We start from the raw sequence: 72,089 nt of genomic DNA on the forward strand, positions 1-72,089 counted from the left end.
AAAATAAGGTCAAGGTCCAATGACACCCACCAGTTGACCATGAACATGTTTACTTGCAATGTCTACATGTCCGTCAGACAGTCTGAGGGATCACCTTACCTCGACCCCACAGATCAGTGACCAAGGTATAAAGTTACATATACAGGTTCGTTTCTCCTGAGACTTCTATAACACAATATCAGAGACATAACACAATATATATAATACTAGTAGTAGTCTCTGGTTTCTCAGATGCTTTAAGCAGTAGGTCATGTAAATTTGGTTTATGTGATACATGTAAGGGGGACATGCCAGTCTGACTTTGACCGCATTACTTATAAAATGGTTTAAAGTAGAGCTGTAAATCTGTCATCTCATGGTGATAGATAATATTACGTAACAAACAATTTTATAACAAATAGAAGATATGCAATTTTCCTTTTTTGAAAGGGTTTAGATGTAAAATCGGAAACAAAGTCTCAAAATCTATAAAAATTACCTTAGATTCTTATCTAAAATATTTAATAATGAAGAGTAAATTTCAAAATTACATAATTTCTTCTCTGAAATTAGTTTGATACTATCTTTTTTTAAATGACCACTTATAAATTCTACTTATTGTGCAATACAGATATCTTTTTAAGACTTCTTCCATAAAAAGGTGATATTATAACTTGACTGTCTGTCCGTCCGTAACACTCGTTGATACTGTATGGCTTTTTATTTGTTTCCACTTCACTTGATGTACACTCTTAACAGAGGTATGGCTAGAAGTTTACTAGTTTTAAATGTCAAAATAATAATGAGTGTTATCATTTTAGTCGTATTGCATTGAATACAATATTAAAACCAAAACGGTGATTAAAACACAAGAAGAAACTGTAAAAATCAGCAAAAGTCTTTGACACAAAGTTACGTGAAAGAACTTCAAGAACTTTGCCAATCACAAAGCAACAAACAAAATCAAAGGGAAGCAAGCCCTTTATCCGATGTGTCAAGTGAAAGCGAGCCAGAAAGCTCAAACAATTCTGACAATGAACTTGATGAACAAGAAGTACACACTAACATTAACAGTACTTCTAATAAAAACAATGACACTATGTCTGTTATTGAAGATATGAAAGGCTTCGTGGTAATTGAAGAGAAAGCTGGTTCAAAGATAAATGATGAACTGGCATCTGTTGTCAATGGTGGCTTGAGAAAAAAGGCCAGGCAAAACAAAGTTGTTGAGCTAACCAAAAAGTATGCCAAGTCAGAAAATGTACACAGTTTGACCGTTGAGTCCCAAAAATTAATTTGGGTGAGTGTATATAATGTAAATATACAATTAAACATATGATACATGTACAAAAATGTACATGTTAAAACAAATTAAAATTCAATTCATTTGTAAATATAAATATATTTACATGCCAACAATGTTGGATCTGTAAACTTATTTACAGAACATTATCAATAGGAGGCTTCGCCCCACTCCCCACAAATTGGACTGGAACTTTTTATTCAATCGATTCTTATCCTACTATATTTTCATACTTTCAGTAGATAAGAATCCAAATTCTAGATTTCGTTGTGGCTGCTCTTTTTTTTTTTAAGTTGAATGTGTCTCCTACCAAAAAAAAATGATATGTGACACAAAAAATATTAAATTACTTTAGGCGACGACCAGTTGATTCTGAGGAGGAAGGCAATTATTGTGTTACTTTTTTGGCCCAGTAGATTTTTTTCTCTAGCACATTGTTGTCAATGTAATGGAATTCGAAGTCCCAATCATAATAAATCCCAAATTCCCACAAAAATAAACCGTCAGTCGAATCCCGAATTTCTGTCTAAATAAACGCCTAATCCCGAAGTCTCTAAAATTGTCCTAGCGCTCATATTTGAACACTATTCCCAGCAGTAGATATAGATCTTCTATTTTGTATTCTTTTTTATGAATTAACTTCCCTGGTTGATCTAAGTTATGGTCATTAGGGGAAAACGCATCGACGCGAAGACGCGAACGTCAAAATATTCTACGAAAAACACCAATTTGCCGAAGTTCGTGTACTTTTAACTGAAATTAAACTGATATAACTTCTTAAATAAAAATAAAAACTCCCTCTAAGTCTTACTTAATAAAAAAAATTACAACACACAAGCAAAAGCGGACGGACATAAACTTGTCCGTAGTCATAACTATAGTGTTTTTGGTAATCGTCGATCTCTTTCAGACCGGTGGTGAAAATAAGGACCAAGTGATGGTAATGACTAAAAAAAAACAAACAAAAATAAAACATTTTTCTTATTGAATATAGAGAGAATAGTGAGATATTTTCTTTCTATCAGATTATCTCCCTTATACCATAAACTTTCCTTAGTTTAATACTAATAATATGATATTTTACTACATGTACATGTCAACTGCAAGTGATGAAATTATTGAATATTTGTCATGGGTTCTGTTCTATTTGGTTTATTTTATATATATTTTGCTAGAAATGTGTTTAGGAATAACAAAGAAATCCCAACTACATATTGGTTGTTGGAATATAAATGGACACAAAAACAAAGGTTTTGACAAATACAGTGATCCCAGATTTATAAATGAAATTTGTAATAAAGATATTGTTTGCCTCATAGAAACGCACTGTTCTTTAGAAGAATCACTATCACTTGATGGTTTTAAACCAGTTCATCTGATCAGACCTAAATCTAAAGGTACATATAAACGTTCAGGGGGAATTTCAGTTTTTGGTAAATCAGAATTGCGACCCGGTGTTAAATTTTTAGAACATGAAAATAATGATTAGATATGGCTGCAATTGTGCAGAGATTTTTTTGGAATGAAAGATGATATATATCTATGTTATGTTTATAATCCTCCAGACAACTCTTCATATACAAAATCCTTAGATGAAGATATTTTTGAACTTATAGAAAAGGATATTTCAAAATTTTCAGATTCTGGTAAAATTCTCATAGCGGGGGATTTAAATGCAAGAACTGGTTCTCAGGTTTAAGACTTTATAAATGATGATCAATTATTAGATAAAATACCTGGTTTTGAAAATTTTTCTCCTGATCAAAATCTGCTAGTACGATATAGTATGGATGAAGTGTTGACCACACGAGGTAAAAATTTAAACGAGATTTGTATTCAATCTGGTCTGCGAATATTAAATGGACGTGTCCAAGGTGACTTTATAGGCCAGTTAACTTGCTTCACACCAAATGGCAGTAGTGTTGTTGATTACTTTATATCTTCAGAGAGTTTGATGGAAAATATCTCATTTTTTAAAGTACATAAATTTTTTGGAGAATTATCTGATCACTGCCAGATTTCAGTCATGTTAAAGATTGATTGTAGAATTAATAATAACATAAATGATAAGTTACAGTTTGCCCCATCAACTTATATCTGGAATGAAACTTCATCTCAAGAATTTATAACTGCCTTATCATCAGACAACATACAAAGCAAAATAAATGATTTTAACAATAAAACTTATGATAATGTTGATATTTTGGTTGCTGATCTAAATTCCATTATAACAGAAGTGGCTGACAAGTCTCTTAAACAAAAACAACCTAAAAAGAAAAACTCAAAACATTTAAATAAAAGAAAACAACCTAAATGGTTTGATATGTCATTAACTTGCTTAAGGCGTCAATTAGACAGTAAAGAAAAGCTTCTTAAAAAATATAGCAAAGATCCAGTTGTTAGGACATCTTACTTCTCCTTATTAAAATTATATAGAAAATCAAGAAAACATAAATTAAAGGAATTCAGACAGAGTGTCATGAATGAACTTGATAACCTACATGATAATAACCCTAATAAATATTGGGATCTTCTAAAAGAATTATCTAAAGATCACAATAAATCCTCAAGCCCTGACATCCCAAGTAATACATGGTTTGAATATTTTAAAGATTTGAATAAAAGCAAAGTTAATACACCTAATGATAATTTTGTTAATAACTTTAAACAAATGGAAAAGGAAAAAATATTTTCAGAACTTGACTTTCAGATAAATGATCAAGAAATTATAACAGCAATATGTACATTAAAGAATAAAAAATCTAGTGGCTTTGACATGATCTTAAATGAAATGCTTAAATGTAGTCAGTCTTTTCTATTAAATAGTTTTAAAAAAGTATTTAATCATATATTAGTGACTGGTTCTTTCCCAAATTTATGGGCAAAAGGTTTCATAGTACCAATTTTTAAAAGTGGTCCTACCCATGACCCCTCAAATTACAGAGGTATAACTATTGGAAGTTCATTGGGCAAACTTTTTGCTAAAATATTCAACACAAGGTTAGAAACTTTTTTATCAAAAAGAAATATAATTTGCAAAGAACAGATTGGTTTTTGCAAAAAGAAGAGAACAAGCGATCATATGTTTGTTTTGAAAACACTGATTGAAAAATATACCCAGAAGGGCCATAAGCTTCTCTTCTCTTGCTTTGTTGACTTTAGAAGGGCATTTGACACAGTGTGGCATATGGGCCTATTCTACAAACTTAGAAAGTATGGTATAAGTGATTTATATTATAATGTTATTAAAAATATGTATAAAAAGACAGAGCTGAATGTGAGAATTGATAAATCTCACATGACAGACTCTTTTGCATCTAATATAGGTGTTCGCCAGGGTGATAATTTAAGCCCCAACCTCTTTAAATTGTTTATAAATGACCTTCCTGAGATATTTGATAATACTTGTGACCCAGTCCAACTTGACTCAATTAAATTAAACTGTTTATTATATGCTGATGATGTAGTTTTGCTCTCTGAAACAGCAGAAGGTTTACAAAAGTGTCTTGACAAGTTATCCCAGTATTCTAAAAAATGGGGGTTGGAAGTAAACCTTAAAAAGACTAAAAGTTTGGTTTTTAACGGTACAGGGAGATTAAATCACTCAAATTTTTATTTTAATAACTGTCCTATTGATAAAGTCAGACAGTATACCTATTTAGGGATAAATTTTAGTGCCTCTGGAAGTTTCACAGATGCAAAACATGATCTATATAAAAGGGGACTTAAAGCTCTTTTCAAAATTTATAAAATCTTTAAAAACCATAAACCAAAAATTAAAACTTTATTACATGTATTTGACCACACAGTGAAACCAATACTAACTTATGGAAGTGAAATTTGGGGTGCTTTTGATTCTAAAAAGTTAACAGATAAAGGAGATTGTTATTTTGAAAAAATATGCAAAGAACTACAAATTGAATTAATTCATACTAAAATATGTAAATTTTCCCTCGGTGTAGGAAAAAGAAGCTCAAATATGGCAGTGATCGGCGAGCTTGGGAGATACCCATTATTTATTGAAATTATAGTCAATATGTTTTTATACCTATCACGTTTAGAAAAAACAGAAGACAAACTGTTGTCTGAAGCTCTCTCTGTATCCAAGGCCTTATCTAACCAGAATAAGAAAAGTTGGTATAATTATATGAGCTCACTATCAAAATATTTAGACACTGATCTATTTAAAATTTTTAATATGAAATTCAATTTAAAAAAGTTCATTTTGAACAGGTTAAAACTAAAGTATAATCAGTTGTGGTACTCATCTTTAAATGATGACAGGAAAAGCATGTCATTTGGTAATAAACTTAGAACATATAGACTTTTTAAAAATAATATAAGTTTTGAACCCTATTTGTCTATGGGAAATAGAAATCTGAGAATTCAGATGACAAAATTTAGAATTAGTAACCACAATCTTGAAATAGAAAGAGGTAGATACAGAGGTCTTCAGGCAACAGATAGAATTTGTAATCTTTGTAAAAATGGAGTGGAAGATGAACCACACTTTTTACTTAAATGTAAATCTTTAGAAAATGAGAGAGAGTCAATTTTATCAAATATAGTTAAAACTTTTAAAAATTTTAAGAATCTAGACATTCATTCACAATTTATATGGCTCATGTCTAATGAAGATAACTATATATTGAATCAAGTATGTAATTTGATTAATAATTTAAATACTGTAAGAAAACAAATTCTAGAAACTTAATTAGAATTGCTAATATCGTTAATATTTTATTTTACTTTTATATATCCATGTATCCATGTTTATTATGGGTACACTACTGCCAAAGGTTTGTCTGTTATTCGCAGCTAGATTGGATCTTATTTAATATGAACTTCAGGGCTAACTGTATTTGTCAATCTCATTGATAATAATAATATGGGGACGAAGTCCCCAATTACGGTAGAAAAATCAATAAAAAAAAAAAAAAAAAAATCGGGAAAATTTCCCGAATTTTTCATTCTACTAATGAACTCAAAATCGTTAACTTTTTTTTTCAGATCTAGTTCCTGTTCCGGTTTTCCCCGCATTTGCGCAGAAATCTGTCTTGTTTGCATGAGACTTTGAAAAGAAAATTATATGTATCAGTCTAGTAAAATATAAGATTGGAACTCAATACAATTTCATTTTTAATAATTGTTTGATTTGAAAAAAACGTTACCTGACGGAAGCGTTTCTTTTGTTTACATTGAATATGACGTCATAACTTAAACAACGTCACAGCTAAATCCCTGACCACAGAACCGAAATCGGGAACGTTACGGTATTTCCGTTTCCTTTATTTTACATGTTTGAGGTAAAAAAAAAATAATACATACAGACTTCGTCCCCATTCACAGGTTATGCCTGCCTCATATTAATTATAAATATATAAAAATTAAAAAAAAAATGTATAGATATATATAACTATATATATATCACATATTGATGTTTTTGGGTTTTTTTTTTTTTTTTTTTTTTTTTTTTTTATGATTTTCTTTTGTTTAACATAATCATTGTAATCATTGTAATCAAATGTACATTTAAATTTATCTTGATTATTCTGCTTGTAATGGGCGTCTTTAATTGACAATAAAAATATTGAATTGAATTGAATTGAATTGAATTGTATGTAAAAGTTGCTGTAAAGAATCATTTTTAATATATCTAAGTACTTAAAAATATTTAAAAGCAGTACATCACCAAAACGTAAGTTTAAAACGACAACTTGTTTACGCTAAATATATAATATGTTGGTAGATTTCTTGTCTTGGTTGTCTTTATTATACATTTTCTTAAGAATTATTGTCCTGTGGCCATATTTACAACAAGCGTTTGTATTTGATTATCGGTTGCTTTTATGGCCGTAGGTGTTTGTTCTTTTTTTATATTTCAATAAGGTACAAAATTATATCATTAATATTTCTGTGGGGAAATTTTCTTACTAACTGTTACATCTGAATACCATACAATACCAGGAGTCTTTTTTGCAACAGTGGTCAACAGCCTAATGATCTCCGATCAGGACAGTCAACGGATAGTACGTCCACGACTGGCACGTTCAATAAAACATTATTTGATTGGTCCGGTACTAACTCTTTACAATAAAGAAATTAAGCATTTGCTACTATAAATACATTTGTCCTCGTTGTTATATATGTCGAGTTATCTCGCCTACAACAATCTTAGTTTTTCGTATTTATATTATTTTTGTAAAAACAAGGATTTGTATAGTACAAAATATATATACAAATTGTAAGAATAAATAAATTATAGTTTCTATCATAAAAAAAATATAACTGAAATAATATGAGGCAGGCATTACCTGTAAATGGGGACGAAGTCTGTATGAATTATTTTTTTGTAACTTAAATATTTGTTAAAAAAAAAAGAAACGGAAATACCGTAACGTTTCCGATTTTGGTTCTGTTGTTAGGGATTTTAGTTGTGACGTTATTTAAATTATGACGTCATATGCAATGTAAACAAAGAAATGCTATCATCAGGTAACGTTTTTTCATATCAAGGAATTATTAAAAATGAAATTGGTATTGCGCGTTCCTTCCTATTTTATAAAAAAGAATTCATTGGTGTATAAACTCTACAAATTCACTCACCTTGAAACGAGAAAAAAAATCTTTCGGACTTTTACATTGTTTTATGATATGATCTGATATGTTTGTGACTGACTAAGTCAGGGGGGGGGGGGGTAACTTCCTATTATTGGGTATACGGGGATGTGCCAAAAATATGGGTCATAATTTTGCGAGATTTTATATAAAAATGACCCTCGAGTCCTTTTTTCAGTGAATGTTATATTAAAATAGGCACGTTTTTTGGGGCAAAAATGGCACACCCTACCAAAAAAATATCGAAGTGACTATATTCATGTCAAAGATTATTTGTGTATGCATGTATATTTTTTGTTCCGTTTCAGGAAAATAATTCTTGTTGCACTTTTTTTTTTATTTCTTGTCACTCCTGAATATATTTGAATCAAACTACTATGTATAATATATTTTGATTGTATAATAGTAATAACGTTTTATATATATCTTGCAGATTGCAGAAAGTGTGAACAATTTCAGTAGAAATTTTCATAATATTTCCCAGTTAGTTAACTGAGATATGAAGAAAACTGCTGTTGTTTTATGATTGGAGGAAATACCTTCAGCAATATTTGAAAAAATACTGCAGCATTTTAGAACTTAATTATCACCACTTCACGATTCATTCAGCGAAACCTGAAAATTTTGTTGGCAAAGTCCTGTCAGACTCTGTACCTATAACCGTCAGTTTATTTAAAAAAAAAACCGCTATAATTTCAACATCTTCTATGCAAAACACTTTTTAACACCAAAAGGATTAGATGCAGCCAGACAGTTGTATTTATACGAATTTACAAATCAGTGATTTTTGTTATAACGACTCTAATAAAGTTGTTATTTGTCCGAAGACAACCATTGCAAAAACTTAGATTTACATGACCATTGATGTGGATATCAATAAAGATAAATGTCCATCAAGAAAGCTGTATCTACTCATAGATCTATGATCTACTGAATAAAAATACCAACAAATTAATTGTTGTCTCCTTTTCTAATTTAATGATAACAATATCATATTTAATGATATTGTCAACTATATAAAAATAAGAGATGTGGCTTGCTAATTACATACATGTACCAACGACAACCAACGCACTACTGGCAAACGGAAAAAAGTCACATGAAAAATATTAAAAAAAAGTCGCATTATATATTTGATTAAAATCATTTATCAGAAGTATGTTGGAATGTACATGAAAAGTCACTATGTATATGTAATTGCAATGAATTATAAGCCAGAGTTTATAAATGCAGAGAAAACGTTATATTAGACTTGTATTAGATCAATTATTCTAAGTGGTAGCGGCCTTTTATATGTAAATAATTACATTAGATGTATGTTTCATTATAATATCTTATTCTGATTGGCTAACTGTACATCACGTGTTATTCCGTAAGCAGTTGCATTGCTCAATACAACTTTTCATTCATGATAACACGTGCTCCAACAATAAAGTGCACAGGTGAATTAATTAATTAAATATATAAAATTCGTGTTTTCATGATCATAGCTAAAAAATGTAATTATAAGTATTGAATGCTTCTTTTTGTAACTTTATAGGGTTGTAAAAGCGTTGACCGTGCGTACATTTTTAAAATGAAGCGCTTCCGCGCTTCATACAAAATGTACTTCGGTCAACGCTTTTACACCCCAATAAATTTACAAAAAGAAGCATTCAATTCTTAAGTGAATAGGTAACAGTATAGAACAGTTGAACTAAATCAATCAAATGTGATGATTTGTTATTAATTAAACTAGTTTTTTTTTTCAACCAGACTCAAGCTAGCGAACAATAAGCCAGCGAACAATAAGATGAATCAAGCTAGCGAACAATAAGAAAACGCGCCAACATGATCATGCCTAAAAACCGAAGACTTGCAATAACACCAAACGTACTTATAAATATGATGACAAATAAATAAATATTATGACAAATTTTCAAGTAGGAAGATGAAATGTTATTCCATTTTAACACATACAAAGTTTTATTATTTATTCGTGTATTAAATACAACTCTTTTTAAAGCCGGGAATCTAAAAAAAACGCTTTAGCTATTAACCCTTTCTCCTTTCTCTCTGATAAGGGATGGGTTATTATCTGTATAATAATAATAACAATTGATAACAACAGGTTACAATAAACTAGTGTAGCGATTCAATTAGATCTTCAAGCTTATAGAAATTATTCGATTGAAAAGAAAAGCTGATAACCATTATATTCACTTTTCGCCTAAGAACTAGCTAGTTCAGGTAATTATTCAAAAGTAAATAGTAACTCTAGTAATTTATTTAATACATTCTTATAAGAAAAGCGATAAGTGTAAGAACAACTACACACGTCAAATAGAACGAAAACGATTTGACATAAATATTTTGGTTAATCTAAACAAAAAATTATTTAGATTCAAGCCTATGTAAAATAACTATAATCCGTATACATTTCCCTACGGCAAAGTCCCGGATGGGGTAGGGTGACCCTACCATCCCCCTTCTTTCCTTCATAAAATTTTCCCTACGGCAAAACTTATTTGCTCACAAGTTACAAATGATAGGCACTTGCCCAGGGTTGCCTGGGCCGAAAAACTCAGGTGGATAAAGTTACGGAACTTTTTTTTTAGCTCCAAAGTTGGGGTCGGGTGACCCTACCATCGATCCCCCTGATATAATTCATAGCAAACTCCCTACAGCAAAGCTTTTGTCCACACTAGGTAAATCCGATAGGCAATTGCCTAAGCTTGCCCGGACCCAAAGACCCAGGTGGGTAAAGATACATTACTTTTTTTTTTTGAGGTCCAAAGTTTGGGTCGGATGACCCTTCCATCCCCCTTATTGAATTCATAGCAAAGTCCCTACGACAAAGCTTTTTTCCACACTAGGTACACTCGTTAGGCAATTGTCTAAGCTTGCCTGGACCCAAAGACACAGGTGGGTAAAGTTACGGAACTTTTTTTCAGGTCCAAAGTTGGGGTCGGGTGACCCTACCATCCCCCGTGAATTAATTCATAGCAAAGTCCCTACGACAAAGCTTTTTTCCACACTAGGTACACTCGTTAAGCAATTCTCTAAGCTTGCCTGGACCTAAAGATCCAGGTGGGTAAAATTACGGAACTTTTTTTTTCAGGTCCAAAGTTGGGCTCGGTTGACCCTACCACCCCCCTTATTTAATTCATAACAAAGTCCCTACGGCAAAGCTTTTGTCCACACTAGGTACACTCGATAGGCAATTGCCTAAGCTTGCCTGGACCCAAAGATCTAGGTGGGTAAAGTTACGGAACTTTTTTTTAGGTCCAAAGTTGGGATCGGGTGACCCTACCATCCCCCTTATTTAATTTATAGCAGAGTCCCTCCGGCAAAGCTTTTGTCCACACTAGGTATACTCGATAGGCAATTGCAAAAGCTTGCCTGCACCTAAAGATCCAGGTGGGTAAAGTTACGGAACTTTTTTTTAGGTCCAAAGTTTGGGTCGGGTGACCCTACCATCCCCCTGATTTAATTCATAGCAAAGTCCCTACGGCAAAGCTTTTGTCCATACTAGGTACACTTGATAGGCAATCGTCTAACTTTGCCTGGACCCAAAGATCCAGGTAGGTAAAGGTACGGATCTATTTCTTTGAGGTCCAAAGTTTGGGTCAGGTGACCCTACCTCCACCCTTATTTAATTCATAGCAAAGTCCCTACGGCAAAGCTTTTGTCAACACTAGGTACACTCGTTAGGCAATTGTCTAAGATTGTCTGGACCCAAAGACCCAGGTGGGTAAAATTACGGAACTTTTTTTTTAGGTCCAAAGTTGGGGTCGGGTGACCCTACCATCCCCCGTGAATTAATTCATAGCAAAGTACCTACGGCAAAGCTTTTGTCCACACTAGGTACACTCGATAGGCAATTTCCTTAGCTTGCCTGGACCCAAAGGACCAGGTGGGTAAAGTTACGGAACTTTTTATTTTGAGGTCCAAAGTTGAGGTCGGGTGACCCTACCATCCCCCTTATTTTATTCATAGCAAAGTCCCTTCGGCAAAGCTTTTGTCAACACTAGGCACACCCGTTAGGCAATTGTCTAAGCTTGCCTGGACCCAAAGACCCAGGTGGGTAAAGTTACGGAACTTTTTTTTTAGGTCCAAAGTTGGGGTCGGGTGACCCTACCATCCCCCGTGAATTAATTCATAGCAAAGTACCTACGGCAAAGCTTTTGTCCACACTAGGTACACTCGATAGGCAATTTCCTAAGCTTGCCTGGACCCAAAGGACCAGGTGGGTAAAGTTACGGAACTTTTTATTTTGAGGTCCAAAGTTGGGGTCGGGTGACCCTACCATCCCCCTTATTTAATTCATAGCAAAGTCCCTACGGCAAAGCTTTTGTCAACACTAGGTACACTCGTTAGGCAATTGTCTAAGCTTGCCTGGACCCAAAGACCCAGGTGGGTAAAGTTACGGAACTTTTTATTTTGAGGTCCAAAGTTGGGGTCGGGTGACCCTACCATCCCCCTTATTTAATTCATAGCAAAGTCCCTACGGCAAAGATTTTGTCCACACAAGGTACACTCGATAGGCAATTGCCCAAGCTTGCCTGGACTTAAAGACCCAAGTGGGTAAAGTTACGGAACTTTTTTTTTAGGTCCAAAGTTGAGGTCTTGTTACCCTACCTTTCCCCTTATTTAATTCATAGCAAAGTCCCTACGGCAAAGCTTTTGTTCTCACTAGATACATTCGATAGGCAATTGCCTAAGATTGCCTGGACCCAAAGATCCAGGTGGGTAAAGTTACAGAACTTTTTTTTTAGGTCCAAAGTTGGGGTCGGGTGTCCCTACCATCCCCCTGATTTAAGTCATAGCAAAGTCCCTACGGCAAAGCTTTTGTCCATACTAGGTACACTTGATAGGCAATTGTCTAAGCTTGCCTGGACCTAAAGACCCAGGTGGGTAAAGTTACGGAACTTTTTATTTTGAGGTCCAAAGTTGGGGTCGGGTGACCCTACCATCCCCTTTATTTAATTCATAGCAAAGTCCCTAAGGCAAAGCTTTTGTCCACACTAGGTACGTACACTCGATAGGCAATTGTCTAAGCTTGCTTGGACCCAAAGACCCAGGTGGGTCAAGTTACAGAACTTTTTTTTCAGGTCCAAAGTTGGGGTCGATTGACCCTACCTTCCCCCTAATTTAATTCATAGCAAAGTCCCTAAGGCAAAGCTTTTGTCCTCACTAGATACACTCGATAGGCAATTGTCTAAGCTTGCCTGGACCCAAAGATCCAGGTGGGTAAAGTTATGGAACTTTTTTTTTCAGGTCCAAAGTTGGGATCTGGTGACCCTACCATCCCCCTTATCTAATTCATAGCAAAGTCCCTCTGGCTAAGCTTTTGTCCACACTAGGTACACTCGATAGGCAATTGCCTAAGCTTGCCTGGACCTGAAAAACCCAGGTGGGTAAAGTTACGGAACTTTTTTTTAGGTCCAAAGTTGGGGTCTAGTGACCCTACCTTTTCCCTAATTTAATTCATAGCAAAGTCCCTAAGGCAAAGCTTTTGTCCTCACTAGATACACTCGATAGGCAATTGCCTAAGCTTGCCTGGACCCAAAGATCCAGGTGGGTAAAGTTACGGAACTTTTTTTTTATGTCCAAAGTTTGGGTAGGGTGACCCTACCTTCCCCCGTATTTAATTCATAGCAAAGTCCCTACGGCAAAGATTTTGTCCACACTAGGTACACTCGATAGGCAATTGCCCAAGCTTGCCTGGACTTAAAGACCCAAGTGGGTAAAGTTACGGAACTTTTTTTTTAGGTCCAAAGTTGGGGTCTTGTTACCCTACCTTTCCCCTTATTTAATTCATAGCAAAGTCCCTACGGCAAAGCTTTTGTTCTCACTAGATACATTCGATAGGCAATTGCCTAAGATTGCCTGGACCCAAAGATCCAGGTGGGTAAAGTTACAGAACTTTTTTTTAGGTCCAAAGTTGGGGTCGGGTGTCCCTACCATCCCCCTGATTTAATTCATAGCAAAGTCCCTACGGCAAAGCTTTTGTCCATACTAGGTACACTTGATAGGCAATTGTCTAAGCTTGCCTGGACCCAAAGACCCAGGTGGGTAAAGTTACGGAACTTTTTATTTTGAGGTCCAAAGTTGGGGTCGGGTGACCCTACCATCCCCTTTATTTAATTCATAGCAAAGTCCCTAAGGCAAAGCTTTTGTCCACACTAGGTACGTACACTCGATAGGCAATTGTCTAAGCTTGCTTGGACCCAAAGACCCAGGTGGGTCAAGTTACAGAACTTTTTTTTCAGGTCCAAAGTTGGGGTCGATTGACCCTACCACCCCCCTTATTTAATTCATAGCAAAGTCCCTACGGCAAAGCTTTTGTCTGCACGAGATACACTCGATAGGCAATTACCTAAGCCCTATCCCCACTTTGGACCTCCAAAAAAAAAAGTTCCGTAACTTTACCCACCTGGATATTTGGGCCCAGGCAACCTTAGGCAAGTCCTTATTATTTGTACCTAGTGGGCAAAAAGCTTTGCCGTAGGGAAAATTTTATGAACGAAAGAAGGGGGATGGTAGGGTCATCCTACCCCCACTTTGGACCTCCAAAAAGAAAGTTCCGTAACATAATGTTACGTTTCGATGTACATTACAACAAATTAATAATAGTACTCAGGACGTTGGACGTGCCAGTATGTTATGGCCATAACATGCCTATTTACATGACATCAGAATTAATCCACGCCCAGGACGTTAGATTTGCCAGTCTTCTATGGTCATAATATGACTTTTAAATTGATATTAGAATTAATCCACGCTCAGAACGTTGGATGTGCCAGTCTTTTATCGCCATGATACGACAATTTAGATGACAACAGAATTAATCCACGCTCAGGACGCTAGATGTGCCACTCTTTTTTTTACCATAATATTATTTTTCAATGTACATAAGAATTAATCCACGCTCAGGACGTTGGATGTGTCAATCTTCTATGACCATAATATTACTTTTCAATGTACATAAGAAATAATCCACGCTCATGACGTTGGATGTGCTAGTCTTCTTTAGTCGTAATATTACTTTTAAGTTGATATTATAATTAATCCACGCTCAGGACGTTGGATGTGCCAGTCTTTTATCGCCATAATATGACAATTTAGATGACATCAGAATTAATCCACGCTCAGGACGTTGGATGTGCCACTCTTTTTTACCATAATATTACTTTTCAATGTACATTAGAATTAATCCACGCTCAGCACGTTGGATGTGCTAGTCTTCATTAGTCGTAATATTACTTTTTAGTTGATATTATAATTAATCCACGCTCAGGACGTTGGATGTGCCACTCTTTTTTACCATAATATTATTTTTCGATCTACATTAGAAATAATCCACGCTCAGGACGTTGGATGTGCCAGATTTCTAAAGTCGTAATATTACTTTTTAGTTGATATTATAATTAATCCACGCTCAGGACGTTGGGTGTGCACGTCTTTTATCGCCATAATATGACAATTTAGATGACAACAGAATTAATCCACGCTCAGGAAGTTGGATATGCCACTCTTTTTTTACCATTATATAACTTTTCAATGTACATTAGAAGTAATCCACGCTCAGGACGTTGGATGTGCCAATCTTCTATGACCATAATATCTCTTTTCAATGTACATAAGAAATAATCCACGCTCAGGACGTTGGATGTGCCAGTCTTCTTTAGTCGTAATATTACTTTTTAGTTGATATTATAATAAATCTACGCTCAGGACGATGGATGTGCCAGATTTCTAAAGTCGTAATATTACTTTTTAGTTGATATTATAATTAATCTACGCTCAGGACGTTGGATGTGCCAGTCATTTACCGCCATAATATGACAATTTAGATGACATCAGAATTAATCCACGCTCAGGACGTTAGATTTGCCAGTCTTCTATGGTCATAATATGACTTTTAAATTGATATTAGAATTAATCCACGCTCAGAACGTTGGATGTGCCAGTCTTTTATCGCCATGATACGACAATTTAGATGACAACAGAATTAATCCACGCTCAGGACGCTAGATGTGCCACTCTTTTTTTTTACCATAATATTATTTTTCAATGTACATAAGAATTAATCCACGCTCAGGACGTTGGATGTGTCAATCTTCTATGACCATAATATTACTTTTCAATGTACATAAGAAATAATCCACGCTCATGACGTTGGATGTGCTAGTCTTCTTTAGTCGTAATATTACTTTTAAGTTGATATTATAATTAATCCACGCTCAGGACGTTGGATGTGCCAGTCTTTTATCGCCATAATATGACAATTTAGATGACATCAGAATTAATCCACGCTCAGGACGTTGGATGTGCCACTCTTTTTTACCATAATATTACTTTTCAATGTACATTAGAATTAATCCACGCTCAGCACGTTGGATGTGCTAGTCTTCATTAGTCGTAATATTACTTTTTAGTTGATATTATAATTAATCCACGCTCAGGACGTTGGATGTGCCACTCTTTTTTACCATAATATTATTTTTCGATCTACATTAGAAATAATCCACGCTCAGGACGTTGGATGTGCCAGATTTCTAAAGTCGTAATATTACTTTTTAGTTGATATTATAATTAATCCACGCTCAGGACGTTGGGTGTGCAAGTCTTTTATCGCCATAATATGACAATTTAGATGACAACAGAATTAATCCACGCTCAGGACGCTAGATGTGCCACTCTTTTTTTTTACCATAATATTATTTTTCAATGTACATAAGAATTAATCCACGCTCAGGACGTTGGATGTGTCAATCTTCTATGACCATAATATTACTTTTCAATGTACATAAGAAATAATCCACGCTCATGACGTTGGATGTGCTAGTCTTCTTTAGTCGTAATATTACTTTTAAGTTGATATTATAATTAATCCACGCTCAGGACGTTGGATGTGCCAGTCTTTTATCGCCATAATATGACAATTTAGATGACATCAGAATTAATCCACGCTCAGGACGTTGGATGTGCCACTCTTTTTTACCATAATATTACTTTTCAATGTACATTAGAATTAATCCACGCTCAGCACGTTGGATGTGCTAGAATTCATTAGTCGTAATATTACTTTTTAGTTGATATTATAATTAATCCACGCTCAGGACGTTGGATGTGCCACTCTTTTTTACCATAATATTATTTTTCGATCTACATTAGAAATAATCCACGCTCAGGACGTTGGATGTGCCAGATTTCTAAAGTCGTAATATTACTTTTTAGTTGATATTATAATTAATCCACGCTCAGGACGTTGGGTGTGCAAGTCTTTTATCGCCATAATATGACAATTTAGATGACAACAGAATTAATCCACGCTCAGGAAGTTGGATATGCCACTCTTTTTTTACCATTATATAACTTTTCAATGTACATTAGAAGTAATCCACGCTCAGGACGTTGGATGTGCCAATCTTCTATGACCATAATATCTCTTTGCAATGTACATAAGAAATAATCCACGCTCAGGACGTTGGATGTGCCAGTCTTCTTTAGTCGTAATATTACTTTTTAGTTGATATTATAATAAATCCACGCTCAGGACGTTGGATGTGCCAGATTTCTAAAGTCGTAATATTACTTTTTAGTTGATATTATAATTAATCTCACTCAGGACGTTGGATGTGCCAGTCATTTACCGCCATAATAGGACAATTTAGATGACATCAGAATTAATCCACGCTCAGGACGTTAGATTTGCCAGTCTTCTATGGTCATAATATGACTTTTAAATTGATATTAGAATTAATCCACGCTCAGAACGTTGGATGTGCCAGTCTTTTATCGCCATGATACGACAATTTAGATGACAACAGAATTAATCCACGCTCAGGACGCTAGATGTGCCACTCTTTTTTTTACCATAATATTATTTTTCAATGTACATAAGAATTAATCCACGCTCAGGACGTTGGATGTGTCAATCTTCTATGACCATAATATTACTTTTCAATGTACATAAGAAATAATCCACGCTCATGACGTTGGATGTGCTAGTCTTCTTTAGTCGTAATATTACTTTTAAGTTGATATTATAATTAATCCACGCTCAGGACGTTGGATGTGCCAGTCTTTTATCGCCATAATATGACAATTTAGATGACATCAGAATTAATCCACGCTCAGGACGTTGGATGTGCCACTCTTTTTTACCATAATATTACTTTTCAATGTACATTAGAATTAATCCACGCTCAGCACGTTGGATGTGCTAGTCTTCATTAGTCGTAATATTACTTTTTAGTTGATATTATAATTAATCCACGCTCAGGACGTTGGATGTGCCACTCTTTTTTACCATAATATTATTTTTCGATCTACATTAGAAATAATCCACGCTCAGGACGTTGGATGTGCCAGATTTCTAAAGTCGTAATATTACTTTTTAGTTGATATTATAATTAATCCACGCTCAGGACGTTGGGTGTGCACGTCTTTTATCGCCATAATATGACAATTTAGATGACAACAGAATTAATCCACGCTCAGGAAGTTGGATATGCCACTCTTTTTTTACCATTATATAACTTTTCAATGTACATTTGAAGTAATCCACGCTCAGGACGTTGGATGTGCCAATCTTCTATGACCATAATATCTCTTTTCAATGTACATAAGAAATAATCCACGCTCAGGACGTTGGATGTGCCAGTCTTCTTTAGTCGTAATATTACTTTTTAGTTGATATTATAATAAATCCACGCTCAGGACGTTGGATGTGCCAGATTTTAAAGTCGTAATATTACTTTTTAGTTGATATTATAATTAATCTACGCTCAGGACGTTGGATGTGCCAGTCATTTACCGCCATAATATGACAATTTAGATGACATCAGAATTAATCCACGCTCAGGACGTTAGATGTGCCACTCTTTTTTTTTTTTTATCATAATATTACTTTTCAATGTACATTAGAATTAATCCACGCTCAGGACGTGGGATGTGACAATCTTCTATGACCATAAAATTACTTTTCGATGTACATTAGAAATAATCCACGCTCAGGACGTTGGATGTGCCAGATTTCTAAAGTCGTAATATTACTTTTTAGTTGATATTGTAATAAATCCACGCTCAGGCCGTTGGGTGTGCAAGTCTTTTATCGCCATAATATGACAATTTAGATGACAACAGAATTAATCCACGCTCAGGAAGTTGGATGTGCCACTCTTTTTTTACCATTATATTTCTTTTCAATGTACATTAAAATTTAATCCACGCACAGGACGTTGGATGTGCCAATCTTCTAGCTATGACCATAATATCACTTTTCAATGTACATAAGAAATAATCCACGCTCAGGACGTTGGATATGCTAGTCTTCTTTGGTCGTAATATTACTTTTTAGTTGCTATTATAATTAATCCACGCTCAGGACGTTGGATGTGCCAGTCTTTTACCGCCATAATATGACATTTTAGAGGACATCAGAATTAATCCACGCTCAGGACGTTGGATGTGCCACTCTTTGTTACCATAATATTACTTTTCAATGTACATCAGAATTAATCCACGCTCAGGACGTTAGATGTGCCACTCTTTTCTATCATAATATTACTTTTCAATGTACATTAGAATTAATCCACGCTCAGGACGTTGGATATGACAATCTTCTATGACCATAAAATTACTTTTCGATGTACATTAGAAATAATCCACGCTCAGGACGTTGGATGTGCCAGATTTCTAAAGTCGTAATATTACTTTTTAGTTGATATTGTAATAAATCCACGCTCAGGCCGTTGGGTGTGCAAGTCTTTTATCGCCATAATATGACAATTTAGATGACAACAGAATTAATCCACGCTCAGGAAGTTGGATGTGCCACTCTTTTTTTACCATTATATTTCTTTTCAATGTACATTAAAATTTAATCCACGCACATGACGTTGGATGTGCCAATCTTCTATGACCATAATATCACTTTTCAATGTACATAAGAAATAATCCACGCTCAGGACGTTGGATGTGCTAGTCTTCTTTAGTCGTAATATTACTTTTTAGTTGCTATTATAATTAATCCACGCTCAGGACGTTGGATGTGCCAGTCTTTTACCGCCATAATATGACAATTTAGATGACATCAGAATTAATCCACGCTCAGGACGTTGGATATGCCACTCTTTGTTACCATAATATTACTTTTCAATGTACATTAGAATTAATCCACGCTCAGAACGTTGGATGTGCCACTCTTTTTTACCATAATATTACTTTTCAATGTACATTAGAATTAACCCACGCTCAGGACGTTGGATGTGACAATCTTCTATGACCATAATATTACTTTTCGATGTACATTAGAAATAATCCACGCTCAGGACGTTGGATGTGCCAGATTTCTAAAGTCGTAATATTACTTTTTAGTTGATATTGTAATTAATCCACGCTCAGGCCGTTGGGTGTGCAAGTCTTTTATCGCCATAATATGGCAATTTAGATGACAACAGAATTAATCCACGCTCAGGAAGTTGGATGTGCCACTCTTTTTTTACTATAATATTTCTTTTCAATGTACATTAAAATTTAATCCACGCACAGGACGTTGGATGTGCCAATCTTCTATGACCATAATATCACTTTTCAATGTACATAAGAAATAATCCACGCTCAGGACGTTGGATGTGCTAGTCTTCTTTAGTCGTAAAATTACTTTTTAGTTGCTATTATAATTAATCCACGCTCAGGACGTTGGATGTGCCAGTCTTTTACCGCCATAATATGACAATTCAGATGACATCAGAATTAATCCACGCTCAGGACGTTGGATGTGCCACTCTTTTTTACCATAATATTACTTTTCGATGTACATTAGAAATAATCAATGCTCAGGACGTTGAATGTGCCAGATTTCTAAAGTCGTAATATTACTTTTTAGTTGATATTATAATTAATCCACGCTCAGGACTTTGGGTGTGCAAGTCTTTTATCGCCATAATATGACAATTTAGATGACAACAGAATTAATCCACGTTCAGGAAGTTGGATGTGCCACTCTTTTTTTTACCATAATATTTCTTTTCAATGTACATTAAAATTTAATCCACGCACAGGACGTTGGATGTGCCAATCTTCTATGACCATAATATCACTTTTCAATGTACATAAGAAATAATCCACGCTCAGGACGTTGGATGTGCTAGTCTTCTTTAGTCGTAATATTACTTTTTAGTTGCTATTATAATTAATCCAATAACAATATCACCAATGGACAGATGACTCCAGTTGTAGATATAAAATGTGTGTATTAGGGTCCTTCATCCTGAAAAAGTTGACATTGTTGTCAGAAAATGTAAGATTTAATTATGCCTGCTCTGTGTTAAAGTCATATGAAACGAGTGAAACGAGTGAAACGAGTGAGTGGTGAAAAATATGTTTATCCAATTCTTTTACCAATGCATGTATATATCATAAACTTAGTCCTCTGTACACGATGTTCTCATTTTTTACACAAATATAACGTATGATCGTCAATTTTTTTTCTCTCTGTTATGATTAAACAAATATGGCTGCTCATTAAATGCCGTGTTTTGAAGCCGAAGTTTACTGATTGTCACCTTATAGTAAACAAATAACAAAAAGCATGGGTATTGAGCACTTGTTTAACATGTACAATCAGAGAATTGTTTATTTTAATGACAGATCTATGCGTATTGCGACCAACAGATTTTTACGAGGAGGGTTACGCTCAGGTCACTATGCATACGGAAAACATGTCGGCGGGAAGCAATTAAAAATAAGTGAACTTCTTCTGAAAGTGGACAAATTTTTCCTCAGAAAAAAGTATATGTACATAAGTTGTATAATGAAAACTATCCATTTAGTTATAAATAACATATGCATATTTTATTTTTTAATTTGAGGTTTCTTATGACTTTAAGAAACATCAGATCTCCACTGGAAGTGGGCACTATATTGCATTTACCTTGTTTGTCAGTCAGTGTTCGTCCAATAAATATTTCAATCACACTTTCATCACATTCTACTGAACAAAATCTTGTTGTTTGCCAATACTTTCAATTTTGATGACACCGCAACTGAAAGTTTGGGGGCATATTGTTTTACCCCTGTTCCTCTGTCTGTCTGTTTGTCAGTCTGTCCAATTCCAATTATGGGTATATAGTTATTTGGCATAACATCTCCAACAGTTTAAATCCTAGGAAGTTTTCACTTTGCTCTCTGTTTGTACATATATTGAAGATGTGCATGTGGTCTAGGTTTTAATTTTTATTCATATTTGCATTTTTTGTAGTATATCCTTGCATAAGAGGTGTCTAGTGTTTCGGAAAACCATACTTTTTTTATCTGGTTCTTAAATGTTAGATCTATGGCAAATTTGTACAAAGTGCACACTTACTAATGTATACTTAGCTTGCTAATTTCAAAACTTTATTCTGTTATTTGGATTGAAATAGAAGATCCAATTGATTTTTGTCAAGCCTTCGACTTTAGTCGAAAAAGCGAGACATAGCGATCTTACATTCCGTCGGCAACCACAAATATTCACTCTGTTATTTGAAATTTTAATAACTTTCTTAAACTAAACTGGATTTCTACCAAACTTGGACAAAAGCTAGTTTATGATCACAACATAGTATCCAGAAGTAAATTTTGTAAAAATAAAATTCGATTTTTTCTGTACTTTAATTAAATGGACTTAGTTTTTCTGCCAGGAAACAATGCATTCACTCTATGGTAAAAGTTTTTTAAATTTTAAATAACTTTCTTATACTGTTTTGGATTTGTAACAAACTTGGACAGAAGCTTGTTTATGATCAACAGCTCATATCTGGAAAGAAATTTTGTTAAAATTTTGTACCTGACTGTGTATCCGTATTTTACTTATAAATGGACTTAGTTTTTCTTCCAGTTAACATTGCATACAGTCTGCAGTTAAATTTTTAAAAACTTTTATTAGATTCATAAACTATCCTGGATTTTTACCCAACTTGGACAGAAGCTTCTTACAATCATGACAATCAAAAGATAGTACCAAGAGAAGTAAACAATTTTATTGATTTTTTTTCCATATTTTTGTTGGGCCTGCAATTAACAGCAAAAGTAGGCGAGACACAGGGTTCTACGGAACCCTTACAAATTTTTGTGGTATTTAAGCAAAATTTACAATTGAGATGATACTAAACTTGATAAAATTGTTTTAATACTGTCCTGGAGGGGGGCAAGGGGGGTCCCAATAACAGCAAAACAGCAAATTGATTTGGCTCATAACAGATAACAAGGAATTAAAATGGACAAAAACAGATAACAGTAAATGAAATATTAAAATAATTCGGTCTTTGACAAATCAGTATTTCTTATTACGGATATAATCCTTTGTAATGCATTCCATTTTTTATGACTATGTTTTTAGTATTAATTTATGTATCTAGAATGTGTTTAAATTACTACTCAATATATTATAATATTTTTTATACGCTCGTTTACGGAACGTATTATGGTATACTGTTGTCCGTCTGTTGTCAACATGTCGGACATTAACTCAAAAAATCTTTAACCATTTGCATTAAACTTTGGGAAATTGTTTATATCTATTGACGTGAGCTCCCTTTTTTTTTTTTTTTTTTATAAATTTTAGATTTTAAATTTCTGGGTAATGGGTTTTTATTCAATAAAATTGGTGTTTTTTTTTCAGTTTTCTGATAATATCTCAAAAATGCTTTCACAAAGCAAGGAATTTTGGTGAATTGTTTATATCTATTAACATGAGGTAACTTTCAATTTTTATAAATTTTAGATTTTACGTTTCCGGGTTTCCGGGTTTTATTAATCAAAAAGGGGTGATTTTCCAGTTTTCAGACATTAACACAAAAATGTTTTCAGCAGTTCTCATGAAACGTTGGTGTATTGTTTATAAATATTGACTGAAGCTCCCTTTGTTGCTAATAAAAAAGTGACCTAAAAGAGTTTGAATATTCTGACTTTTTCTAAATGACCATTTAATGAGGTGTGTGAATTTTTCTTAATAAAACTATGAGGCAAAGTGGTATATAGGGTAGAAAAATCAAAAGCACCAATTATAAGCATGCAATTTATCAAGTACTTCGAACGAATTTTGACACTCTCAAAGCAATTTATTCCACTATTTTCAAAGGCCTTATTTGAACAATTTTTAATCAGCTGAGGTTTTTGATTGTACCAAGTGGTACAATCAAAAACCTCAAATTAAATGGTCATTTAGAAAAAGTCAGAATATTCAAACTCTTTTAGGTCACTTTTTTATTAGCAACAAAGGGAGCTTCAGTCAATATTTATAAACAATACACCAACGTTTCATGAGAACTGCTGAAAACATTTTTGTGTTAATGTCTGAAAACTGGAAAATCACCCCTTTTTGATTAATAAAACCCGGAAACCCGGAAACGTAAAATCTAAAATTTATAAAAATTGAAAGTTACCTCATGTTAATAGATATAAACAATTCACCAAAATTCCTTGCTTTGTGAAAGCATTTTTGAGATATTATCAGAAAACTGAAAAAAAAACACCAATTTTATTGAATAAAAACCCATTACCCAGAAATTTAAAATCTAAAATTTATAAAAAAAAAAAAAAAAAAAGGGAGCTCACGTCAATAGATATAAACAATTTCCCAAAGTTTAATGCAAATGGTTAAAGATTTTTTGAGTTAATGTCCGACATGTTGACAACAGACGGACAACAGTATACCATAATACGTTCCGTAAACGAGCGTATAAAAAATATTATAATATATTGAGTAGTAATTTAAACACATTCTAGATACATAAATTAATACTAAAAACATAGTCATAAAAAATGGAATGCATTACAAAGGATTATATCCGTAATAAGAAATACTGATTTGTCAAAGACCGAATTATTTTAATATTTCATTTACTGTTATCTGTTTTTGTCCATTTTAATTCCTTGTTATCTGTTATGAGCCAAATCAATTTGCTGTTTTGCTGTTATTGGGACCCCCCTTGCCCCCCTCCAGGACAGTATTAAAACAATTTTATCAAGTTTAGTATCATCTCAATTGTAAATTTTGCTTAAATACCACAAAAATTTGTAAGGGTTCCGTAGAACCCTGTGTCTCGCCTACTTTTGCTGTTAATTGCAGGCCCAACAAAAATATGGAAAAAAATCAATAAAATTGTTTACTTCTCTTGGTACTATCTTTTGATTGTCATGATTGTAAGAAGCTTCTGTCCAAGTTGGGTAAAAATCCAGGATAGTTTATGAATCTAATAAAAGTTTTTAAAAATTTAACTGCAGACTGTATGCAATGTTAACTGGAAGAAAAACTAAGTCCATTTATAAGTAAAATACGGATACACAGTCAGGTACAAAATTTTAACAAAATTTCTTTCCAGATATGAGCTGTTGATCATAAACAAGCTTCTGTCCAAGTTTGTTACAAATCCAAAACAGTATAAGAAAGTTATTTAAAATTTAAAAACTTTTACCATAGAGTGAATGCATTGTTTCCTGGCAGAAAAACTAAGTCCATTTAATTAAAGTACAGAAAAAATCGAATTTTATTTTTACAAAATTTACTTCTGGATACTATGTTGTGATCATAAACTAGCTTTTGTCCAAGTTTGGTAGAAATCCAGTTTAGTTTAAGAAAGTTATTAAAATTTCAAATAACAGAGTGAATATTTGTGGTTGCCGACGGAATGTAAGATCGCTATGTCTCGCTTTTTCGACTAAAGTCGAAGGCTTGACAAAAATCAATTGGATCTTCTATTTCAATCCAAATAACAGAATAAAGTTTTGAAATTAGCAAGCTAAGTATACATTAGTAAGTGTGCACTTTGTACAAATTTGCCATAGATCTAACATTTAAGAACCAGATAAAAAAAGTATGGTTTTCCGAAACACTAGACACCTCTTATGCAAGGATATACTACAAAAAATGCAAATATGAATAAAAATTAAAACCTAGACCACATGCACATCTTCAATATATGTACAAACAGAGAGCAAAGTGAAAACTTCCTAGGATTTAAACTGTTGGAGATGTTATGCCAAATAACTATATACCCATAATTGGAATTGGACAGACTGACAAACAGACAGACAGAGGAACAGGGGTAAAACAATATGCCCCCAAACTTTCAGTTGCGGTGTCATCAAAATTGAAAGTATTGGCAAACAACAAGATTTTGTTCAGTAGAATGTGATGAAAGTGTGATTGAAATATTTATTGGACGAACACTGACTGACAAACAAGGTAAATGCAATATAGTGCCCACTTCCAGTGGAGATCTGATGTTTCTTAAAGTCATAAGAAACCTCAAATTAAAAAATAAAATATGCATATGTTATTTATAACTAAATGGATAGTTTTCATTATACAACTTATGTACATATACTTTTTTCTGAGGAAAAATTTGTCCACTTTCAGAAGAAGTTCACTTATTTTTAATTGCTTCCCGCCGACATGTTTTCCGTATGCATAGTGACCTGAGCGTAACCCTCCTCGTAAAAATCTGTTGGTCGCAATACGCATAGATCTGTCATTAAAATAAACAATTCTCTGATTGTACATGTTAAACAAGTGCTCAATACCCATGCTTTTTGTTATTTGTTTACTATAAGGTGACAATCAGTAAACTTCGGCTTCAAAACACGGCATTTAATGAGCAGCCATATTTGTTTAATCATAACAGAGAGAAAAAAATTTGACGATCATACGTTATATTTGTGTAAAAAATGAGAACATCGTGTACAGAGGACTAAGTTTATGATATATACATGCATTGGTAAAAGAATTGGATAAACATATTTTTCACCACTCACTCGTTTCACTCGTTTCACTCGTTTCATATGACTTTAACACAGAGCAGGCATAATTAAATCTTACATTTTCTGACAACAATGTCAACTTTTTCAGGATGAAGGACCCTAATACACACATTTTATATCTACAACTGGAGTCATCTGTCCATTGGTGATATTGTTATTGGATTAATTATAATAGCAACTAAAAAGTAATATTACGACTAAAGAAGACTAGCACATCCAACGTCCTGAGCGTGGATTATTTCTTATGTACATTGAAAAGTGATATTATGGTCATAGAAGATTGGCACATCCAACGTCCTGTGCGTGGATTAAATTTTAATGTACATTGAAAAGAAATATTATGGTAAAAAAAAGAGTGGCACATCCAACTTCCTGAACGTGGATTAATTCTGTTGTCATCTAAATTGTCATATTATGGCGATAAAAGACTTGCACACCCAAAGTCCTGAGCGTGGATTAATTATAATATCAACTAAAAAGTAATATTACGACTTTAGAAATCTGGCACATTCAACGTCCTGAGCATTGATTATTTCTAATGTACATCGAAAAGTAATATTATGGTAAAAAAGAGTGGCACATCCAACGTCCTGAGCGTGGATTAATTCTGATGTCATCTGAATTGTCATATTATGGCGGTAAAAGACTGGCACATCCAACGTCCTGAGCGTGGATTAATTATAATAGCAACTAAAAAGTAATTTTACGACTAAAGAAGACTAGCACATCCAACGTCCTGAGCGTGGATTATTTCTTATGTACATTGAAAAGTGATATTATGGTCATAGAAGATTGGCACATCCAACGTCCTGTGCGTGGATTAAATTTTAATGTACATTGAAAAGAAATATTATAGTAAAAAAAGAGTGGCACATCCAACTTCCTGAGCGTGGATTAATTCTGTTGTCATCTAAATTGCCATATTATGGCGATAAAAGACTTGCACACCCAACGGCCTGAGCGTGGATTAATTACAATATCAACTAAAAAGTAATATTACGACTTTAGAAATCTGGCACATCCAACGTCCTGAGCGTGGATTATTTCTAATGTACATCGAAAATTAATATTATGGTCATAGAAGATTGTCACATCCAACGTCCTGAGCGTGGGTTAATTCTAATGTACATTGAAAAGTAATATTATGGTAAAAAAGAGTGGCACATCCAACGTTCTGAGCGTGGATTAATTCTAATGTACATTGAAAAGTAATATTATGGTAACAAAGAGTGGCATATCCAACGTCCTGAGCGTGGATTAATTCTGATGTCATCTAAATTGTCATATTATGGCGGTAAAAGACTGGCACATCCAACGTCCTGAGCGTGGATTAATTATAATAGCAACTAAAAAGTAATATTACGACTAAAGAAGACTAGCACATCCAACGTCCTGAGCGTGGATTATTTCTTATGTACATTGAAAAGTGATATTATGGTCATAGAAGATTGGCACATCCAACGTCATGTGCGTGGATTAAATTTTAATGTACATTGAAAAGAAATATAATGGTAAAAAAAGAGTGGCACATCCAACTTCCTGAGCGTGGATTAATTCTGTTGTCATCTAAATTGTCATATTATGGCGATAAAAGACTTGCACACCCAACGGCCTGAGCGTGGATTTATTACAATATCAACTAAAAAGTAATATTACGACTTTAGAAATCTGGCACATCCAACGTCCTGAGCGTGGATTATTTCTAATGTACATCGAAAAGTAATTTTATGGTCATAGAAGATTGTCATATCCAACGTCCTGAGCGTGGATTAATTCTAATGTACATTGAAAAGTAATATTATGATAGAAAAGAGTGGCACATCTAACGTCCTGAGCGTGGATTAATTCTGATGTACATTGAAAAGTAATATTATGGTAACAAAGAGTGGCACATCCAACGTCCTGAGCGTGGATTAATTCTGATGTCCTCTAAAATGTCATATTATGGCGGTAAAAGACTGGCACATCCATCGTCCTGAGCGTGGATTAATTATAATAGCAACTAAAAAGTAATATTACGACCAAAGAAGACTAGCATATCCAACGTCCTGAGCGTGGATTATTTCTTATGTACATTGAAAAGTGATATTATGGTCATAGCTAGAAGATTGGCACATCCAACGTCCTGTGCGTGGATTAAATTTTAATGTACATTGAAAAGAAATATAATGGTAAAAAAAGAGTGGCACATCCAACTTCCTGAGCGTGGATTAATTCTGTTGTCATCTAAATTGTCATATTATGGCGATAAAAGACTTGCACACCCAACGGCCTGAGCGTGGATTTATTACAATATCAACTAAAAAGTAATATTACGACTTTAGAAATCTGGCACATCCAACGTCCTGAGCGTGGATTATTTCTAATGTACATCGAAAAGTAATTTTATGGTCATAGAAGATTGTCACATCCCACGTCCTGAGCGTGGATTAATTCTAATGTACATTGAAAAGTAATATTATGATAAAAAAAAAAAAGAGTGGCACATCTAACGTCCTGAGCGTGGATTAATTCTGATGTCATCTAAATTGTCATATTATGGCGGTAAATGACTGGCACATCCAACGTCCTGAGCGTAGATTAATTATAATATCAACTAAAAAGTAATATTACGACTTTAAAATCTGGCACATCCAACGTCCTGAGCGTGGATTTATTATAATATCAACTAAAAAGTAATATTACGACTAAAGAAGACTGGCACATCCAACGTCCTGAGCGTGGATTATTTCTTATGTACATTGAAAAGAGATATTATGGTCATAGAAGATTGGCACATCCAACGTCCTGAGCGTGGATTACTTCTAATGTACATTGAAAAGTTATATAATGGTAAAAAAAGAGTGGCATATCCAACTTCCTGAGCGTGGATTAATTCTGTTGTCATCTAAATTGTCATATTATGGCGATAAAAGACGTGCACACCCAACGTCCTGAGCGTGGATTAATTATAATATCAACTAAAAAGTAATATTACGACTTTAGAAATCTGGCACATCCAACGTCCTGAACGTGGATTATTTCTAATGTAGATCGAAAAATAATATTATGGTAAAAAAGAGTGGCACATCCAACGTCCTGAGCGTGGATTAATTATAATATCAACTAAAAAGTAATATTACGACTAATGAAGACTAGCACATCCAACGTGCTGAGCGTGGATTAATTCTAATGTACATTGAAAAGTAATATTATGGTAAAAAAGAGTGGCACATCCAACGTCCTGAGCGTGGATTAATTCTGATGTCATCTAAATTGTCATATTATGGCGATAAAAGACTGGCACATCCAACGTCCTGAGTGTGGATTAATTATAATATCAACTTAAAAGTAATATTACGACTAAAGAAGACTAGCACATCCAACGTCATGAGCGTGGATTATTTCTTATGTACATTGAAAAGTAATATTATGGTCATAGAAGATTGACACATCCAACGTCCTGAGCGTGGATTAATTCTTATGTACATTGAAAAATAATATTATGGTAAAAAAAAGAGTGGCACATCTAGCGTCCTGAGCGTGGATTAATTCTGTTGTCATCTAAATTGTCGTATCATGGCGATAAAAGACTGGCACATCCAACGTTCTGAGCGTGGATTAATTCTAATATCAATTAAAAAGTCATATTATGACCATAGAAGACTGGCAAATCTAACGTCCTGAGCGTGGATTAATTCTGATGTCATCTAAATTGTCATATTATGGCGGTAAATGACTGGCACATCCAACGTCCTGAGTGAGATTAATTATAATATCAACTAAAAAGTAATATTACGACTTTAGAAATCTGGCACATCCAACGTCCTGAGCGTGGATTTATTATAATATCAACTAAAAAGTAATATTACGACTAAAGAAGACTGGCACATCCAACGTCCTGAGCGTGGATTATTTCTTATGTACATTGAAAAGAGATATTATGGTCATAGAAGATTGGCACATCCAACGTCCTGAGCGTGGATTACTTCTAATGTACATTGAAAAGTTATATAATGGTAAAAAAAGAGTGGCATATCCAACTTCCTGAGCGTGGATTAATTCTGTTGTCATCTAAATTGTCATATTATGGCGATAAAAGACTTGCACACCCAACGTCCTGAGCGTGGATTAATTATAATATCAACTAAAAAGTAATATTACGACTTTAGAAATCTGGCACATCCAACGTCCTGAGCGTGGATTATTTCTAATGTAGATCGAAAAATAATATTATGGTAAAAAAGAGTGGCACATCCAACGTCCTGAGCGTGGATTAATTATAATATCAACTAAAAAGTAATATTACGACTAATGAAGACTAGCACATCCAACGTGCTGAGCGTGGATTAATTCTAATGTACATTGAAAAGTAATATTATGGTAAAAAAGAGTGGCACATCCAACGTCCTGAGCGTGGATTAATTCTGATGTCATCTAAATTGTCATATTATGGCGATAAAAGACTGGCACATCCAACGTCCTGAGCGTGGATTAATTATAATATCAACTTAAAAGTAATATTACGACTAAAGAAGACTAGCACATCCAACGTCATGAGCGTGGATTATTTCTTATGTACATTGAAAAGTAATATTATGGTCATAGAAGATTGACACATCCAACGTCCTGAGCGTGGATTAATTCTTATGTACATTGAAAAATAATATTATGGTAAAAAAAAAGAGTGGCACATCTAGCGTCCTGAGCGTGGATTAATTCTGTTGTCATCTAAATTGTCATATTATGGCGATAAAAGACTTGCACACCCAACGTCCTGAGCGTGGATTAATTATAATATCAACTAAAAAGTAATATTACGACTTTAGAAATCTGGCACATCCAACGTCCTGAGCGTGGATTATTTCTAATGTAGATCGAAAAATAATATTATGGTAAAAAAGAGTGGCACATCCAACGTCCTGAGCGTGGATTAATTATAATATCAACTAAAAAGTAATATTACGACTAATGAAGACTAGCACATCCAACGTGCTGAGCGTGGATTAATTCTAATGTACATTGAAAAGTAATATTATGGTAAAAAAGAGTGGCACATCCAACGTCCTGAGCGTGGATTAATTCTGATGTCATCTAAATTGTCATATTATGGCGATAAAAGACTGGCACATCCAACGTCCTGAGCGTGGATTAATTATAATATCAACTTAAAAGTAATATTACGACTAAAGAAGACTAGCACATCCAACGTCATGAGCGTGGATTATTTCTTATGTACATTGAAAAGTAATATTATGGTCATAGAAGATTGACACATCCAACGTCCTGAGCGTGGATTAATTCTTATGTACATTGAAAAATAATATTATGGTAAAAAAAAAGAGTGGCACATCTAGCGTCCTGAGCGTGGATTAATTCTGTTGTCATCTAAATTGTCGTATCATGGCGATAAAAGACTGGCACATCCAACGTTCTGAGCGTGGATTAATTCTAATATCAATTTAAAAGTCATATTATGACCATAGAAGACTGGCAAATCTAACGTCCTGAGCGTGGATTAATTCTGATGTCATCTAAATTTCTAAATTGTCATATTATGGCGGTAAATGACTGGCACATCCAACGTCCTGAGCGTAGATTAATTATAATATCAACTAAAAAGTAATATTACGACTTTAGAAATCTGGCACATCCAACGTCCTGAGCGTGGATTTATTATAATATCAACTAAAAAGTAATATTACGACTAAAGAAGACTGGCACATCCAACGTCCTGAGCGTGGATTATTTCTTATGTACATTGAAAAGAGATATTATGGTCATAGAAGATTGGCACATCCAACGTCCTGAGCGTGGATTAATTATAATATCAACTTAAAAGTAATATTACGACTAAAAAAAAATTAGCACATCCAACGTCATGAGCGTGGATTATTTCTTATGTACATTGAAAAGTAATATTATGGTCATAGAAGATTGACACATCCAACGTCCTGAGCGTGGATTAATTCTTATGTACATTGAAAAATAATATTATGGTAAAAAAAAGAGTGGCACATCTAGCGTCCTGAGCGTGGATTAATTCTGTTGTCATCTAAATTGTCGTATCATGGCGATAAAAGACTGGCACATCCAACGTTCTGAGCGTGGATTAATTCTAATATCAATTTAAAAGTCATATTATGACCATAGAAGACTGGCAAATCTAACGTCCTGAGCGTGGATTAATTCTGATGTCATCTAAATTGTCATATTATGGCGGTAAATGACTGGCACATCCAACGTCCTGAGCGTAGATTAATTATAATATCAACTAAAAAGTAATATTACGACTTTAGAAATCTGGCACATCCAACGTCCTGAGCGTGGATTTATTATAATATCAACTAAAAAGTAATATTACGACTAAAGAAGACTGGCACATCCAACGTCCTGAGCGTGGATTATTTCTTATGTACATTGAAAAGAGATATTATGGTCATAGAAGATTGGCACATCCAACGTCCTGAGCGTGGATTATTTCTAATGTACATTGAAAAGTTATATAATGGTAAAAAAAGAGTGGCATATCCAACTTCCTGAGCGTGGATTAATTCTGTTGTCATCTAAATTGTCATATTATGGCGATAAAAGACGTGCACACCCAACGTCCTGAGCGTGGATTAATTATAATATCAACTAAAAAGTAATATTACGACTTTAGAAATCTGGCACATCCAACGTCCTGAGCGTGGATTATTTCTAATGTAGATCGAAAAATAATATTATGGTAAAAAAGAGTGGCACATCCAACGTCCTGAGCGTGGATTAATTATAATATCAACTAAAAAGTAATATTACGACTAATGAAGACTAGCACATCCAACGTGCTGAGCGTGGATTAATTCTAATGTACATTGAAAAGTAATATTATGGTAAAAAAGAGTGGCACATCCAACGTCCTGAGCGTGGATTAATTCTGATGTCATCTAAATTGTCATATTATGGCGATAAAAGACTGGCACATCCAACGTCCTGAGCGTGGATTAATTATAATATCAACTTAAAAGTAATATTACGACTAAAGAAGACTAGCACATCCAACGTCATGAGCGTGGATTATTTCTTATGTACATTGAAAAGTAATATTATGGTCATAGAAGATTGACACATCCAACGTCCTGAGCGTGGATTAATTCTTATGTACATTGAAAAATAATATTATGGTAAAAAAAAGAGTGGCACATCTAGCGTCCTGAGCGTGGATTAATTCTGTTGTCATCTAAATTGTCGTATCATGGCGATAAAAGACTGGCACATCCAACGTTCTGAGCGTGGATTAATTCTAATATCAATTTAAAAGTCATATTATGACCATAGAAGACTGGCAAATCTAACGTCCTGGGCGTGGATTAATTCTGATGTCATGTAAATAGGCATGTTATGGCCATAACATACTGGCACGTCCAACGTCCTGAGTACTATTATTAATTTGTTGTAATGTACATCGAAACGTAACATTATGTTACGGAACTTTCTTTTTGGAGGTCCAAAGTGGGGGTAGGATGACCCTACCATCCCCCTTCTTTCGTTCATAAAATTTTCCCTACGGCAAAGCTTTTTGCCCACTAGGTACAAATGATAGGCACTTGCCTAAGGTTGCCTGGGCCCAAATATCCAGGTGGGTAAAGTTACGGAACTTTTTTTTTTGGAGGTCCAAAGTGGGGATAGGGCTTAGGTAATTGCCTATCGAGTGTATCTCGTGCAGACAAAAGCTTTGCCGTAGGGACTTTGCTATGAATTAAATAAGGGGGGTGGTAGGGTCAATCGACCCCAACTTTGGACCTGAAAAAAAAGTTCTGTAACTTGACCCACCTGGGTCTTTGGGTCCAAGCAAGCTTAGACAATTGCCTATCGAGTGTACGTACCTAGTGTGGACAAAAGCTTTGCCTTAGGGACTTTGCTATGAATTAAATAAAGGGGATGGTAGGGTCACCCGACCCCAACTTTGGACCTCAAAATAAAAAGTTCCGTAACTTTACCCACCTGGGTCTTTGGGTCCAGGCAAGCTTAGACAATTGCCTATCAAGTGTACCTAGTATGGACAAAAGCTTTGCCGTAGGGACTTTGCTATGAATTAAATCAGGGGGATGGTAGGGACACCCGACCCCAACTTTGGACCTAAAAAAAAGTTCTGTAACTTTACCCACCTGGATCTTTGGGTCCAGGCAATCTTAGGCAATTGCCTATCGAATGTATCTAGTGAGAACAAAAGCTTTGCCGTAGGGACTTTGCTATGAATTAAATAAGGGGAAAGGTAGGGTAACAAGACCCCAACTTTGGACCTAAAAAAAAAGTTCCGTAACTTTACCCACTTGGGTCTTTAAGTCCAGGCAAGCTTGGGCAATTGCCTATCGAGTGTACCTAGTGTGGACAAAATCTTTGCCGTAGGGACTTTGCTATGAATTAAATACGGGGGAAGGTAGGGTCACCCTACCCAAACTTTGGACATAAAAAAAAAGTTCCGTAACTTTACCCACCTGGATCTTTGGGTCCAGGCAAGCTTAGGCAATTGCCTATCGAGTGTATCTAGTGAGGACAAAAGCTTTGCCTTAGGGACTTTGCTATGAATTAAATTAGGGAAAAGGTAGGGTCACTAGACCCCAACTTTGGACCTAAAAAAAAAGTTCCGTAACTTTACCCACCTGGGTTTTTCAGGTCCAGGCAAGCTTAGGCAATTGCCTATCGAGTGTACCTAGTGTGGACAAAAGCTTAGCCAGAGGGACTTTGCTATGAAATAGATAAGGGGGATGGTAGGGTCACCAGATCCCAACTTTGGACCTCAAAAAAAAAGTTCCATAACTTTACCCACCTGGATCTTTGGGTCCAGGCAAGCTTAGACAATTGCCTATCGAGTGTATCTAGTGAGGACAAAAGCTTTGCCTTAGGGACTTTGCTATGAATTAAATTAGGGGGAAGGTAGGGTCAATCGACCCCAACTTTGGACCTGAAAAAAAAGTTCTGTAACTTGACCCACCTGGGTCTTTGGGTCCAAGCAAGCTTAGACAATTGCCTATCGAGTGTACGTACCTAGTGTGGACAAAAGCTTTGCCTTAGGGACTTTGCTATGAATTAAATAAAGGGGATGGTAGGGTCACCCGACCCCAACTTTGGACCTCAAAATAAAAAGTTCCGTAACTTTACCCACCTGGGTCTTTAGGTCCAGGCAAGCTTAGACAATTGCCTATCAAGTGTACCTAGTATGGACAAAAGCTTTGCCGTAGGGACTTTGCTATGACTTAAATCAGGGGGATGGTAGGGACACCCGACCCCAACTTTGGACCTAAAAAAAAAGTTCTGTAACTTTACCCACCTGGATCTTTGGGTCCAGGCAATCTTAGGCAATTGCCTATCGAATGTATCTAGTGAGAACAAAAGCTTTGCCGTAGGCACTTTGCTATGAATTAAATAAGGGGAAAGGTAGGGTAACAAGACCTCAACTTTGGACCTAAAAAAAAAGTTCCGTAACTTTACCCACTTGGGTCTTTAAGTCCAGGCAAGCTTGGGCAATTGCCTATCGAGTGTACCTTGTGTGGACAAAATCTTTGCCGTAGGGACTTTGCTATGAATTAAATAAGGGGGATGGTAGGGTCACCCGACCCCAACTTTGGACCTCAAAATAAAAAGTTCCGTAACTTTACCCACCTGGGTCTTTGGGTCCAGGCAAGCTTAGACAATTGCCTAACGAGTGTACCTAGTGTTGACAAAAGCTTTGCCGTAGGGACTTTGCTATGAATTAAATAAGGGGGATGGTAGGGTCACCCGACCCCAACTTTGGACCTCAAAATAAAAAGTTCCGTAACTTTACCCACCTGGTCCTTTGGGTCCAGGCAAGCTTAGGAAATTGCCTATCGAGTGTACCTAGTGTGGACAAAAGCTTTGCCGTAGGTACTTTGCTATGAATTAATTCACGGGGGATGGTAGGGTCACCCGACCCCAACTTTGGACCTAAAAAAAAAGTTCCGTAACTTTACCCACCTGGGTCTTTGGGTCCAGGCAAGCTTAGACAATTGCCTAACGGGTGTGCCTAGTGTTGACAAAAGCTTTGCCGAAGGGACTTTGCTATGAATAAAATAAGGGGGATGGTAGGGTCACCCGACCTCAACTTTGGACCTCAAAATAAAAAGTTCCGTAACTTTACCCACCTGGTCCTTTGGGTCCAGGCAAGCTAAGGAAATTGCCTATCGAGTGTACCTAGTGTGGACAAAAGCTTTGCCGTAGGTACTTTGCTATGAATTAATTCACGGGGGATGGTAGGGTCACCCGACCCCAACTTTGGACCTAAAAAAAAAGTTCCGTAATTTTACCCACCTGGGTCTTTGGGTCCAGACAATCTTAGACAATTGCCTAACGAGTGTACCTAGTGTTGACAAAAGCTTTGCCGTAGGGACTTTGCTATGAATTAAATAAGGGTGGAGGTAGGGTCACCTGACCCAAACTTTGGACCTCAAAGAAATAGATCCGTACCTTTACCTACCTGGATCTTTGGGTCCAGGCAAAGTTAGACGATTGCCTATCAAGTGTACCTAGTATGGACAAAAGCTTTGCCGTAGGGACTTTGCTATGAATTAAATCAGGGGGATGGTAGGGTCACCCGACCCAAACTTTGGACCTAAAAAAAAGTTCCGTAACTTTACCCACCTGGATCTTTAGGTGCAGGCAAGCTTTTGCAATTGCCTATCGAGTATACCTAGTGTGGACAAAAGCTTTGCCGGAGGGACTCTGCTATAAATTAAATAAGGGGGATGGTAGGGTCACCCGATCCCAACTTTGGACCTAAAAAAAAGTTCCGTAACTTTACCCACCTAGATCTTTGGGTCCAGGCAAGCTTAGGCAATTGCCTATCGAGTGTACCTAGTGTGGACAAAAGCTTTGCCGTAGGGACTTTGTTATGAATTAAATAAGGGGGGTGGTAGGGTCAACCGAGCCCAACTTTGGACCTGAAAAAAAAAGTTCCGTAATTTTACCCACCTGGATCTTTAGGTCCAGGCAAGCTTAGAGAATTGCTTAACGAGTGTACCTAGTGTGGAAAAAAGCTTTGTCGTAGGGACTTTGCTATGAATTAATTCACGGGGGATGGTAGGGTCACCCGACCCCAACTTTGGACCTGAAAAAAAGTTCCGTAACTTTACCCACCTGTGTCTTTGGGTCCAGGCAAGCTTAGACAATTGCCTAACGAGTGTACCTAGTGTGGAAAAAAGCTTTGTCGTAGGGACTTTGCTATGAATTCAATAAGGGGGATGGAAGGGTCATCCGACCCAAACTTTGGACCTCAAAAAAAAAAAGTAATGTATCTTTACCCACCTGGGTCTTTGGGTCCGGGCAAGCTTAGGCAATTGCCTATCGGATTTACCTAGTGTGGACAAAAGCTTTGCTGTAGGGAGTTTGCTATGAATTATATCAGGGGGATCGATGGTAGGGTCACCCGACCCCAACTTTGGAGCTAAAAAAAAAGTTCCGTAACTTTATCCACCTGAGTTTTTCGGCCCAGGCAACCCTGGGCAAGTGCCTATCATTTGTAACTTGTGAGCAAATAAGTTTTGCCGTAGGGAAAATTTTATGAAGGAAAGAAGGGGGATGGTAGGGTCACCCTACCCCATCCGGGACTTTGCCGTAGGGAAATGTATACGGATTATAGTTATTTTACATAGGCTTGAATCTAAATAATTTTTTGTTTAGATTAACCAAAATATTTATGTCAAATCGTTTTCGTTCTATTTGACGTGTGTAGTTGTTCTTACACTTATCGCTTTTCTTATAAGAATGTATTAAATAAATTACTAGAGTTACTATTTACTTTTGAATAATTACCTGAACTAGCTAGTTCTTAGGCGAAAAGTGAATATAATGGTTATCAGCTTTTCTTTTCAATCGAATAATTTCTATAAGCTTGAAGATCTAATTGAATCGCTACACTAGTTTATTGTAACCTGTTGTTATCAATTGTTATTATTATTATACAGATAATAACCCATCCCTTATCAGAGAGAAAGGAGAAAGGGTTAATAGCTAAAGCGTTTTTTTTAGATTCCCGGCTTTAAAAAGAGTTGTATTTAATACACGAATAAATAATAAAACTTTGTATGTGTTAAAATGGAATAACATTTCATCTTCCTACTTGAAAATTTGTCATAATATTTATTTATTTGTCATCATATTTATAAGTACGTTTGGTGTTATTGCAAGTCTTCGGTTTTTAGGCATGATCATGTTGGCGCGTTTTCTTATTGTTCGCTAGCTTGATTCATCTTATTGTTCGCTGGCTTATTGTTCGCTAGCTTGAGTCTGGTTGAAAAAAAAAACTAGTTTAATTAATAACAAATCATCACATTTGATTGATTTAGTTCAACTGTTCTATACTGTTACCTATTCACTTAAGAATTGAATGCTTCTTTTTGTAAATTTATTGGGGTGTAAAAGCGTTGACCGAAGTACATTTTGTATGAAGCGCGGAAGCGCTTCATTTTAAAAATGTACGCACGGTCAACGCTTTTACAACCCTATAAAGTTACAAAAAGAAGCATTCAATACTTATAATTACATTTTTTAGCTATGATCATGAAAACACGAATTTTATATATTTAATTAATTAATTCACCTGTGCACTTTATTGTTGGAGCACGTGTTATCATGAATGAAAAGTTGTATTGAGCAATGCAACTGCTTACGGAATAACACGTGATGTACAGTTAGCCAATCAGAATAAGATATTATAATGAAACATACATCTAATGTAATTATTTACATATAAAAGGCCGCTACCACTTAGAATAATTGATCTAATACAAGTCTAATATAACGTTTTCTCTGCATTTATAAACTCTGGCTTATAATTCATTGCAATTACATATACATAGTGACTTTTCATGTACATTCCAACATACTTCTGATAAATGATTTTAATCAAATATATAATGCGACTTTTTTTTAATATTTTTCATGTGACTTTTTTCCGTTTGCCAGTAGTGCGTTGGTTGTCGTTGGTACATGTATGTAATTAGCAAGCCACATCTCTTATTTTTATATAGTTGACAATATCATTAAATATGATATTGTTATCATTAAATTAGAAAAGGAGACAACAATTAATTTGTTGGTATTTTTATTCAGTAGATCATAGATCTATGAGTAGATACAGCTTTCTTGATGGACATTTATCTTTATTGATATCCACATCAATGGTCATGTAAATCTAAGTTTTTGCAATGGTTGTCTTCGGACAAATAACAACTTTATTAGAGTCGTTATAACAAAAATCACTGATTTGTAAATTCGTATAAATACAACTGTCTGGCTGCATCTAATCCTTTTGGTGTTAAAAAGTGTTTTGCATAGAAGATGTTGAAATTATAGCGGTTTTTTTTTTTAAATAAACTGACGGTTATAGGTACAGAGTCTGACAGGACTTTGCCAACAAAATTTTCAGGTTTCGCTGAATGAATCGTGAAGTGGTGATAATTAAGTTCTAAAATGCTGCAGTATTTTTTCAAATATTGCTGAAGGTATTTCCTCCAATCATAAAACAACAGCAGTTTTCTTCATATCTCAGTTAACTAACTGGGAAATATTATGAAAATTTCTACTGAAATTGTTCACACTTTCTGCAATCTGCAAGATATATATAAAACGTTATTACTATTATACAATCAAAATATATTATACATAGTAGTTTGATTCAAATATATTCAGGAGTGACAAGAAATAAAAAAAAAAGTGCAACAAGAATTATTTTCCTGAAACGGAACAAAAAATATACATGCATACACAAATAATCTTTGACATGAATATAGTCACTTCGATATTTTTTTGGTAGGGTGTGCCATTTTTGCCCCAAAAAACGTGCCTATTTTAATATAACATTCACTGAAAAAAGGACTCGAGGGTCATTTTTATATAAAATCTCGCAAAATTATGACCCATATTTTTGGCACATCCCCGTATACCCAATAATAGGAAGTTACCCCCCCCCCCTGACTTAGTCAGTCACAAACATATCAGATCATATCATAAAACAATGTAAAAGTCCGAAAGATTTTTTTTCTCGTTTCAAGGTGAGTGAATTTGTAGAGTTTATACACCAATGAATTCTTTTTTATAAAATAGGAAGGAACGCGCAATACCAATTTCATTTTTAATAATTCCTTGATATGAAAAAACGTTACCTGATGATAGCATTTCTTTGTTTACATTGCATATGACGTCATAATTTAAATAACGTCACAACTAAAATCCCTAACAACAGAACCAAAATCGGAAACGTTACGGTATTTCCGTTTCTTTTTTTTTTAACAAATATTTAAGTTACAAAAAAATAATTCATACAGACTTCGTCCCCATTTACAGGTAATGCCTGCCTCATATTATTTCAGTTATATTTTTTTTATGATAGAAACTATAATTTATTTATTCTTACAATTTGTATATATATTTTGTACTATACAAATCCTTGTTTTTACAAAAATAATATAAATACGAAAAACTAAGATTGTTGTAGGCGAGATAACTCGACATATATAACAACGAGGACAAATGTATTTATAGTAGCAAATGCTTAATTTCTTTATTGTAAAGAGTTAGTACCGGACCAATCAAATAATGTTTTATTGAACGTGCCAGTCGTGGACGTACTATCCGTTGACTGTCCTGATCGGAGATCATTAGGCTGTTGACCACTGTTGCAAAAAAGACTCCTGGTATTGTATGGTATTCAGATGTAACAGTTAGTAAGAAAATTTCCCCACAGAAATATTGATGATATAATTTTGTACCTTATTGAAATATAAAAAAAGAACAAACACCTACGGCCATAAAAGCAACCGATAATCAAATACAAACGCTTGTTGTAAATATGGCCACAGGACAATAATTCTTAAGAAAATGTATAATAAAGACAACCAAGACAAGAAATCTACCAACATATTATATATTTAGCGTAAACAAGTTGTCGTTTTAAACTTACGTTTTGGTGATGTACTGCTTTTAAATATTTTTAAGTACTTAGATATATTAAAAATGATTCTTTACAGCAACTTTTACATACAATTCAATTCAATTCAATTCAATTCAATATTTTTATTGTCAATTAAAGACGCCCATTACAAGCAGAATAATCAAGATAAATTTAAATGTACATTTGATTACAATGATTACAATGATTATGTTAAACAAAAGAAAATCATAAAAAAAAAAAAAAAAAAAAAAAAAAAAAACCCAAAAACATCAATATGTGATATATATATAGTTATATATATCTATACATTTTTTTTTTAATTTTTATATATTTATAATTAATATGAGGCAGGCATAACCTGTGAATGGGGACGAAGTCTGTATGTATTATTTTTTTTTTATACCTCAAACATGTAAAATAAAGGAAACGGAAATACCGTAACGTTCCCGATTTCGGTTCTGTGGTCAGGGATTTAGCTGTGACGTTGTTTAAGTTATGACGTCATATTCAATGTAAACAAAAGAAACGCTTCCGTCAGGTAAGTTAGAGAACGTAAACTAATGTTGGTGATGTACAGACAGTCAAGGCCGAAACTTCGCTACGGCAGGGACATATAAAAGTTTTAGGCTGGACAAGATTGTATGAAAAGAAAAATGAATACTGCTTAAACATAATGTATCCATATGACAAATTAAAGTTCCACAAGATATTTTATCATTTGTGACTTCTCTATCTGACAACAGAAAAACAAGTTTTTGTTTTGCTGATACAACTACCTTGACCTTCCCATGCTCAATGTACAGATCTTTTACCTACACTAATTTCAAGTCTGTCACTCACATGCAACTTCATCAATGGCCACTTTTAAATATGTACCTTTGTTTCATGTGTATTTTAGTCAAGACACCATCTAATTAACTATCAAGTTGACCTTCTGAAGACCATATAAGTGATAGAAACATAAATATAAATACATGTATAAATAGATAGTGAACTCATGCAATTGGATTACTCTAAATCTGTTTAATGTCATTTTCTAATATGACGTCCTTCAAACGCTTCGAGTACACGCCCGTGGTAAATATGAATATATTGCCTGGGCTGTTCCCATCATACTACCAACAAAATACTTACTGCAAATTAAAGTTGTAAATTTAAAGGAAAAGCTGTACAAAATTTTTTCACTTTTTCAGGTTTTATCATCACTTTGAGATATATTTTATCTTGACAAATGGACTTGTTCCACCACTGACCCAGGTTTAGGGTAGGGTTGGGATCCAGCTATATAAACATGTTTATCCCCCGACACATTCTGTATGTGCATATATTAGGCCATCAGATTTCTCGTTTAAATGTTCTACATTGGTCATTTCATGGCCTTTTATAGTTAACTATGCGGTATGGGCTTTGCTCATTGTTGAAGGCTGTACACTGACCTATAGTTGTAAATTTCTGTGTCTAATGGACTCTTGTGAATAGTTTTCTCATTGGCAATCACACCACATCTAATTCTTTCAACATTAACATGAAGCCCACTTTGTTCTAGTACACTGACCTATACTTGTAAATATCTGTGTCATTTGGTCTCCTGTGAAGAGTTGTCTCATTGGCAATTACACCCCATCTAATTCTTTCAACATTAACATGAAGCCCACTTTGTCTGAAATGCTGAGCTGGATTTTTTACATAGATCCTTACAAGGTTATAGTCTGCTGGATGATATCTTACCTTACACAACACCTTATTTGAACTCTTGAGCGACCTATCTTTGATTGAACAGTCTACCAATTATCATCTTTAGATTTCATAGGTGGATCCTGGGGGGCCCGGGCCCCCCCTTTCGTGGAAAAATTTGGTTGACTATATAGGGAATCACTGAAGCATGACTGGATCGGGCCCCCCCTGAGGTCAGTCAGCGGGCCCCCCCTTAGGTCAAGTTCTGGATCCGCCACTGGATTTGACCAGACCTGGGATGAAAACAATGACCTCGTACATGTGAAGTAAGCTGGTATTCACAAACAACATTTGGGGGTTCCAATAAAATGCGATGTGGCGTATGCAAGGAACCAGCAACCAAATCTCCTGTTCACAGATAAACTTGATAGACTTTTTTTTGTTAACTAAAAACTTAAGAACCATCAGAACATGGGTTAAATATACATAAATTTTGAAGGCTTATATTACAGGCAAAATTCTGAACTTCCAATTACAAAAGGTACATTTTAGTTTAATGATTCTATTTGCTATGAGCATTTATAACAATAGTGTAAAACAAGTAAACATGAAATTCATTGATTAACAATAGTCTACCTTTGCTTACAAGCACTACATGTACTAAAACTTGATTTGACAACATAAAATACGAGTAAAATCACATGAAAAATGTGCCTTCACTCATTTAAAAGATTCTATTTAGGAGATAACTGTATTGTATTTTAAGCTCCGACAGCATCAATTGGGGATTTGATGGTCGCAAATTAAGTTTACTGGCAACGCGTTAGCGGAGACAGTAAACGGGTATTTGCGACCATCAAATCCCCAATTGATGCCGTCGGAGCTTAAAATACAATATTGTTATCTCCATTCTAATGAAACTGACAGAAAACAACGTTAAAGCATGTATTTAAAATCTGTCATATGCCGTCTGCCCTTGCGCATACGTCCCATAGCATCAATTGTCAATTGATGCCATGTAAGAAAATGACGTTATCCAATCAAAATGAACGTTACAAACGTTGTTGCATTAGAATAAACATTTTCTCTCTTGTAATATCAGATTGTATTAAATATGACCCTTTTGTAAAATCAGATAGCATTAAACATGTCCTTTCTTGTAATATCACATTGTATTAAATATGACCCTTTTGTAAAATCAGATAGCATTACAGATTGTCCTTTCTTGTAATATCAGATTGTATTAAATATGACCCTTTTGTAAAATCAGATAGCATTAAACATGTCCTTTCTTGTAATATCACATTGTATTAAATATGACCCTTTTGTAAAATCAGATAGCATTACAGATTGTCCTTTCTTGTAATATCAGATTGTATTAAATATGACCCTTTTGTAAAATCAGATAGCATTAAACATGTCCTTTCTTGTAATATCACATTGTATTCAAGAATGTCCTCTCTTGCAAATTTAGCCCGCTAGTCATATGAGCACTCCTTACATTTATTTTTTGTCTTTCTCTTTCTTATCAGCCTTTTTTGCAGGAATAAAATCTGGGAAGAATTCATCCATAAGCTGAATCAACTTCCTCTTACCTTTGAAAGTATGTCTGATGAATGTAATTACTACTGATCCAAACTCTTTCCTTCCATTTGGTACATACTGTTCACATGCCTTGCATGCATTTTTCATATCCTCCAAAACGTTTAAGTGTAGTAAGTAGAATACATAGTTTAGTAGGGAAACAATGGCTTGAAACGAAATAAATCTTTGTTTGTAATGAGTTATGTGCAGCTTCGGACCCAAGTACATGGTTGGAACTTTCATTGTACAATGCATTTGGTTCTGCTTTGAAAAGAATTACAGAGCTGAGTCTATGTACCATATTATATAAAAGGTTAAGTGGTTGTTAGGACCTAGCGCTATATAGTCCTTAATTGAGATCCTTGTCAGATATTCCTGGCCATATGTTTTCCTTTTTGTCATATTAAGAATTGTTTTAATTTAATATGTTCGTACGGAAAACAAGGAACATTATTCTCATACAAAAAATTAAGATAATTCTAAATACACATTCATAAAAAAATGGAATTTATTACAAAGGATAATCATAAGATATACTTGAATTGTCCTGGACTTCACTTCTGTGATGGGTATATGTTAATGGAATCCTTCTCTGAATACGGGACAAACATATTAGTAGTGGTAGACCCCAATGGCCAATGATCTTCAATTTATACCGAATATTGACAGTCAAAAAAATGCTAACATTCCAATTTTCAATAACAGTTAACAGGAAATACATTATCACAATAACAGATCATAACAGATAACAAAAAAACTAAAAGCCCAATAACAGCTAACAAAGAATAAGACAATAACAGCAAACAGCAAATATATTTTCAAAATAACAGATAACAAAGAATTAAATTGCCCCATAACAGCATAACAGTTAAACTTTTTAACAGTTAAACCCCTTGCCCCCCCCTCTGTCCTTTTGTCAGCTTTTATTGTATTGCCTGACGTTGTCAATATAAGGGGACCCATAGGATCACTCCACATTTTGTCAAGTCTTATCTCTTCAACCTAAATGGTATGAATGTCAGTTTTATATGAAAAGGCAAAACTTATAATCTTGAATATTTATTTTCAGTATTCAATCCTTAGATTTGACGAAAAAAGATTAAAAGTTATAGAAGAAATGAAAACCAAGGAGACTGAAAATGAAACTGCAGGTATATTATTTATATTTCTGTAGAAATAATACCCCAAAGGGAATGCAGTTTGGAATATGCCAAATGATACACAAAATTTAAGTATTTAATTCTATTTTTGTAAAAATATTGGGTTAGAAATTATAAATAAGGGTCGGTTAGACAGTTATAAACTCTTTTTTTTTAAAATTTTGCCCAAATACCTATTCTGACAAAATTTCTTGCAAAATTTGTTCAACTAAGAGGTGTACATTTTGGTTTGTTTAAAAGTGTATGACTGAAAACAATCTTAATAAGCCTATTTATTGAATTGATATATTACTAGATGTAGATAATGAAGCCTTTGAGCCACCTCCACCAAAGAGAGCAAAAAGGAGAGAAACAAAGAAAAGAAAGCCTAAAGAGAAAGTAAAGGCAGTGAAAAAAAATGTCAATAATTTTGAAGAAATAAAGGAAGAAATGAGAAGAGCCACAGAAGATGAGTCTTTAGGTGGATTATCACAGGTAATTTCTGCTGCTACATTATATACTGATTAAATTATAACATTAATTATTAGACGTCATGCAAGTAAGTTAAATTAGTAGAGTGACTATATGACAATAACTTGTTATTTAAAACTAACTGCAAGTTTGACATTAATTATCTCAAAGAATTAGCAAATATGTGGTAAGATAAAAAAAAGATCTGAGCTTCAAAGCAGATCTGGGGACACAGAAATACCAGACATTCTTCTGTTAAGTCTTGTAAGCGTTCTCATGCCTACAAGGATTATTCAAAAGGAAATAAATTGAAAATTTTGAAAATCAGCGCAGATTTACTATATTTAAAGATATACTTCTTTCTATTCTATTGAAATCTCTTATTGACCTACAGTATAATTTAAGGTTGATTATATTTTGATGTCATAGATGTAACTGTACTTGACATGTTTGTTTTAGCAAAATTGCAAATTCATGGGAAACAATTTATTTGGAAACTATATTACTATAAACAAGTAATATTGCTCTGAATTTTGAAGTCAAAATGCATAATAGTTAAATGTTATGGTTATTTTTAGGGTCAAGTATGCTACAGTATGTTGTATGTGAGTTTTAGGATTTGGCAGACGTTAATGGTGGCGGACCTTGACACTGCAATGCAGAATATAGTAATGGAAGCAACTGTCCGAGTATTTGAACTGTCTAGATTCAGATATAACATAAGTATGGATATCAAAGAAGTTGAATGGTAGGAACAGTTGATGGATAAATCTGTTAACTATATGAAAGCATTTACAACTTATGATTCATTCAGACAGATAGCCAAGAGATACTGCAGTGCAATATTACAGAGCAAATTGAATTTCTATAATGACTTCTTACCTTTACCTCTGACAGATCTGTTGATCACATATGGTGATCTCCCTTATTGTGATCAGCTCAAGATTGCAGTTGAAGTTCTCTGTCACTCGCGACAACCAATCTACCAGTTTCAACATGCTCAAAACTTTCGTAAGCTTAAGTATTGTATATTATTAGATTTTCAATATTGAATGACTTAATTGAGGGCTGTATCATGTAAGTCAATTTGCATTGTGTTCTATTTATAAAATCAAAATAATTAAATACTAGTTTTACAGCATGGTACATACTACCTAATCTTCTTCTTCAGATAAAACAAATAGTACAGTCATCTGAGGTTTGATTTTGCAATACTACAAAAGCAGGGTTATATGTAAATGTCTTAAAAACAAATATGCAAAATATCATATACAGCTAAAAGATCTACAAATAAGTCCTAAGGAAATAGAGAACAGTAACATAGAAAAAATAGAACACAAACATAATCTTATAGTCATTTATTTTTTAACAAACTATATAGAGTTTTAAAGTAGGGTTGGCTATCCCCAACATAATTAGCTCAGGAAATTCTCCTCTGACCACAGTCTCAGGTTTGGATATTTCTTCTGGATACTGGATCACACTATTTAATCTACCCCTCTCTGAAATCAGAATTATACTCACAAACTTCCTACTTAAAAGCAAGTACCTACATTATTATCTTAACAACAATGATTGATAGCCAGACACTTTAAATTCTGTGGATTCATTTATTTTCGTGGATAAAGGAAAACTTGTATGTTCGTTAATATTTAATTTCGTGGTTTTGCTGACGTCTGCATACAAGCCTAAAGAAAACTTGTCATTCCTTGAAAATTTAATTTCGTGGTTTACCTGTACCCACAAAATCCATGAAAAATTGGTATCCAACGAATATTAATGAATCCACAGCAAGGACAATGATGAGCAAGACAAGACATACAAATGGGTATACATTTACAATTAATTCTCCATAGGCCGTAATGGTAACGTTTTCCTCCGTTGCTCAGTCCATATCGTTTACTTGAACATGTATGATGGCTCATATCGAAGCTGATACATTTATACATGTCTGGTTAAATTTTCGGGGTGGCAAGTGAGATTACTTTTTTCGCAAATTGATGGACCCCGGAAGATGGTGAAAAATGACACTCTCCTCATGAAATAATCCCAAAATTCTGATCATAAAATTCAATAAAAAAATTGTCCTTTCTAATAATTTATTTCAGGTCAAATCTACATCTTTCTTTTCTCATCACACCAGCTCTATAAAACAGTTCTTATTGTTCATTTATGTCCATTTTTAAAATCACAGCATCCACAATTGTATGGCGGACTAATATTTTTTTTAATTACGTCATCTGAGTTCCTCATCTCAAGGTCTATTAGGGATCCTGACCCATATTGAAATTCATACTTCTGATTTTTCCAAATATTTTTATGTGATCTTCATCGGTATAACATTCTGAATAAATCTGTGTATTTTTGTCCATTTCTGAAAAAAAATAAAGTTGTTTTAGCACTATACGGCAATGACACTTTCGTCGCTATATTCATTTATTTTGAATACAATGTGTTTGTATAATTAATTTCATCCAGAATACCTGCACTAGTCAAAACAAGGACAAAACTTCTGATTATAACCTTTAATTACAATACACAGACCCTGTTAAAGCATTCTATAAAATTTTCTTGTGCCTTAAAGTGCATTTTGACAGAGAAATTATGCAAAAATGAAGATTTTATAAAAAAACCAACACCAAAATAATTATTCTTACTAGTGGAAATCTGGTATTTAAAACTGTGGAAAGCACTCTTAACTACTTGGAAAGTCATCCTTATCATATAATTAGAGTGCAATATAGTGCAAATTTTCAAAACTTGTCCTTTCACATAATTCTATTTGAGAAAAAATGTTTTCAACATGTATTTCAGTGAAAACCTTTTATTATTGAGAAATCCACATGAGGTTTTAAAGGAAACATTGTGACATCACATGTATTATGGCGTCATTAAATAACGACAGATCAAAATAGAGCTAAATATAGTTTGCAGTGTTACGTGAGAAACAGTTGCTGCAAGATTTAACTCGAAATATTGAGTCGAAACGATCTGTAACTAAGCCTTTTCATTTAATACCAAGACCATAGCAACAGTTTTCATATTTGCATATTTTTAACATACCGACTGTAATTTCAATTGCATAAATACCATAAATAAACAATTTAGAGCTTGCCTAATAAAGCAAAATGCTTACCAGTTATTCAGGACTTTTTAAAACCTCTAGTTTGCCATCTCAGGTTAAAAAGTAATGATATGTCTGGAACTGAAATAAGACAAAAAAATTACTCAGGCTGTGTTATCATTTGATTTAAATACATAAGTACTATTGAGAGAGAAAAATCTAATTCTTGAAAGTTTAATCACAAAGAAAGACAAATGCTTCTCCCTTGTGGCTTAGTCACCTTCATTTAAACCTTTTATTTTAGAAGCAATGGGTAGTAGCTAACTAGCTTAATAGTTGAATAGGTGCAGAAATATTGTTTTCAAAAAGGTTTGACCCTCCCCCTTTTTCACTGAGAAATGACAATATCTATTGTTTTGCTCAAGTGCATTAAAAATATTAGTTCATGATTTTCTTAAAACATGTACATGTTTTTTCTGTTTTTTTGCATATGATATCTACTGACCAGGGGTCAAATCATTGGATAAAAGCACATGCGATGATGTATCTCACTTTACTCGTATGTAGTGTGTTATCTCCCTTGATTATCAGGTATTCCTGTAGACCGAAGTGATAATTACATAACAAAGACTATATTGGGTCATGTTTACTTACAATTTAATAATATTTAAAAGTTGTTTCTTGCCTTTTTCAATATAGTAAACAAATTCCTTTCGGATCTCTTGGAAGTAAACAAAGTTATGATTGTGCCTAAAAAAAGTGTTCAGCCCCGTGCCAGTAATGCATTTTAAAAGCAAAGTTTCATTGAGTTTTTGCTGATCTTTATCAATAATATTTATCTTAAACCATTTATAATAACTAGGTATAAATAAAAAACTACTAACCATCATTTTCGGTGGTGTACAAGGTGAAATCATCCATAAATCAGCCTGAAAACTTCTGGAATTAAGCTTCTAATTTGGGTATACATTTACAATTAATTCTCCATAGGCCGTAATGGTAACGTTTTCCTCCGTTGCTCAGTCCATATCGTTTACTTGAACATGTATGATGGCTCATATCGAAGCTGATACATTTATACATGTCTGGTTAAATTTTCGGGGTGGCAAGTGAGATTACTTTTTTCGCAAATTGATGGACCCCGGAAGATGGTGAAAAATGACACTCTCCTCATGAAATAATCCCAAAATTCTGATCATAAAATTCAATAAAAAAATTGTCCTTTCTAATAATTTATTTCAGGTCAAATCTACATCTTTCTTTTCTCATCACACCAGCTCTATAAAACAGTTCTTATTGTTCATTTATGTCCATTTTTAAAATCACAGCATCCACAATTGTATGGCGGACTAATATTTTTTTTGGAAAATGACGCAGTCATTGTTCCATAACTGCCGACCTGAACTTCATTACATTGCTCTGCCTACCGCGCTTGGTTTCGTATTTCCTATTTTCCAAACAAACTGGAATCTGCTTGTGTTATCATTATGCATCATTGTGTAGTATTAAACCAGCCAGGACCCAGTTTACACTGGTTTTTGCTTGTATTCCACTACACTCGAACAAAGTGTTGTAGTTTGACGGGAACCAGTTTTAGAATTTGTAAACTACAAAACGTAATCGGTTATTGTTCATTCCGTTTTGGTGTTTCATACCGACTTATATGGTTTCAATAAGCTTAAGACCATTCAAACATTAATGTGATAGGTATATTAAAGATTGTTTTACAAAAGGATTGAACTGTTTTACTTTCAAAGTCGTACTATAGGGATATCTGTCATATACGGATTTCCACTCTCACCGGTTAATTTCTTCTTTTACACGTGCATTGGGAACTTCCTGTTTAATCGCAAGTTTTAAAATTGTTTTTGAGTGAATTAAACTTATTTTAACAATCATGAAGCGTTCCAGAATCATTTTAAAGCAGTTTCTTCTTCTCTTTGATGATGGAAAATAGGTTTTCTCAAGAAAATACCGCAAACGATCGCAGAGGAATTGAAACGTACAAGTCAAGTCGGCACCTGGTTAAATTGGCATCTAGTCAAATCGGCACCTATTCGACGTCAATTCGGCATCCAATAATATTTGATATAATATTTTCTATTCAATTAATTAATTACTGTTACCAAGTACATAGTGAATATGTTGTTGTGTATTTTGGTAAACTACGAAACGAAAGTGAATATGTGGTGTATAAAGGTAAACAACGAAGCCCTTACCAAAGCTGTTGTTTTAACAATTAGACAATTTGTGTAATTGTAAAAACAAGTCAATTATTAAAATAAAATGGAAAACTATGAGTCCCTTTCAATAAATCAAACTTTCATGCCAAATAATTAGCAAATTTAAGGTGTTTGTTTTTCAGTAAAGTTTAAACAGCATTAAACCAACAATCCTGTAAAATGCTCAACTGGTTAAAATAATGCAGAAAAATACACAATATCTCATGTATTAGTCCAAATAATTATGACGTCTGGCAAGGCTATTTTATTATTTTTCTGGGACGCCTTCCTACCACGTTCAGGTGCCAATTTAACTAGGTGCCAGTTTGACTAGAATTCTTTGACAAATGTTTGAAACTATCTGAGTTTCATTAGACCTTTGATAGCAGTAACAAAAAGATTATTTACTTAATATTTTGTGGGAGAAGGGGGTTCAGACTGTGTGGCATCAGGTCTGTTTGTGCCCAATACATTTTCGCACCCTACACGTTCGCACATTCACACTCTACTCATTCACGCCCAATTTTAATTCAAATTCAAGTTGAATAATTGGAAAATTATGGTTGTTGTTTTAAATTGCTTTGGTGTAAATACTGAATGTATTTATAGCTTGGTATGAGTAAAACATTGAAGATTTTAAAGGAAAAAACACAAAAGATAATTGTTTTTAACAGCTTGGTCCCATTGATCTGAAACAACGAAACAATAAAACATAGAAACCAAAATATAGCAATCCACTAATATAACCAAAACATGATAAAATTTATTCAACACGCAGAAACAAACATAGTCAGAATCTCACTTCATATTGAAACAAGTCAATGAAACAAGTTATAGCAATACACTAACCAAAACATGATTAAGAGTTATTCAACACAAAATAAAACGTTGACAAAATACCACTTTATTTAGAAAGGATTATTATTATTTTTAGCAATACCTTATCCAAAACATAATTAAGATTTATTCAACACAAAAAAAAATTGCTGTCTCACTTTATTTTGAGACAATGACAACAATTATACTTATAAGAAAACACTTGCTTACATAGTTATTAAACACAAAACCAATTAAGATTGGGTGCGAACATGTAGGGTGTGAAAGTGAAAGGGGTGAAAATGAGTGGGCGCAAACGTGAATGGAAGCGAACGGACTCAGATTCAGACTATGTACCAGTGAGAAATATACAAGCCTTTCTACGGTATTTATTTGTACAATTCAGCTAGTCTTGACCTATTCATTTGTCTTAAAAAACCAGCCAGTTGTCACCTTCACTTCACACACACACACATATACGAATATCAATTATATGCTTACGATACATGTTGCATTGTTAAACTAATTACGGTATGTGAAAATCAAGACTTGCATAAAAACTATCCCAATATTAGAGACAGTGGCGTCATTTTTCTTCAGAGCTTTCAGCTCTTTGATTAATTACGTCATCTGAGTTCCTCATCTCAAGGTCTATTAGGGATCCTGACCCAAATAAATCAACATGGCCAAAATCATCAGTCAACTCCTTATTGGAGCTCTAAAAAGCTATAAAACATGGCAACCTGAAAAAAAAAAGATCCAACAAGATAAAATCTTCTAAAAGTTAATAAACTCTCAGGAAATCTTAGTAATATGTTGTATTTTACCTTGTTTTTCCATTTAACATTATTGGGATGTATTTAGGAATAACATGGACATGATATATTATAGTGTTTTGAGTAAACATCATGATTTTTTTCTTAATCTTTTTTATTTGCAGTTCAAACAGATATGTCAAATCTTAAACGGGATATCGTCAAGAAATACAAGATATTGCTGTCTCTAGTTTTTAGTGTAAACAATGATATGCCTGAACAGTCAGCAGCAGCCAGACAGGTATGGAAATAAATTGTTCAAATAATTGTACTGTTAATGCATTATTATCTATTCAGTACTAAATTTTGGGGTAAAGATTTTTAATCACAAATTGAAGCGAACAGCCCAATACATTTCTCATACATGAAGGTTTGAATGCTGAATTTTTACAAAACCTAGAAATTCAATGTCAAAGAAAATTCATTTTGGAGCTTTTGCCAACACTTGGTTATCATTGTTGTTACAGACTTATAAAAAATCTGAATTTCAAAAAACATTGCACTTGGCTAAAAATAGAACAAAAGGATAAAATGATTTTATATAGATAGATTGAGAAAATCTGACATGAGGCAAAAGTTCAAAGCTTAGAATATCAAGATCTACTTACTTCTTATTTTTCACCAAAATTATCAGATGACTCCTTATATAAGAGTTATTGCCCTTAAAAAAGTTCAATGACAATTTGATACAAATTTTAATTATACCCCACACAACGAAGTTGCGGAGGGTATAATGTTTTTGACCCGTCAGTCCATCCGTCCGTCAGTCCTTTTTCTTGTCATCGCAACTCCTCTCAAACCACACAACAGAATTTCACAAAACCTTTTTAGATAATAAGGACATAATATGTAGATGTGCATATCGCCAGGAAATTACGATTCAATATTTTTTCTAGGAGTTACGCCCCTTTGAACTTATTTGCTTTAATGTACTACTGCAACAGTTTGTCATCTCATCTCCTCTGAAACCACACAACAGAATTTCATGAAACTTTGTAGATAATAAGGACATACTATGTCGATGTGTATATCAACAGGAAATAACGATTTAATTTTTTTCTAGGAGTTATGCTCCTTTGAACTTGTTTACTTCAATGTTCTTCTGCAACAGTTTGTCATCGCAACTCCTCTGAAACCACACAACAGAATTTCATGAAACTTTGTAGATAATAAGGACATACTATGTAGATGTGCATATTGACAGGAAATTATGATTCTTTTTTTTTTTCCTACAATTTTCTTTTCTTACACTTTTTTATACGACTGCAAAATTTGAAAAGTTTTTCGTCGTATGTTGCTATCACGTTGGCGTCGTCGTCTGCTTCGTCGTTGTCGTCGTCGTCGTCCGAATACTTTTAGTTTTCGCACTCTAACTTTAGTAAAAGTGAATAGAAATCTATGAAATTTTAACACAAGGTTTATGACCACAAAAGGAAGGTTGGGATTGATTTTGGGAGTGTTGGTCCCAACATTTTAGGAATAAGGGGCCAAAAAGGGCCCAAATAAGCATTTTCTTGGTTTTCGCACTATAACTTTAGTTTAAGTTAATAGAAATCTATGAAATTTTGACACAAGGTTTATGACCACAAAAGAAAGGTTGGGATTAATTTTGGGAGTTTTGGTTCCAACAGTTTAGGAATTAGGGGCCAAAAAAGGGCCCAAATAAGCATTATTCTTGTTTTTTGCACAATAACTTTAGTTTAAGTAAATAGAAATCAATGAAATTTAAACACAATGTTTATGACCACAAAAGGAAGGTTGGTATTGATTTTGGGAGTTTTGGTCCCAACAGTTTCCCAAAATTAAACTTTGTTTGATTTCATCAAAAATTGAATAATTGGGGTTCTTTGATATGCCGAATCTAACTGTGTATGTAGATTCTTAATTTTTGGTCCCGTTTTCAAATTTGTCTACATTAAGGTCCAAAGGGTCCAAAATTAAACTTAGTTTGATTTTAACAAAAATTGAATCCTTGGGGTTCTTTGATATGCTGAATCTAAAAATGTACTTAGATTTTTTATTATTGGCCCAGTTTTCAAGTTGGTCCAAATCGGGGTCCAAAATTAAACTTTGTTTGATTTCATCAAAAATTGAATAATTGGGGTTCTTTGATATGCCAAATCTAACTGTGTATGTAGATTCTTAATTTTTGGTCCCGTTTTAAAATTGGTCTACATTAAAGTCCAAAGGGTCCAAAATTAAACTAATTTTGATTTTAACAAAAATTGAATTCTTGGGCCTCTTTGATATGCTGAATCTAAACATGTACTTAGATTTTTGATTATAGGCCCAGTTTTCAAGTTGGTCCAAATCAGGATCCAAAATTTTTATATTAAGTATTGTGCAATAGCAAGAAATTTTCAATTGCACAGTATTCAGCAATAGCAAGAAATCTTCAATTGCACAGTATTGTGCAATAGCAAGAAATCTTCAATTGCACAGTATTGTGCAATAGCAAATATTTTCAATTGCACAGTATTGCACAATAGCAAGAAATATCTAATTGCACAATATTGTGCAATAGCAAGAAATTCCAATTGGATTTCAATTGGAGTTATCTTTCTTTGTCCAGAATAGTAGTTGAATCAACTTAAATCATTGTTTTATACAATATACAATGTATATTCACTTTTACTACCAACTGATAGATTAAAACAATCTTTACCATTCAGTAATAACAAGCACTTTTTTTACATTTTAATATTTTATGATGTATTTAAATGAGTAGTTATTGTTGCAAACTTCATTAGAAATTTGAATTGAGATCAGTTTTGAAATAAGGGAAAGGGGGATGTGAAAAAAAAATTGGGGGGTCAATTTTTTTCATTTCAGATTTCATAAATAAAAATAAAATTTCTTCAAACATTTTTTTGAGAGGATTAATATTCAACAGCATAGTGAATTGTTCAAAGGCAAACATATTTTTTTTAAGTTCATTAGACCACATTCATTCTGTGTCAGAAACCTATGCTGTGTCAACTATTTAATCACAATCCAAATTTAGAGCTGAATCCAGCTTGAATGTTGTGTCCATACTTGCCCCAACCGTTCAGGGTTCAACCTCTGCGGTCGTATAAAGCTGCGCCCTGCGGAGCATCTGGTTCATTTCTCCAATGACAATGTGGGGACGTGGGGTATGTGAGCGCACTCACTAAGGTTCTTTAATTCTATCTGCTTTTTATCTCTAAAACTGTAACATATCCTATATTTTATTTTCTACATAATTTTTAAGATTGACTTACATAAATTAGGCTGTTAATTTTCTCATTTGAATTGTTTAACATTGTCATATCTGGTCATTGTTGAAGGTCATACAGTAACTTTTAGTTATTAATTTCTGTGTCATTTTGGTCTCTTGTGGAGATTTGTCTCATTGGTAACCATACCAAATCTTCTTTTTTATATTGTTTTGGTATTCTTGAAGCTGTAATTAGGTTAAATGAGGATACTTCAAGTTAGACCTTATAGTATATAATGGTGTCTATAGATTGTAAATTTATAAAGTAATGTGTGTGAATGTTTGTAGAAAAATTACTGTGTATATATTTGTAACAATGCTAAAGATATTTCAGTATACAGTTAATGCTTAACCCTTTCACCGATAGCTGCCCAGACAGAAGCTACTCTGAGACGATGGCTTCCCTGGCTACTATTACTCGAGTGGGAGATCTTCATAATAAATGTCAATTAAAACTTATCTGTAGTTATTTGTGTCTTTATTTCATCATGTTCATTCACTGACACCATGTTCACAGTTTTGTTCATGTTTTGAAATTTTTTTCTTCATAAAATATTCTAATTTTCGACATTATCTAGGTGAAATTTTCAAAATTCTGCTCTTTGACCCAAAATCGTAGTTTTTTAACCCAAAATGGCAAAATTTTGAAAAATTTAATGAGGCTGTACAAATTCCTTACACTGAACGATGTCCATTCCAAGTGTTTTGTACATAAAACGACATTTTATGTAAAAAAAGTATACTAGTTTGGCTTCAATTCTTCCATATTCTTTCAAAAAAAATGTTCCCTCATTTCAAATTCTTGTAAATTCCGTAAATTTCCTCTGATTTTGACACAGTTTTCAACAAACGGAAGCCCCATGTTTACACTTTCATCCTGGTATTCAACAACTCGTGTTTGCACTGTTTTGAGTGGGAAATATAAAAGAGGTATTCTGAACCCGGTAAAACGGGACTCATCGTCAGCTGTCTGAAGAGTGAATCCCGGTAAAACGGGACTCATCGGCGAAAGGGTTAAATTGTTTTTTTTTAAAACTAAAATAACTTCTTGCAGTCGCGCACCATAAATCTTAGTGTAGTTACAGTCTTCACGATGAACTTAAATCTACAGGCCTGGAGCACAATTTTTGAAATTTTTTAGTTAGATTCTGTTGGCCTGTAGATATGATTTTTACAGGCCCGAGAGCAATTCTACAAGCCTGGGCTGCCACTCAGCGTGAAGACTGTAGTTAGTTTAATTTTTGCATCTTTTACAGGTATTATGGCATTTGGAATCTGTCCAGGATGGTGAATATGTGGTATCTGCTTACAATTGTATCAAAATGAATATTGAAAATATCAAAGAAAAAGAAGATCAAAGGATATTGCTGATTGTTTTATTGAATTGTATTAAGGAATGTGTTCTTCACAGTGGACAAAATGGACTGTTCAGTTATACCACAAGTGTTGCTGATACTCTAATGTATCTAGGTAATGCTCTGGTAGAGGAGTTTCCTGAAAGGGTGTTGCCATTGTGGACAGAATTGTGTAAATATTTTAACAAGTATCAAATGAAGTCTATCCTTGGTATCATTATCAAGGCTGTGGAAGTAAAGCCGTCTCTCATTAATGATATGGCTCCAACACTGCAGAAATACTTTACATCTACTTTTAAACACGATAGAGAATGTTGTAGTTTGATGAGAATTTTCTTTCCTGATGAAACTAAGCGTCATCAGATGCTGAAGAAAATAGCAACTAATGCACAAAACTTCACTACATGTGCTTTGTTGAGGCTTGGAATCACTGAATATAAATTCTTGTCCAAAACAAATCCAAACTTGAATATTTTCAGTAAATATGTGAATAGTTTCCTACTGGTAGGATTAAAATCTCTAAAGGAGAAGAATGTTAGCTATGGATGGTCTTCATCTGGTTTACATTTAAACAGTAAAGAACTCAAATACCTCAAGTGGTACTTTGGTATGCTAGCAGCATGTTTAAGTAAGGAGATCATTAAATGTGATCCTTTTACTAAGTTAATGACATTACTTAAGGAAGTTCTGAAAAAAGATGTTAATCTCATGTTAGATTTCTACCAAGCCATGGAAGGTTCCCCGCTTGGATTAAAGGAAACAAAAACACAGTTAGGTAAAGAGCTCGTCAATAGTTACCTTGCTAAATTCAATCAAGAACTTAGGAACTGTAATCATACTCATTACATAAACGTCTTGGAGGATATGAAAAATGCATGCAAGGCATGTGAACAGTATGTACCAAATGGAAGGAAAGAGTTTGGATCAGTAGTAATTACATTCATTAGACATACTTTCAAAGGCAAGAGGAAGTTGATTCAGCTTATGGATGAATTCTTCCCAGATTTTATTCCTGCAAAAAAGGCTGATAAGAAAGAGAAAGACAAAAAATAAATGTAAGGAGTGCTCATATGACTTTCAGGCTAAATTTGCAAGAGAGGACATTCTTGAATATAATGTGATATTACAAGAAAGGACATGTTTAATGCTATCTGATTTTACAAAAGGGTCATATATATTTAATACAATCTGATATTACAAGAGAGAAAATGTTAATAGAATATTTTAAATGAGTGAATGCACAATTTTACTCGTATTTTATGTTGTCAAATCAAGTTTTATTCCATGTAGTGCTTGTAAGCAAAAGTAGACTATTGTTAATCAATGAATTCGTGACAAGTTTACTTGTTTTACACTGTTGTTATAAATGCTCATAGCAAATAGAATCATTAAACTAAAATGTACCTTTTGTAATTGGAAGTTCAGAATTTTACCTGTAATATAAGTCTTCAAAATTTATGTATATTTAACCCGTGTTCTGATGGTTCTTAAGTTTTTAGTTAAAAAAAAAAAGTCTATCAAGTTTATCTGTGAACAGGAGATTTGTTTGCAGGTTCCTTGCATATCCCACATCGCATTTTATTGGAACCCCCAAATGTTGTTTGTGAATACCAGCTTACTTCACGTGCACGAGGTCATTGTTTTCATCCCAGGTCTGGTCAAATCCAGTGGCGGATCCAGAACTTGACCTAAGGGGGGTCCGCTGACTGACCTAAGGGGGGGGGGCCGATCCAGTCATGCTTCAGTGATTCCCTATATAGTCAACCAAATTTTTTCCACAAAAGGGGGGCCCAGGCCCCCCCCCCCCCCCCTGGATCCGCCTATGAAATCTAAAGATGATAATTGGTAGACTGTTCAATCAAAGATAGGTCGCTCAAGAGTTCAAATAAGGTGTTGTGTAAGGTAAGATATCATCCTGCAGACTATAACCTTGTAAGGAAGTATGTAAAAAATCCAGCTCAGCATTTGAGACAAAGTGGGCTTCATGTTAATGTTGAAAGAATTAGATGTGGTGTGATTGCCAATGAGAAAAGAAAACTATTCACAAGAGTCCATTAGACACAGAAATTGACAACTATAGGTCAGGGTACAGCCTTCAACAATGAGCAAAGCCCATACCGCATAGTTAACTATAAAAGGCCATGAAATGACCAATGTAGAACATTTAAACGAGAAACCTGATGGCCTAATATATGCACATACAGAATGTGTCGGGGGATAAACATGTTTATATAGCTGGATTCCAACCCTACCCCTAACCTGGGTCAGTGGTGGAACAAGTCCATTTGTCAAGATAAAATATATCTCAAAGTGATGATAAAACCCGAAAAAGTGAACAATTTTTGTACAGCTTTTCCTATAAATTTACAACTTTAATTGGCAGTAAGTATTTTGTTGGTAGTATGATGGGAACAGCCCAGGCAATATATTCATATTTACCACGGGCGTGTACTCGAAGCGTTTGAAGGACGTCATGTTAGAAAATGAAATTAAACAGATTTAGAGTAATCCAATTGCATGAGTTCACTATCTATTTATACATGTATCTATATTTATGTTTCTATCACTTATATGGTCTTCAGAAGGTCAACTTGATAGTTAATTAGATGGTGTCTTGACTAAAATACACATGAAACAAAGGTACATATTTAAAAGTGGCCATTGATGAAGCTGCAGGTAAGTGACAGACTTGAAATTAGTGTAGGTAAAAGATCTGTACATTGAGCATTGGAAGGTCAAGGTAGTTGTATCATCAAAACAAAAACTTGTTTTTCTGTTGTCAGATAGAGAAGTCACAAATGATGAAATATCTTGTGGAACTTTAATTTGTCATATGGATACATTATGTTTAAGCAGTATTCATTTTTCTTTTCATACAATCTTGTCCAGCCTAAAACTTTTATATGTCCCTGCCGTAGCGAAGTTTCGGCCTTGACTGTCTGTACATCACCAACATTAGTTTACGTTCTCTAACTAGGTTGCCTCAACCAAATGTTATGAAACTTAGGCAGCAACCATTTGATTTTCTGGGGGGGGCTATGGTTTTTTTTTGGGTTTTTTTTGAAAAAAAAAGTTTGTTTCCAGTTTTTGTAGAAAAAAATAATTTGTTTTTGATTCTGAGAAAAAAAAATGTTTGTTTCACCCTCAGCTGCCACTATATGTAATGCTAAAATTGAAAGAAAAAAATTGTTTTCGACTTGTCGTGAAAAAAATCGATTGTTTTTCGCCGCAGGCGAAAAAAAAAATTTGTCCAGAAAAAAAAACCATAGCCCCCCCCAGAAAATCAAATGGTTGCTGCCTTATACACAATGTTTATTACCACAAAACATAGATCAAGTTTGAATTTTTGTGGCATCACTTTTGATGTATAGATTTCGGACACAGAATAAATGTAGTCACAGAACTTGAAATTGGTTGTATGATAATTTATATTCATTGAAGATTTCATTCTGTTGTGTCATACACTGCTTTTATGCAATACGTAGTAAATCTGTTTTAAGACTGCAGGTATATACAAAGAATTAGCAAAATATATTGTGACCCCCAATTTTTTTCTTTTGAAATTGAAAATTACTTTAACCTTGAGGGAAGAAATTAGAAACCCCTTTTTTAGCTCACCTGGCCCGAAGGGCCAAGTGAGCTTTTCTCATCACTTGGCGTCCGGCGTCCGGCGTCGTCCGTCGTCGTCCGTCGTCGTCCGTCGTCGTCCGTCGTCGTCCGTCGTCGTTAACTTTTACAAAAATCTTCTCCTCTGAAACTACTGGGCCAAATCAAACCAAACTTGGCCACAATCATCATTGGGGTATCTAGTTTAAAAAATGTGTGGCGTGACCCGGTCAACCAACCAAGATGGCCGCCACGGCTAAAAATAGAACATAGGGGTAAAATGCAGTTTTTGGCTTATAACTCAAAAACCAAAGCATTTAGAGCAAATCTGACATGGGGTAAAAATGTTTATCAGGTCAAGATCTATCTGCCCTGAAATTTTCAGATGAATCGGTCAATTGGTTGTTGGGTTGCTGCCCCTGAATTGGTAATTTTGAAGAAATTTTGCTGTTTTTGGTTATTATCTTGAATATTATTATAGTTAGAGATAAACTGTAAACAGCAATAATGTTCAGCAAAGTAAGATCTACAAATAAGTCAACATGACCAAAATGGTCAGTTGACCCGTTTAGGAGTTATTGCCCTTTATAGTCAATTTTTAACCATTTTTCGTTAATTAAAGTAATCTTTTACAAAAATCTTCTCCTCTGAAACTACTTGGCCAAATTAATCCAAACTTGGCCACAATCATCTTTGGGGTATCTAGTTTAAAAAATGTGTGGCGTGACCTGGTCAACCAACCAAGATGGCCGCCACGGCTAAAAATAGAACAAAGGGGTAAAATGCAGTTTTTGGCTTATAACTCAAAAACCAAAGCATTTTGAGGAAATCTGACATGGGGTAAAAATGTTTATCAGGTCAAGATCTATCTGCCTTAATAATTTCAGATGAATTGGTCAATCGGTTGTTGGGTTGCTGCCCCTGAATTGGTAATTTTGAGGAAATTTTGCTGTTTTTGGTTATTATCTTGAATATTATTATAGATAGAGATAAACTGTAAACAGCAATAATGTTCAGCAAAGTAAGATCTACAAATAAGTCAACATGACCAAAATGGTCAGTTGACCCGTTTAGGAGTTATTGCCCTTTATAGTCAATTTTTAACCATTTTTCGTAAATTAAAGTAATCTTTTACAAAAATCTTCTCCTCTGAAACTACTTGGCCAAATTAATCCAAACTTGGCCACAATCATCTTTGGGGTATCTAGTTTAAAAAATGTGTGGCGTGACCTGGTCAACCAACCAAGATGGCCGCCACCACTAAAAATAGAACATAGGGGTAAAATGCAGTTTTTGGCTTATAACTCAAAAACCAAAGCATTTTGAGGAAATCTGACAGGGGATAAAAATGTTTATCAGGTCAAGAACTATCTGCCCTGAAATTTTCAGATGAATCGGTCAATCGGTTGTTGGGTTGCTGCCCCTGAATTGGTAATTTTGAAGAAATTTTGCTGTTTTTGGTTATTATCTTGAATATTATTATAGTTAGAGATAAACTGTAAACAGCAATAATGTTCAGCAAAGTAAGATCTACAAATAAGTCAACATGACCTAAATGGTCAATTGACCCCTTAAGGAGTTATTGCCCTTTATAGTCAATTTTTAACAATTTTCATTAATTTGGTAAATTTATGTAAATTTTTACCAAATATAGTTCTCTGTTACTAATGGGCAAAGTTCATGATAGATATAATTGTAAGAAGCAAAATCGTTCAGTAAAGTAAGAACTTCAAACACATCACCATCACCAAAATACAATTTTGTCATGAATCCATTTGTGTCCTTTGTTTAATATGCACATAGACCAAGGTGAGCGACACAGGCTCTTTAGAGCCTCTAGTTTTTTTAATTTATGCTGTTGTCGCCGCATCTGTTAAGAAGGGGGGGGGCACCGCATCTGATAAGAAAGGGGGGGGGGGGGGCTGTTAAGAATAATTTTAACTCTCGTCCTGCATTATTCCAAAACATGAACATGGCATGTTATCAAAAGTTTTAACATTGCTAAATTCATGAAATTTTAAAGAAAGATCAATGCCAGGATAAAAGAGTGTAGACGTTGAAATGTCTTGCCTGCTCAACAACCCATTGATTTTATGTTGATATTTCTAAATATAAAGCTTTACTACGACGTTCACATTGAATTAACATGATCCAAGAAAAGGGGGCAAGATCAGATTAACCTACCTAGAAATACATTCACACCTTATAATCATTCGATATGATACACCAAAAATACTCTTAACGTTGGCTTATTGCACATCTAAGAAACAAACTTGACCAGGAAAACTTAACATTGAAACAATGAACCATGATAATGAGGCCAGGGTCAGATGAACATTGGCAGACAGACATGCACACCTTACAATCATTACATACTTTTAATATAGTTGACCTATTGCATATTGTATCCAAGAAACAAACTTCTTTTTTTATTTTAAACTGGAAAACTTCAGATTGACCACTGAACCATTACAATTAGGTCATGATCAGGTGATAATTGCCAGACAGACACATACACCTTACAATCATTCCTATACACATAATACAGTTGACCTATGGCTTATAGTATCAGAAAACAAACCCCAAACAAAATTAAAACTTAACATTGAGCAATGAACCGCAATAATGAAGTCGAGGTCAAACAATCATGCCGGATTGACCTGTACATGTTCATCGTAAAAGTTTTTCATTCATCAAGTATAGTTTAACAATTGCATACAGTATTTAAAGGAAAACAGACCAAAATATGACCTTTCATACTTTAACCACTGAACCATAAAATTAGGTCAAGGTCCGATGACATCAGCTAGTTGGACATGCACAAGTTTTCTTGCAATGTCTACGTGTCCGTCAGACAGTTTGAGGGACAACCTCACCTTGACCCCATGGATCAGTGATCAAGGTTAAAGTTTAATATAAAGGTTAGGGGACGACCATTTGATATTCTGAGGGGGGGTGGGGGGCAGGAGGATTTGTTTTTGCACGGTTATTTATTTTTGTAAACTAAGAGGACAGATTATTCATTTTCTGCACTATTGAAGCAAGATTTTTCATTTTCATTAAAGCAAGGGACTGATTATTCATTTGTACAACAATATTTATGATATTCGAAAACACACAATTTTTAAATGATTTGTTTATTATTAATAAAACATGTATAGTCAAGTCATTATGTACCATTTAATCAGAATTTAATCATTATCCTCTGCAGAAATGAATCTTTTATATTCCCAGCGGAGCGAGGCAAAAAAAATAATTTGAAGGGTTTTGGAGCCACTGAAGGCCCAAGATGCTATAGAACAAATGATGCAAAATCATACTTTTTGGCTGTTTCGAAGACCCTTTCTTAATCTGAAAATGCAAGTTTTGTTTTGACAATATTTTGGTCTCAAAGCAAAATGTATAAATTCAGTGTAAGACTTAAGTTTCTAGGGACAACATCAAACGACCAATGTGCATGGTAAAGCAAAATGGGAATTCACATAGTTAAGTCGGCTGCTGCTGTTTTTCTTAAAACTCATGATCAAGTTTATAACAAAATTACTAGATTACAAAAGGAATGCAACAGAATACAGACATGACAGAAGGACAAACAATGAACAAAAAGACAAATAAATAAGAAACATTGATCCTGAAAAATCAGGGCTACGTCTGAGGGAAACAGAACTTGCTTCTTGCAAGGCACTCCCCGTGAACACAATTTGATATGGAGACAAGCGTTTGGTTTTGAAATTTCCTACATGAGACATTACAAGTCAGGTAATTTATTTTCCAACTACCACACAACAAACCATTTATTTTGTGATTATCAATTATCAAGGACGAGTTATTTATTTTCAAAATCCTCCTGTCCCCCCCCCCCCCCCCCAGAATATCAAATGGTCGTCCCCTTAGTTTCTTCTGAGACAACTATATCACAATATAAATAATTCTGGTAGTAGTCTCTGGTTTCTCAGATGCTTTAAGCAGTAGGTCATATCTGGTTTCCCAGATGCTTTAAGCAGTAGGTCATGTAAATCTGGTTTCTCAGATGCTTTAAGTAGTACTAGGTCATGTAACTTTTGGTTTCTCAGATGCTTTAAGAAGTCATTCATGTAAATTTGGTTTATGCGATACATGTAAGGGGTACAAACATGCCAGTCTTGCATGTTTCATCTGACTGACCTCATTACTTTTAAAATGGTTCTTTTAAAATGACATCTGTCATCTCATGGTGAGAAAGGGACAGATAATATTTAACAAACCATTTTATAACTAATAGAAGATATGTAAATTTTTGAGGGTTTAGATATAAATTGGAAACAAAGTCTGAAAATCTATAAAACATACCTTAGATTCTTATCTAAAATATTTAAAGTTGATAAAAAATTTCTGTACATTTTTTTTTTATAATAGGCGGCGACCTGTTGATTCTGAGGAGGAAGGCAATTATTGTGTTACTTTTTGGTCCAGTAGAAATATTTCTCGCACATTGTTGCCAATTTAATGGAAATCAATGCGACTGTCATACAAGTAAGTGGATTAGCTATCTATATAAGCCAGGTTTTATCTACCATTTTCTACATAAGGAAATTTTTGTACCAAGTCAGAAATAAGACAGTTGTTTTTATAATTATGTGTTTGAGCTTTGATTTTGTCATTCTATAAAGGATTGAATTTTACTTGAAGCTCGTTATTTTAATGTCTTACTTTTTAATATTCTGGCTCTGCATGGTCCGAGTGAAAAAACCAAACCTGGCCACCTTTAAGTTAAAAATATTATGACCTCATTTGCCAGTTCCTCCTAGAGTCGGAATTATTGGATGGTCGTTCACCCCAAATTCTTGAAAAAAAAGGCATAATGCCGAAGTCTCAAAAACATGTCCTTCCGCTCATCTTTGAATATTTTACACTATTCTCAGCAGAAGATATAGATCTTTTTGTTTTCCTTTTTCATGAATGAACTTTAGTTTAAACAATATTTATTCAAAAAAAGTGCATGAAATATAATAATACAATATAAATACAGGGATTCGGAAACAAGAAAAACTTATATAAATCCGTCTCCCTTTAAAAAGAAATGACAAAATTAGGAACATAGTATATGAGAAACTCGTATAATCTAATTTTCAATTCACATTTAACATGTTTATTCTGTGGTTTGCCCGTTACTCAGAAGTCAGTTTGATCGAAAAATGTGATCAACTCTTTTTATCATAATTATGGTTCATGTATATGATATATATGTAAATGTTCCGAAAAAAGGGTAACATTAAATCAAAGTTTCAACATCTAAATCGACATCGATATAAAGATAATTGTTATGGACCAAATCTCCCTGTTTCTAAAATAAATCTTTGTACAACTTTAAGAATATTTTCGTTTTCCTCATCACTGATGAGTTCACTACCTGATACTAATGTTTGTACATTATATATTGGTAGTGTAGAAATGGTTTGTGCCCTGATGAGTCTATAATTATGACATTCTAGCAAATGTGTTTGCTGCTCTCAACTTGCCCACAATTACATAGGCTGGAAAGAACAATATTTTTCTGGAATAAGTGCTCATTTAAGCCACTACAATTCAACCGGAGTCTGGCATGAAGTATTTGGCCTTTTCTACAACCAGTATTATAATATGTAGGGACTTTCTTAGCATCTCGATTTATGTAATTTTTAAGTGTAAATTTTGATGGATTACATCTAACATCTTGTGGAAGCCTGTTCCATTCACGAATAACAGATGGTAGGAAAGAATTTTGATAAAAGGTAGTTCTACAGTTCATATTTTGGACATTAGATGCACTTCTAGTGTTATAGTTATAGACTTGATATAGTTGTTGAGGTACGAGACTACAAAGATAATTAGGAGCTTGATCATGAAACATTTCGTGAAATTTAATAATTTTATGTCTGGATCTTCTTTCTCTCAGAGATACCCAACCAGTATCATTATAAAGATTAGATTTAGAGCAAAGCTTAGTGGCACCTGTGACTATACGAGCCGCTTCTATTTGAATGCTCTCTAGTTTGTCCTTTAAATAAATTGGTATATTATCCCACACAGTATCCGCATATTCAAGAATAGGCCTGATAAAACTGATATATATAACTTGTAGATTATTACGCGATAGTTTAAACTTTAAACTCCTCATAAGATTTAAGCGAGGCGTAGCTTTATCAATAATATAGTTTACATGACTTTCCCAACAACCGTTTTCTTGAAAAATTAACCCTAAGTGTTTATGTTCTTCAACCTCTTGTATCAGTGCATCATTCATATATATTGGTGGATTATGGGGTTTTGCTCTTTTTCTAGATATGGTCATGGTTTCAGTTTTTCTTGGATTAAAATTAACAAGCCATTGTTGAGACCATTGGTGAATTTTTTCTATATCAGAATTCATTAATTCAGATGTAGCATACTCGTCCTCAACAACTATATATAATGACGTATCGTCAGCAAAAAGTCTGATGTTGCATGATATGTCGCATACAATATCGTTTATGAATAATAAAAATAATACAGGGCCTAAAATTGAGCCCTGGGGGACACCTGCTTTAATGCTGTACACGTCAGAGGTCTGTCCTCCTATGACAACTCTTTGTCTTCTTACAGATAAATAACTTTTAAACCATTTTAGTAAGTCCCCTCTTATTCCATATTTTTCTAGTTTATGAAGGAGGCCTTCATGCCAGACCCGGTCAAACGCTTTACTGATATCACAAAACACAACTCTTATTTCCTTTCCAAAATCAAGGGCTCTAGCGATATCGTTTGTAATATAAATAAGTTGATTAACAGTACTATCTCCAGGCATAAAACCTGATTGCAAGTTTGTAATAATTTTATAACAAGAAAGAAAATTAAATAAATATTTAAAAACACATTTTTCCATCGTTTTACCAATAATAGATAACAGAGAGATTGGTCTATAGTTTGATAAAATTTCTTGAGAACCACTCTTAAAAACTGGTATCACATTTGCTATTTTCCATTCATACGGATAAGTGCATAATTGAAGTGACTTATTGAACAACAGAGCCAAGGGATAGCTTAATTCTAAAGCAGCATATTTAAGAAATCTTGGACTAATGCTATCGGGGCCTGTTGCCTTAGACACATCTAACAAGAGAAGTTGGTCATAAACTTCCTCTTGCGTTATAATTATATTATCTAATGTATGTATGATTTCATCTAAATTTAGTTCTGGGATATTTGCAGATGAGTCATCAACACTCGATTGATCACAAAAATAACGATTAAATGCATTTGCTTTATCCTTATTATCGTCTAAGTAGATATCATTTAATAAAATAGGGGGATAGTCTGAGGATTTAGAAGGAAATCCAGCCAGGTTGCGCAATTTTTTCCACCAATTCTTAATGGAATCTACGTTTGAATGTAATGATTCACATTGTTTTTCAAAATAATGGGTTTTTGCTAGTTTAATCAAGTTTACGCATTCATTCCTAATTTTCTTAAAGTTTGCCCAAGACTCAGCAGTATTGTATTTTTTTGCTTTTTTGTGCGAACGTTTCCGTTTACGAATTTGTCTCCTTATAAGTGACGTCATCCAAGGAGGATCTTTCGTGCGAACAACAATTAATTTACTTGGTATATGCTTGTTAGCAGCATCTAGAATTTTTTGTGTAACAATGGAGACTGCATTATTTAAATTTGTATCAAGTAATGTGTCCCAGTCAACTTGTCTTAACTCATCGCAGTAGCGGTCGTAGTCCGGCCTTTTTCAAAGTCCCAAACCTTACGTTTAAATTGGGTGTATTTCGGTTTGTGCAAATTAAGTATTCCACTTACTGGACAATGGAACCTAGTGTTTGCTTCCAAAATATTTTCACTCACTTCGTGATATGCAAGAATATGGATATCATTAACTATAAGGGGGTCGAGGAGTGATGAGGAATTCTCACAATAGAATGTTGGCTCGGTAATTGCTTAGTGCATACCATTATCTAATAATATGTTTTTTAAATTATTAGAACTTTCCTGGTTGACCTATGGTCATTTGGGAAAAACGCGTCGACGCGAACGTCAAAAGTTTCTACGAAAAGCACCGAAGATCGTGTACTTAAACAGAAAATGAAAAAAAAGTAAATAAAACTGATAAAACTTCTAAAATAAAAATAAAAACTCCCTCCTTTTTTAATAAAAAAAAAAATACAACACAAAAGCAAAAGCGGACGGACATCAACTTGTCCGTTGTCATAACTATATTGTTTTTTGGTAATTGTCGAACACTTGCAGACCGGTGTTCTTGTCTGTAAAAGTTGCTGTAAAGAATCATTTTTAATATATCTAAGTACTTAAAAATATTTACAAGCAGTACATCACCAAAACGTTACTTTAAAACGACAACTTGTTTATGCTAAATAATATAATATGTTGGTAGATTTCTTGTTTTGGTTTTCTTTATTATGTATTTTCTTGAGAAGAATTGGCCTGTGGTCCCATTCACAACAAGCGTTTGTATTTGATTATCGATTGCTTTTATGGCCGTATGTGTTTGTTCTTTTTTATATTTCAATAAGGTACAAAATTATACCATAAATATTTCTGTGAGGAAATTTTCTTACTAACTATTACTTTTGATTACAATACAATAATACAATATATAGGAAATCTTCTTCCGTATACAAATTAATCTAAAAAAAACTACGGTGATGGTATTTAACAAAGCAGGCAGGCATATAAAACATAATTTTTATTTTAATGACATGTTGATAGATTGTGTTCAACATTGTAAATATTTAGATATAACATTTAGTGCATCAGGATCTTTTTCCTTTGCTCAAAAGGAATTGTACAATAAGGCATTGAAAGCATACTACAAGCTACGAAAGGACTTTTTATCACTGAATCCCAATATTAAAAACAGCCTCCATGTATTTGATCATACAATTAAACCCATTCTTTTGTATAGTTCGGAAATTTGGGGCTTTTTTAATCCTTTCAAAAAAAAATTAAATTCTCAGACTTCTACAGTTGATCAAGCCTATCCTAAACTTTTTTCAGAAAGATTACATATGAAATTTTGTAAATTATTACTAGGTGTGGGGAAAAGAGCAACATCATCATGTTTTTCTACTCCGTTTATTATGATAAGGATGTCTCTACAGTCAGGGTAATTTTCTGGTGAGTCGGACATATGATTTTGATTGAATAATTCACTGCTGATGTTGTTTGCTGTGGAAAATACAGATTGAAATTGTTTATTTAATATGTTAGCTTTGTTGATGGATCTGTTTCTAAACTAGCATTTTTTCCTTAGAGGTGCCATTCCCCTTTTATCGCTTTTCCTGTGCTTGTTGTATGTCCAACATCTTTTAGATGTGGCATGTGTTTCTTCAGGATTCTCTGGGGTGATGATATTTTCAATATATTTCCAATATGTTTGTCTGATGCTTTTCTGTGCTGTCTTTTTTAGTTCTTTAAATCTTGCACAATTGTCACTCAGGATGATTTGATTTCTTTTCTTTTTATATGCTCGTTTTTTTTACGCCTAATGATTGATTTTATTTTCCGTGTAATCCATATAGGTACTTATCTTTGGTCTTACAGGTTTTTGTTGGTATAAAATTAGTTTCTGGATCAAGCTTTATTTGATGGAATCCATTGAACATATCGACGGTACTATAGAATTTCGCCTTCGCCTCGCCTAACATATCAACGATATTGTCCATTTGAACAATCAGGTGCACTTTTTTAGTCGTCAAAGAAGAGATCTCGATCGAGAAGGAGACGAAAATCAACGGAAAACCTATACTGGGGCGTGTTGGGTGTTGACGATGCTGACTTTGGACTCTTCTTTAGGACTAAACAAATGGGTCTGGCCCATTCACTTTGTGACGGTTATATAATATCGTATTTTTTAACATCTCTTCTACATGTTTGCTGGCTTCTCCTTTAATGACTGTCGATTGCCTGTAGAACCTTTGTCATACAGGTGGCCCGTCGCCTGTTTCAATACGATGGGGATATGGAGATCTGTACAAACCAAGTTCGGATAAATTCATAGCAAAAACGTCCCTATTTGTAAGTTTTTGCTTTTGTTCTGTTGTTAAATCAGAGTAAGAAAAATCGAAATTTAAACTTTTAGCTATTTCGATGTACTTTATGTAGTTATGTTCTTCTCATATATGTTATGATGGTATGATACTAAACCCCTCAAGGGGAGGATTGTGCCTGATATTCATATGATGAAGACATAATTTTTCAATCAGTTTAATTGAAGTCTGGAGCTGGCATGTCAGTTACTGACTGCTAGTAGTCTGATGTTATTTATGTATTATTGTCATTTTGTTTATTTTTTTGGTTACATCTTCTGACATCAGACTTCTCCTGACCTGAATTTTAATGTGCGTATTGTTATGCGTTTACTTTTCTGCATTGGCTAGAGGTATAAGGGGAGGGTTGAGATCTCGCATTTTTGCGCCTGTCCCAAGTCAGGAGCCTCTGGCCTTTGTTAGTCTTGTATTATT

The 72,089-nt window shown here is 34.1% G+C and overlaps 1 protein-coding gene and 2 long non-coding RNA genes across 3 annotated transcripts; 2 read left to right on the forward strand and 1 right to left on the reverse strand.

The window, feature by feature from the left end:
- The first annotated feature begins 2,187 nt into the window (after positions 1 to 2,187).
- On the forward strand, positions 2,188 to 8,851 carry LOC139520028 (uncharacterized). Its single transcript, XR_011663791.1, has 2 exons — positions 2,188 to 2,222; positions 8,334 to 8,851. It is a non-coding gene; the product is annotated as an uncharacterized lncRNA (long non-coding RNA).
- Positions 8,852 to 21,097: 12,246 nt separating this feature from the next.
- LOC139491879 (uncharacterized) lies at positions 21,098 to 59,415 on the forward strand. Its single transcript, XM_071279798.1, has 6 exons — positions 21,098 to 21,194; positions 45,952 to 46,033; positions 46,338 to 46,516; positions 47,071 to 47,503; positions 53,535 to 53,650; positions 57,904 to 59,415. Exons 4-6 carry the CDS (start codon positions 47,254 to 47,256, stop codon positions 59,053 to 59,055), a joined length of 1,518 nt encoding a protein of 505 aa, XP_071135899.1. The 5' UTR covers positions 21,098 to 21,194; positions 45,952 to 46,033; positions 46,338 to 46,516; positions 47,071 to 47,253; the 3' UTR covers positions 59,056 to 59,415.
- On the reverse strand, positions 48,320 to 50,914 carry LOC139491889 (uncharacterized). The gene is made up of 3 exons (XR_011656661.1): positions 50,441 to 50,914; positions 49,629 to 49,697; positions 48,320 to 48,866 (listed from the first exon to the last, which is right to left on the reverse strand). It is a non-coding gene; the product is annotated as an uncharacterized lncRNA (long non-coding RNA).
- Positions 59,416 to 72,089: the final 12,674 nt, after the last annotated feature.

Source organism: Mytilus edulis, chromosome 1 (genome assembly GCF_963676685.1).
Source record: "Mytilus edulis chromosome 1, xbMytEdul2.2, whole genome shotgun sequence".
In the NCBI taxonomy this organism is placed as follows: domain Eukaryota; kingdom Metazoa; phylum Mollusca; class Bivalvia; order Mytilida; family Mytilidae; genus Mytilus; species Mytilus edulis.

Coding starts and splice junctions, on each gene's coding strand:
- LOC139491879 (XM_071279798.1), top strand. CDS start 47,254: ATGGATAAATCTGTTAACTATATGAAAGCATTTACAACTTATGATTCA. Junction 47,504..53,534: donor TCAACATGCTCAAAACTTTC/GTAAGCTTAAGT, acceptor TTTTATTTGCAG/TTCAAACAGATATGTCAAAT. Junction 53,651..57,903: donor AGTCAGCAGCAGCCAGACAG/GTATGGAAATAA, acceptor CATCTTTTACAG/GTATTATGGCATTTGGAATC.